Below are 72089 nucleotides of genomic sequence, written 5' to 3'. Positions count from 1 at the left end.
AGTTTGCGACCAAATGTGACGAGTCTGCAACCGTTACTAAGGTAGCACCGATACCCGGTAGCACCGACGGAATTCGGTCAGTGCCTAAAAAAGTACCGAATTTGGTACCCAGCCCTAGTTGCAGACTAACCTGCCAAGGCCTGTCCCAGTCCAGAGGAATCGGGAAGGCTCCCACCCAAGCTCCCACCACCGTAAGGGCCACAGTGATCTGGAGACAGGTGTCCCACACGGACATGGCCCTGGAGGCACGAAACGGGACCGGTTAAACCTACAAATCCCACAAAAAGGGATGCTTTTGAGGGCTCACCCGTGGCGACTGAACACTCTGATCCAGGCCTGGACGTTGGGGCCGAGGACGCAGAGACACCTCAGGGTGGTGAGGGAGGACAGCAGCACGGCCAGAGAGAAAGTTTCCACCGCCGATCTGGGAAGTCAGACAAACTTTGCCTTCATGCGGTGACAAACGTCGAGAAATAAACAGTTCGGAGTGCAGGCAGTGTGTCTATTTCTGCCCAAAGTGGGACACTCACTCGATCAGCGGGGCGCCGTAGAGAACCACGACTGCGTGGAAGAACAAGCAGGACAGGAAGAAGTACAAACAGGAACGGAACAACCTTGACAGCTGCACAAAGAACAGAACCGGCGCTAAAAACAACAATAAACAAAAGGCAATGTTGGCGTGAACCCACTTTTTGTGTCTTTTTACGAAATTGAAATCGGAAAGGACGCCTAATCGCCAACCCTCCCGGATTCACAATAAAAGCCCTGCTTCATGCTGCCTGCGCTAACAAAATAAGAGTCTCGGAAAGCTGGCGTGCACAAGTGATGTGCACGCCAGCTTTCTGAGGGATCCCTTGTGCACGCCAGTTTTCCGAGACTCTGTATTTAGTTAGCGCAGGCAGCATGAAGCAGGGCTTTTATTGTGAAGATAGGAAATGTGCAGTCGGCCTTTAGAGTTTTGACGGAAGGGACGGCGCGAAAGTCTGTTGAAATAAAAAGTGTTTCTCGCCTTCCTCTCTTTCATTTTTTCATAATAATGAACTGGCAGCAGCCAGCGTCATCTCACAAGACCCTCGGGTGCCGTGAATGTCAATCAAGCAAGCTACGGAATTTGCCGCCAATGTTTTTCTTGTAAAGTGTATGGAAGCTGGATGAATGAGATGCCAAAAACCAACCACTTTCATGTGGTATTGTACAGAAAGGACCACTTTTTTTCTCCTCCATTTGAAAATGTGGGCGTTATCATCATTACTGTCTGATTCCAATCAATGCAAGTCATCAGAATCAGGTAATTCACCAACTTATATTCTTGTCTTTGTGAAAGAAAGACATCTATATGTGTTACACATGCTTGTATTATCATTAAACACATTTAACTTGTTTACAAAATGTCTCTTTCATAAATAAATAAATATAAATGATATATATAAATGACAGGCTTACGAAGGTCCTGCAGTCCTGGGTTCAAATCCAGGCTCGGGATCTTTCTGTGTGGAGTTTACATGTTCTCCCCCGTGAATGCGTGGGTTCCCTCCGGGTACTCCGGCTTCCTCCCACCTCCAAAAACATGCACCTGGGGATAGGTTGATTGGCAACACTAAATGGTCCTTAGTGTGTGAATGTGAGTGTGAATGTTGTCTGTCTATCTGTGTTGGCCCTGCGATGAGGTGGCGACTTGTCCAGGGTGTACCCCGCCTTCCGCCCGATTGTAGCTGAGATAGGCGCCAGCGCCCCCCGCGACCCCGAGAGATAATAAGCGGTAGAAAATGGATGGATGGATATATAAATGAGGTAGATCGCCTCGAGTTGGTCAATTGAAAAGTAGCTCAATCAGTCAATCAACAAAGTTGTGTTGTACTTGGGCAATAACAATACTTACCTACCTACATAATTACGCTGGTAATCACAGTGTCAAAATATCCACTTTCTACCGCACTTGTTCAAGAAGTCGCATTCATGATAAGAAGTATTGGATTTATTATTGGTTAGCTTCAGAATAACAAGGTTATTAAAAAGAATAAGAGACCTACAATACTCTAAAAATGTTGGTCTTACTAAAAAAAATGCAGGCATTTAGTTAAAAACTATTATATAGCTCTGACGGAAATACATTTTAAAATATTTGGCTTTCATGGCTCTCTCAGCCAAAAAGGTTCCCGACCCCTGCCTTAGATCCTGACCTTGTATCCCAGTGTGTGCTTCTTGGTCGGCGGGGAGATGCCGAGCAGCCAGAAGATGGCGACACTGACCGAGGTGACCGCCCCGGACACCGAGTAGAGCCACAGAAGGTGGGTTCCATACACCGAGAAGCCCGGTCGGAGAGCAGCGGGCACCACGGTCGCCACGATCACCGACGCGGCGATGATGGCGTGGGTGCTCGCCATGGCTCGGATCTCGTGGTCCCACATTGCGGTCAGCGTGAGCGTCGAAAACTATAGAAAAGTACACAAAAAAAGGTCAATTTAAGATTTTACAAATGAAAAAAAACAAACAAGGAATGAGCAGAAAAGCGTCCGTTGACGGTTTCCCCTCGACTTCCGTAAACATGGAGTCGGGCTAACTTCCTTTTAAATTTCACAATCAAAGTCCCATGTCAAAAACAAACAACAAATAGATATAAAACTACTAAATAGCATTACAGTTACATACAATTTAATTTAATTATAGTACTTAGTAAAAATGTTTATTTTTAGGGCCAAAAATAGTATTACTTTCTTTAAAACATTTAATTCAGTATTTTTTTTACTTTAGAAAGATACGTGATTGACAACAATAACGATGCCCAAAAAAATATTGTGAAAATGTAATTGTGGTGTATTATTATTCTTCCCTTGGCCTCAGTCTGCACCCCACTCCAGGGCCCAGGCTAGGACCGATTTTTTTTAATTTTATTTTAATCTTCTATTCTTTTCTTCCCCCAGCCTCCCATGTTTACCATGAATTGATTAACGTGGACCCCGACTTAAACAAATTGAAAAACTTATTCGGGTGTTACCATTTAGTGGTCAATTGTACGGAATATGTACTGTACTGTGCAATCTACTAATAAAAGTATCAATCAATCAATCAAAGTATGTCATCTTTTTTGTAAGGGGCGCTGGAAGCCGGCAGACCCGTCAGCGATCCTGTTCTGTCTCCCTGTAATGTTTGTCTGATCTTGAATGGGATTGTGCTGAAAATTGTAATTTTCCTGAAGGAACTCTCCTGACGGAATAAATAAAGTACTATCTAATCTAATCTAATCTATTGTGCATGCTGATTCAGTGCTGTTTGTCCTTACTGACTTGCCGTAGATGAGTTGTGGAGTCTACTGAGCATGCTCACCAAGTGCTTTTTTTTTTTTTTTTCTTGAACCGATTTATTTGAAAGCTTACTTTCCCTTCAAATTCACCGTGAAAACCGTAATAAATAAAGCAGGTTACAAACGTAAAAACAATAACATGCACAGCATGTGGATCAAACATTTTACCAAGTAAAATACCAACAAATGACAAATACTTCGTTGGCCATACCCGGAAGTAGCTTCCTTACATCCGTCGACGGACCAAACAAGACACTTCAAAATAAAAGTATGCCCACATACTGTTTCGAAGAGTGCTGCTCGTTTTTCGTATGTGGGTAACAACATTTAACTATTTATAAATGGTTGATTTCTATAGGCTAGTAATGTAAAGTGTTGTACCTGACAAGTTGTGTTTTTTTAAGGTTTATTCAACAATTACAAACAGTAAGTCATGCTCACCAAGTGCTGTCACGCCAAATTTCTTCCCCCCTACAAAAACCTTCCCCCCCCTTTACTTCCGGGGTCATGATTAATACAGACGTTTTGTTAACGTTATATTATAAAAATATAACGCTATATTATAAAAATACAGACGTTTTCTTAACGCTATATTTAAAAAAAAATAAAATTAAAAAACACTTTACAAACACAAGCTATGGGATGACGCATTTACTTCCGGGGGTCACGTTTCCTCTTATGTCATGGGTGTCAAACTCTGGCCCGCGGGCCAAACTTGGCCCGCCGTGTAATTTCATTTGGCCCTTGAGGCAATATCAATTTAACATTAGAGCTGGCCCGCCGATATCATACAGCGACGGTGCCGCTGTAACACCGCGTTCACCGCTAATACTCATACTTGCCAACCCTCCCAATTTTCCCGGGAGACTCCCAAAGTTCAGTGCCCCTCCCGAAAATCAACCATTCTCCCGAATTTCTACCAAATTCCACCCGGACAACATTATTGGGGCCGTGCCTTTAAGACACTCCTTTTAGCGTTCCCTACAACCTGTCGTCACGTCTGCTTTTCCTCCGTACAAACAGCGTGCCGAACCCAGTCACATTAATATCCACGGCTTGTACACACACACAAGTGAATGCAAAGCATACTCGGTCAACAGCCATACAGGTCACACTGAGGGTGGCCGTATAAAAACAACTTTAACACTGTTACAAATATGCGCCACACTGTGCACCCACACCGAACACGAATGACAAACACATTTCGGGAGAACAAATTGTATTTAATATACCATTGATGATTTTTTGTTTGCTTTTTAAAAGTTGATTTTGCACTATTAAGTTATGTGTTATAGCAAATTAGTGTAGCAAACTGAGCAGTAATTAACTTTTTATCCATGCACATTCTCCAAGAATCAGTGTTTGATTCATTTATTATATTTTTTTTATTTTAAAATTTATTATTAGCCTGTGGAAAAAAAAATATTTTGATGTTTACCTCAGAACGTTGCAAACAGAAAAGAGGCATTACATTTTTATTAAAATTGTATTTGATATGCCATTGATATTTTTTTTAATTATTATTATTTGGAACTGGATTTTGCATGTCACTATAAAGTTATATAAGCCTTGCTTGCTCAATATTCAATGCAAAACTCATTTGCGTCCCTATTAAAAGGTCATTTGTTCAATTTTGGCCCACTCTGTATTTGAGTTTGACACCCCTGTCTTATGTCATCCCATAGCTTGTGTTTGTAAATTGTTTTTAAATTTTTTTTTACAATATAGCGTTAACAAAACGTCTGTATTTTTATAATATAGCGTTATATTTTTATAATATAGCGTTATATTTTTATAATATAGCGTCAACAAAACGTCAGGATTAATCATGACCCCGGAAGTAAATGGGGGGAAGGTTTTTGTGGGGAGAAGAAATTTGGCGTGAAAGAGTGTTGATGATCCCTCTCTAGAGTGTACAGGTGCTGGTCATATTATTAGAATATCATGAAAAAGTTGATTTATTTCATTAATTCCATTTAGAAAGTCAAACATGTAGAATGTATACATTCATTCCAAACAGACTGATACATTTCAAGTGTTTTTTTACCAAAAAGGAGATAATTATAGCTGACAACCAATGAAAACCCTAAATTCAACATCTCAGAAAATTAGAATATGTTGAAAAGGTCAGATATTGAAGACACCTGGTGCCACACTCTAATTAGCTAACTAACTCAAAACACCTGGAAAAGCCTTTAAATGGTCTCTCGTTTTGATTCTGTGTGACACACAATCATGGGGAAGAGTGCTGACTTGACAACTGTCCAAAAGATGACCATTGATACTTTAAAGAAGGCGGGCAAGACACAAAAGGTCATTGCCAAAGAGGCTGGATGTTCCCAGAGCTCTGTGTCCAAGCACATTAATAGAGAGGCCAAGGGAAGACAAAGCTGTGGTAGAAAAAACTGTACAAGCAAGAGGATTGTCAAACAAAACCGATTCAAAAATGTGGGGGAGATCCACAAAGAGTGGACTGCAGCTGGAGTCAGTGCTTCAAGAACCACCACGCACCGACGTATGCAAGATATGTGCTTCAGCTGTCGCATTCCTTGTGTGAAGCCACTCTTGAATAAGACACAACGTCAAAAGCGTCTCGCCTGGGCTCAAGACAAAAAGGACTGGACTGCTGCTGAGTGGTCCAAAGTTATGTTTTCAGATGAAAGTACATTTTGTATCTCCTTTTGAAATCAAGGTCCCAGAGTCTGTAGGAAGACAGGAGAGGCACAGAATCCACGTTGCCTGAAGTCCAGTGTCAAATTTCCACAATCGGCAATGGTCTGGGGTGCCATGTCATCTGCTGGTGTTGGTCCACTGTGTTTCCTGAGGTCTAGGGTCAATGCAGCAGTCTACCTGGAAGTTTTACAACACTTTATGCTGACCAATTTTATGGAGGTGAAGATTTCATTTCCCAACATGACTTGGCACCTGCACACAGTGCCAAATCTACCAGTACCTGGTTTAAGGACCATGGTATCCCTGTTCTTGATTGGCCTGCAAACTCACCTGACCTTAACCCCATAGAAAAGCTATGAGGTATTGTGACGCGGAAGATGCCAGATGCCAGACCCAACAATGCTGAAGAGCTGAAGGCCACTATTAAAGCAACCTGAGGTTGCAACAGACTGGTCGACTTTATACCACGCCGTATTGCTGCAGCAATTCAGGCAAAAGGAGCTGCAACTAAGTATTGATTGCCGTACATGCTGAAACTTTCCATGTTCATACTTTTCAGTTGGCCCACATTTCTAAAAAATCTTTTTTGGTACTAGTCGTAACTAATATTCTAATTTTCTGAGATACAGAATTTGGGATTTTCAGTAATTGTCAGTACTAATCATCAAAATTTAAAGAAATAAACATTTCAAATATATCACTATGTGTGTAATGAATTGATATAATATGTAAGTTTCACGTTCTGAATATAATTACTGAAATAAATCAACTTTTTCATGATATTCTAATATAATGAACAGCACCTGTATGCTACTGCTACTCCCAGTCATATATAAAAGTTACTAAACGTGTACTCTACCTCGTTATTCGAATACATAACATATTGGCGACGAGTTTAATCAGTTTTTGAGTGTTCCTTGCGGTTTTTTTTTGGAAGTGAAGATGGCATACTTTTCTCAGCGACCGGACGAGTTTAAGCCTGAGATTGAATCCTGGCCACTCGACATTGAGCGCATGGAGTTGCTGTTTGAAGCCCATGATGTCGACGGTGAAAAGAGGGTCCCGTTGTTCAGTGGGGGCAGTGACATATGGACTTCTGCGCAATTTGGTTCAGCCTGATTTGCCCAAGGACAAAACATTTGACCAGATTGTGGACACTCTGAAAGACTATTATGAGCCAAAGCCGTTGGTTATTGCCGAACGCTTCAGGTATCAATCAATCAATCAATGTTTACTTATATAGCCCTAAATCACTAGTGTCTCAAAGGGCTGCACAAACCACTACGACATCCTCGGTAGGCCCACATAAGGGCAAGGAAAACTCACACCCAGTGGGACGTCGGTGACAATGATGACTATGAGAACCTTGGAGAGGAGGAAAGCAATGGATGTCGAGCGGGTCTAACATGATACTGTGAAAGATCAATCCATAATGGATCCAACACAGTCGCGAGAGTCCAGTCCAAAGCGGATCCAACACAGCAGCGAGAGTCCCGTTCACAGCGGAGCCAGCAGGAAACCATCCCAAGCGGGGGCGGATCAGCAGCGCAGAGATGTCCCCAGCGAGCAGTACATGGCCACCGGATCGGACCGGACCCCCTCCACAAGGGAGAGTGGGACATAGGAGAAAAAGAAAAGAAACGGCAGATCAACTGGTCTAAAAAGGGAGTCTATTTAAAGGCTAGAGTATACAAATGAGTTTTAAGGTGAGACTTAAATGCTTCTACTGAGGTGGCATCTCGAACTGTTACCGGGAGGGCATTCCAGAGTACTGGAGCCCGAAATGAAGGGAGAAAAGAATAGAAGATTAAAATAAAAAAATAAAAATAAAAATAGGTCTTAGCCTGGGCCCTAGAGTGGGGGTGCAGACTGAGGCCAAGGGAAAAAAAAAAAAAACAACTCATAGCCATAGTACACATCCTTCTTACATGTATATAAGAGGGAAACATCAAACATCAAAGAACACAGAGGACATTAAAGACATTAAAGCAGCAGATACAACCAGACACTTCTACATACAGCTATGAATAAAAAGTAAAATAAACATATACACTGTGGTGGCCTCTGCGGTGTTCCACGCCATCGTCCGCTGGGGTGGAGGGAGCATGGCCAGAGACAGAAGCAGACCCAACAAAGCAACCAAAACAGCCGACTCCACTCTCGGCCAATGTCTCCAGTGGCTCCAACACAGCCGCGAGAGTTCAGTTCAAAGCGGATCCAAGACAGCAGCAAGAGTCACGTCCACAGGAAACCATCCCAAGCGGAGGCGGATCAGCACCGTAGAGATGTCCCCAACTGATACACAGGCAAGCGGTCCATCCTAGGTCCCGACGAGCGGTCCATCCTGGGTCTCGACTCTGGACAGCCAGTACTTCATCCATGGTCATCGGACCGGACCCCCTCCACAACGGAGGGGGGGACATAGGAGAAAAAAGAAAAGAAGCGGCAGATCAACTGGTCTAAAAAGGAGGTCTATATAAAGGCTAGAGTATACAGATGAGTTTTAAGGTGAGACTTAAATGCTTCTACTGAGGTGGCATCTCGAACTTTTACCGGGAGGGCATTCCAGAGTACTGGAGCCCGAACGGAAAACGCTCTATAGCCCGCAGACTTTTTTTGGGCTTTGGGAATCACTAATAAGCCGGAGTCCTTTGAACGCAGATTTCTTGCCGGGACATCCAGCTATAAATGGACTGGCTGAAAAATATGTTGCTATTTTCAAAGCAGGCATGAAAAAGCTTCTTGGAGAGAACCTGAGTGTTGAGGACAAGATCTCACACAAGATCACACTACTCCCCACAGCACGACTGGAGAGTCACCAGCGGACTCGTTCCTGAAAAGACATGTGCGAACATGTTTGGACTTCCTGAAACCAAGCATCACCGAACGAGTCAAAAATAGAGACAGTATCAGCAGAAGGAGAAACATGACAGTCAGGCTGCCGAGAGACATCCATCCATCCATCCATCCATCATCTTCCGCTTATCCGAGGTCGGGTCGCGGGGGCAACAGCCTAAGCAGGGAAGCCCAGACTTCCCTCTCCCCAGCCACTTCGTCTAGCTCTTCCCGGGGGATCCCGAGGCGTTCCCAGGCCAGCCGGGAGACATAGTCTTCCCAACGTGTCCTGGGTCTTGCCGACTGGACGTGCCCTAAACACCTCCCTAGGGAGGCGTTCGGGTGGCATCCTGACCAGATGCCCGAACCACCTCATCTGGCTCCTCTCCATGTGGAGGAGCAGCGGCTTTACTTTGAGTTCCTCCCGGATGGCAGAGCTTCTCACCCTATCTCTAAGGGAGAGACCCGCCACACGGCGGAGGAAACTCATTTGGGCCGCTTGTACCCGTGATCTTATCCTTTCGGTCATGACCCAAAGCTCATGACCATAGGTGAGGATGGGAACGTAGATCGACCGGTAAATTGAGAGCTTTGCCTTCCGGCTCAGCTCCTTCTTCACCACAACGGATCGGTACAACGTCCGCATTACTGAAGACGCCGCACCGATCCGCCTGTCGATCTCACGATCCACTCTTCCCTCACTCGTGAACAAGACTCCTAGGTACTTGAACTCCTCCACTTGGGACAGGGTCTCCTCCCCAACCCGGAGATGGCACTCCACCCTTTTCCGGGCGAGAACCATGGACTCGGACTTGGAGGTGCTGATTCTCATTCCGGTCGCTTCACACTCGGCTGCGAACCGATCCAGTGAGAGCTGAAGATCCCGGTCAGATGAAGCCATCAGGACCACATCATCTGCAAAAAGCAGAGAGACACTTTGATGTAAATGACTCTGTGTATCTGCGCAACACTGCAGGAGAGAAACCCAAATGGATTCCAGTGGTAGTGACACAACAGTCTGGTCCAGTGTCATACCGAGCGCAAGGCAAGACAACAGACAAAGTCTACCGGCGTCACTGAGATCAGCTGAGACCCTGCCACCTTCCTGACACTCCAGATTCAGAGCCTGGAGGTGAAACTGAATCAGCTGAGCAGGCGAGTGACCTCCGTGGAACGGACTCCGCAGAACCTGAACCACCCAGCTTTTGAGTTGGACCCGCCGGTGCCGCCTGACTTAGAGACAGTGACTTTGAGACGCTCAGAGCGTACTATCAGGCGACCTCAGCGTTACAGGGACTGATTCTTTTCATAAGGGAGTTTTTCATTTGTTATTAAAGAGGGTTGAATTTGAGTTTGAATGGTATAACATCTGTGACATTTTTGTGTTTGTTTATTACAGCATTGGAGAATTCAATCAATCAATCAATGTTTACTTATATAGCCCTAAATCACTAGTGTCTCAAAGGGCTGCACAAACCACTACGACATCCTCGGTAGGCCCACATAAGGGCAAGGAAAACTCACACCCAGTGGGACGTCGGTGACAATGATGACTATGAGAACATGATACTGTGATACTGATGATACTGATGACTATGAGAACATATGAGAACATGATACTGTGAAAGTTCAATCCATAATGGATCCAACACAGTCGCGAGAGTCCAGTCCAAAGCGGATCCAACACAGCAGCGAGAGTCCCGTTCACAGCGGAGCCAGCAGGAAACTATCCCAAGCGGAGGCTGATCAGCAGCGCAGAGATGTCCCCAGCCGATACACAGGCGAGCAGTACATGGCCACCGGTTCGGACCGGACTCCCTCCACAAAGGAGAGTGGGACATAGAAGAAAAAGAAAAGAAACGGCAGATCAACTGGTCTAAAAAGGGAGTCTATTTAAAGGCTAGAGTATACAAATGAGTTTTAAGGTGAGACTTAAATGCTTCTACTGAGGTGGCATCTCGAACTGTTACCGGGAGGGCATTCCAGAGTACTGGAGCCCGAAATGAAAAAGCTCTATAGCCCGCAGACTTTTTTTGGGCTCTAGGAATCACTAATAAGCCGGAGTCCTTTGAACGCAGATTTCTTGCCGGGACATATGGTACAATACAATCGGCAAGATAGGATGGAGCTAGACCGTGTAGTATTTTATACGTAAGTAGTAAAACCTTAAAGTCACATCTTAAGTGCACAGGAAGCCAGTGCAGGTGAGCCAGCACAGGTATATATGTATGTATATATGTATATAAAGGTATATACAGTACAGGTATATATGTATGTATATATGTATATAAAGGTATATACAGTACAGGTATATATGTATGTATATATGTATATAAAGGTATATACAGTACAGGTATATATGTATGTATATATGTATGTAAAGGTATATACAGTACAGGCGTAATGTGATCAAACTTTCTTGTTCTTGTCAAAAGTCTAGCAGCCGCATTTTGTACCAACTGTAATCTTTTAATGCTAGACATGGGGAGACCCGAAAATAATACGTTACAGTAGTCGAGGCGAGACGTAACAAACGCATGGATAATGATCTCAGCGTCTTTAGTGGACAGAATGGAGCGAATTTTAGCGATATTGCGGAAATGAAAGAAGGCCGTTTTAGTAACGCTTTTAATGTGTGCCTCAAAGGAGAGAGTTGGGTCGAAGATAATACCCACATTCTTTACCGTGTCGCCTTGTTTAATTGTTTGGTTGTCAAATGTTAAAGTTGTATTATTAAATAGAGTTCGGTGTCTAGCAGGACCGATAATCAGCATTTCCGTTTTTTTGGCATTAAGTTGCAAAAAGTTAGCGGACATCCATTGTTAACTTCATTAAGACACGCCTCCAGCTGACTACAATCCGGCGTGTTGGTCAGCTTTGGGGGCATGTAGAGTTGGGTGTCATCAGCATAACAGTGAAAGCTAACACCGTATTTGCGTATGATGTCACCTAGCGGAAGCATGTAGATGCTGAAGAGTGCAGGGCCAAGGACCGAACCCTGGGGAACTCCACACGTTACCTTAACGTAGTCCGAGGTCACATTGTTATGGGAGACACACTGCATCCTATCAGTAAGATAAGAGTTAAACCAAGACAGGGCTAAGTCTGACATACCAATTCGTGTTTTGATACGTTCTAATAAAATTGAATGTTGCCGTATTGAAAGTGTGTACTGATTTTGCATTGCCTTTGATCTATGGAGGGAGGCGATGTGGTGTATTAATGTGCATGCTGATTCAGTGCTGTGTGTCCTTAGTGACTTGCCGTAGTTGAGTTGTGGAGTCTACTGAGCATGCTCACCAAGTGCTGTACATGGAGTGTTGATGATCCCTCTCTAGAGTGTATGCTACTGCTACTCCCAGTCACATATAAAAGTTACTAAACGTGTGCTCTACTTCGTTATTCGAATACATAACAGTAATAATGTTTATGGATATGCAACAACAGCAACATACAGTGGGGCAAAAAAGTATTTAGTCAGCCAGCGATTGTGCAAGTTCTCCCACTTAAAATGATGACAGAGGTCTGTAATGTTCATCATAGGTACACTTCAACTGTGAGAGACAGAATGTGAAAAAAAAATCCAGGAATTCACATTGTAGGAATTTCTAAGAATTTATTTGTAAATGATGGTGGAAAATAAGTATTTGGTCAACCATTCAAAGGTTTTGGCTCAAAATCTCACGATACATGGCCCCATTCATTCTTTCCTTAACACGGATCAATCGTCCTGTCCACTTAGCAGAAAAACAGCTCCAAAGCATGATGTTTCCACCCCCATGCTTCACAGTAGGTGTGGTGTTCTTGGGATGCAACTCAGTATTCTTCTTCCTCCAAACACGACCAGTTGAGTTTATACCAAAATGGATACATGGATGATACAGCAGAGGATTGGGAGAATGTCATGTGGTCAGATGAAACCAAAATAGAACATTTTGGTACAAACTCAACTTGTCGTGTTTGGAGGAAGAAGAATACTGAGTTACATCCCAAGAACACCAAACCTACTGTGAAGCATGGGGGTGGAAACATCATGCTTTGCGGCAGTTTTTCTGCTAAGGGGACAGGACGATTGATCCGTGTTAAGGAAAGAATGAATGGGGCCATGTATCGTGAGATTTTGAGCCAAAACCTCCTTCCATCAGGGAGAGCTTTGAATGGTTGACCAAATACTTATTTTCCACCATAATTTACAAATAAATTCTTTAAAATTTCTACAATGTGAATTCCTGGGTTATTTTTTCACATTCTGTCTCTCACAGTTGAAGTGTACCTATGATGAAAATTACAGACCTCTGTCATCATTTTAAGTGGGAGAACTTGCACAATCGCTGGCTGACTAAATACTTTTTTGCCCCACTGTATGTGCTATCTTTTGTTGTGTTCACTATTTTTGAGTGTACAAAATGAAGGTGTGTGTAGAGTCTGACTTGGACATAATATGGACTATACACAAATGCTTTTTATGAAAATGTAATTTTGTTTATAAATTGTATGCAATCTGTTGTTTCCCTAATTATTGTTGTTATACATGGATGAGGGGATCTGTTGCTGAGCCCGACTTGGACATTTTTTTTTTCCCTTGGCCTCAGTCTGCACCCCCTCTCCAAGGCCCAGGCTAAGACCGATTTTTTTATTTCATTTTAATCTTCTATCCCCCCCCTTGTTTACCTGTATTTCATCTTTTTTTGTAAGGGGCGCTGGAAGCCAGCAGACCCGTCAGCGATCCTGTTCTGTCTCCCTGTAATGTTTGTCTGATCTTGAATGGGATTGTGCTGAAAATTGTAATTTTCCTGAAGGAACTCTCCTGACGGAATGAATAAAGTACTATCTAATCTAATCTAATCTAATTACCTGGACTGGACCTGGTTTTAAAAACCTTTTAGACAAGTCTAATTTAATTAACCTGGTCTGGTGAATATAAAGTCATTTTTTTATTTTATAAATAAAATAAAATAAGATACATTAAAGAAAAAAAAATTGTGGATAAAAAAGAAAGTGAAATAAAATAAAACAATTACATAAAAAAATAGTAATTAATGATAATGTTAGTGGACCGGCGGCACACACAATCATGGGGGAGGGAGGGTTTTTGGGGGGGCGCGTGGGGTTGATGCTCTTAATTGAAAGTGTATCTTGTATATTTTTATGTTGATTTAATAAAAAGAAAAAAAACTACTAAATACACGTATTTATTATTTGTAACAGTAAAAATAACTGAACCAACAATATGTTTGGGCGATTATTTCAAACGTCAGCCTTCAACCGGAAACAGCTGCTTTTATTGCCGAGGGCTGAGTGACAGATTTTTCAGCCAATCAAACACTTGAGTTTTTGTCACATTGCTCCAATCCGACGAGCAGATGTAATCAACAACCGGAAGTTTACAAATTAGTGGACTTGAGGCCTCCACAGTCCGGTGTAATAATTTCCACCATTTAGAGCGAACGCCACCGCGAATAAAGAAGGAAACATGGTCTGTGAGAAGTGTAAGTTTACGACACATAAAATCCTATCCGTCGTCAAATCTTCTTTTTGTTTTTGCGAACGACGTATGCTAAAGCTATGGTGTCTGCTAGCTTGAATCGCTCAGTCCTGTTTGTTATTCCTCCTCGAATAATTGTCTCCCTAATATATTGTACTTTTATCTCAGAGTGGCTCTTTTTCTCATTTTTTATTTATTGTAGGCGAGAAGAAGCTTGGGAGAGTCATAACGCCTGACACCTGGAAGGATGGAGCACGAAACACGATTGGTAAACTGGCTGAAATTCAGTTAATAATAAGAGATGTCCGATAATGGCTTTTGTGCCGACATTCCGATATTGTCCAACTCTTAATTACCGATTCCGATATCAACCGATACAGATGTATACGGTCGTGGAATTAAAGGCCGACCGAAATGAGATTTTCTTATTTAAACGGGGATAGCAGGTCCATTCTATGTGTCAGACTTGAGCATTTCGTAATATTGCCATATTTTTGCTGAAAGGATTTAGTAGAGAACATCCACGATAAAGTTCGCAACTTTTGGTCGCTAATAAAAAAGCCTTGCCTTTACCGAAAGTAGCAGACGATGTGCGCGTGATGTCACTGGTTGTAGAGCGCCTCACATTGTTTACAATCATAGCCACCAGTAGCTAGAGCGATTCGGACCGAGAAAGCGACGATTTCCCCATTAATTTGAGCGAGGATGAAAGATTTGTGGATGAAGGATAGTGAGAGTGAAGGACTAGAAAAAAAAAAAGGCGATGGCAGTGGGTGCGATTTAGATTGTATTAGACACATTTACTAGGATAATTCTGTAAAATCCCTTATCTGCCTATTGTGTTACTAGTGTTTTAGTGAGATTATATAGTACCTGAAAGTCGAAAGGGTGTGGCCACGGGTGTGGTGACTGCCAGTGTCTCCGGTGGGAGGAGGTAATAGTCTGCAGCTGCAGGAGGACGGAAGGTCCGCTCATAACTACGGTAAGAGCCGACTTATTACCACAACATTCTCACCGAAACCTGCCGGTTGACATGTGGTCGGGATCCATGTTCCATAGTAAAGCTTCACCTTCGGGAATTTTAAACAAGGAAACACCGGCTGTGTTTGCTTTGCTTAAGGCAGCTGCAATACACCGCTTCCCACCTACATCTTTCTACTTTGACTACTCCATTATTAATTGAACAAATTGCAAAAGATTCAGCAACACAGATGTACAGAATACTGTGTAATTATGCAATTAAAGCAGATTACTTACAGCTTGGATCGGGCTGGAAAAAAATTTCCGCTACAACCCGAGACGTCAAACGCACAACTGCGACGTTTTCAACACGACACTTCGCTGGAAATTTAAAATTGCAATTTAGTAAACTAAAAAGGCCGTATTCAGGAGGAACAGTGTGGTTTTCGTCCTGGTCGTGGAACTGTGGAAGAGCTCTATACTCTCGGCAGGGTTCTTGAGGGTGCATGGGAGTTTGCCCAACCAGTCTACATGTGCTTTGTGGACTTGGAGAAGGCATTGGACCGTGTCCCTCGGGAAGACCTGTGGGGAGTGCTCAGAGAGTATGGGGTATCGGACTGTCTTATTGTGGTGGTCCACTCCCTGTATGATCAGTGTCAGAACTTGGTCCGCATTGCCGGCAGTAAGTCGAACACATTTCCAGTGAGGGTTGGACTCCGTCAAGGCTGTCCTTTGTCACCCATTCTGTTCATAACTTTTATGGACAGAATTTCTAGGCGCAGTCAAGGCGTTGAGGGGTTCCGGTTTGGTAACCGCAGGATTAGGTCTCTGCTTTTTGCAGATGATGTGTTCCTGATGGCTTCATCTGACCGGGATCTTCAGCTCTCACTGGATCGGTTCGCAGCCGAGTGTGAAGCGACCGGAATGAGAATCAGCACCTCCAAGTCCGAGTCCATGGTTCTCGCCCGGAAAAGGGTGGAATGCCATCTCCGGGTTGGGGAGGAGACCCTGCCCCAAGTGGAGGAGTTCAAGTACCTAGGAGTCTTGTTCACGAGTGAGGGAAGAGTGGATCGTGAGATCGACAGGCGGATCGGTGCGGCGTCTTCAGTAATGCGGACGTTGTACCGATCCGTTGTGGTAAAGAAGGAGCTGAGCCGGAAGGCAAAGCTCTGTCATCCGGGAGGAACTCAAAGTAAAGCCGCTGCTCCTTCACAGGGAGAGGAGCCAGATGAGGTGGTTCGGGCATCTGGTCAGGATGCCACCCGTATGCCTCCCTAGGGAGGTGTTTAGGGCACGTCCAACCGGTAGGAGGCCACGGGGAAGACCCAGGACACATTGGGAAGACTATGTCTCCCGGCTGGCCTGGGAATGCCTCGGGATCCCCCGGGAAGAGCTAGACGAAGTGGTTGGGGAGAGGGAAGTCTGGGTTTCCCTGCTTAGGCTGTTGCCCCCGCGACCCGACCTCGGATAAGCGGAAGATGATGGATGGATGGATGGAAAAGGCCGTATTGGCATGTGTTGCAATGTTAATATTTCATCATTGATATATAAACTATCAGACTGCGTGGTCGGTAGTAGTGGCTTTCAGTAGGCCTTTAACACATTATTATGCCTAATTTTGTTGTGATCTACCGCTTGGTGCATTAAACAATGTAACAAGGTTTTCCAAAACAAATCAACTCAAGTTTTGGAAAAAAATGCCAACATGGCACTGCCATATTTATTATTGAAGTCACAAAGTACATTATTTTTTTTTGACATGCCTCAAAACTGCAGCTTGGAATTTGGGACATGCTCTCCATGAGATAATCCTGATACCTACTACTAGGTCTGGGTGATTTATCGATATATTGCAGGTTTGTCTCTGCGCGATATAGAAAATGACTATATAGTGATATTCGAGTATACATTCTCACACAGTTGCTTTTAGCTGCTGGCATTACACTACAGGCTCTTCCCACTCTTCCTTGTGTCTCCCTCTTACAGATAGCAAGCACACCTTCTTACATACGTCACATACGTATACGCCCTCACGGAGTAGAGAGGTAGCAGCACAGGTAACGTTAGCTGTGGTATTACGAGAGAAAGAAGGTGCAAATCTGGTAACAAATGAATGAAGAATTAATTCCCAAGAAAAACAGCACGGAATCCATCATCTGGCGGTGGTTTGGCTTCAAGTGGGAATATGTCGAACAGACAACCGTAATTTGTCAAGTGTGGGGCAAAAGCGTTGCCACCAAAAGTAGCATTACTGCTTATATGTAGCATCATTTGAAAAGTAACCTGCTAGAGAATGAAGAGTGCTTACTCCGCATGGCGTAGTGGGTAGAGCGGCCGTGCCAGAAACCTGAGGGTTGCAGGTTCGCTTCTCACCTATTAACATCCAAATCGCTGCCATTGTGTCCTAGGGGAAGACACTTCACCCTTTGCCCCCGGTGCCGCTCACACTGGTGAATGAATGATGAATGAATGATTGGTGGTGGTCGGAGGGGCCGTAGGCGCAAACTTGCAGCCACGCTTCCGTCAGTCTACCGCAGGGCAGCTGTGGCTAGAGATGTAGCTTACCACCACCAGGTGTGAATGAATGATGGGTTCCCACTTCTCTGTGAGCGCTTTGAGTATCTTAACAATAGAAAAGCGAGATATAAATCTAATCCATTATTATTATGTCAACATCTCCATTCGGTGCCACACGCCCACACCATCAAAATGCCGAGGCAAACATTTCCAAATCAACACCGTATGAAAAAAATAGTCAACAACAGTAGGAGATAATGTCTGCAGTAACCTACCACATACTGAAGGACGAACACTATTTGATTTCCTATTATGCAGCTCATTTTTATTTGACAGTTATTGAAATATCTTGTGTGACATCATGCACAAAAGTGCACTTTATTTGTTTTAAGCTATTGTAGTGGCGTTCTGTACAAAAAGTGCACTTTAATTTAGTGTTGTTTTTATATGTCATCTTAGTGACATCATGCACAAAAGTGCACCCATAGTTTGTTTTAAAATGTCTCTGACAATCTTGCACTTTCTGTTTTGGAAATGACATGAATGTTTGTGCTACTGCTTAATAACTGTTTAATAAATACACTTTTGGTCAATTGACCTAGTTGTGATTTCCCTCTGCATGAAAGTTTAAAATGATCATATATTAATGCAGTATGAACAAGAATGTTTTAATGCAGACACATAAAATCTTCATACTGCTGTGATTATATGCATCAAGGGTTTATATATATCCATTCATCCATCATCTTCCGCTTATCCGAGGTCGGGTCGCGGGGGCAGCAGCCTAAGCAGGGAAGCCCAGACTTCCCTCTCCCCAGCCACTTCGTCTAGCTCTTCCCGGGGGATCCCGAGGCGTTCCCAGGCCAGCCGGGAGACATAGTCTTCCCAACGTGTCCTGGGTCTTCCCCGTGGGCTCCTACCGGCTGGACGTGCCCGAAACACCTCCCTAGGGAGGCGTTCGGGTGGCATCCTGACCAGATGCCCGAGCCACCTCATCTGGCTCCTCTCCATGTGAAGGAGCAGCGGCTTTACTTTAAGTTCCACCCGGATGACAGAGCTTCTCACCCTATCTCTAAGGGAGAGACCCACCACACGGGGGAGGAAACTCATTTTGGCCGCTTGTACCCGTGATCTTGTCCTTTCAGTCATGATCCAAAGCTCATGACCATAGGTGAGGATGGGAACATAGATCGATCGGTAAATTGAGAGCTTTGCCTTCCGGCTCAGCTCCTTCTTCACCACAACGGATCGATACAACGTTCGCATTACTGAAGACGCCGCACCGATCCGCCTGTCGATCTCACGATCCACTCTTCCCTCACTCGTGAACAAGACTCCTAGGTACTTGAACTCCTCCACTTGGGGCAGGGTCTCCTCCCCAACCCGGAGATGGCACTCCACCCTTTTCCGGGCGAGAACCACCATCCATCCATTTTCTACCGTTTATTCCCTTTTGGGGTCATGTATCGTGACATGGCCTAAAAATATTGCGATATTAAAAAAGGCCATATCGCCCAGCTCTATCCACTACAACTATGGGAATTACTATACTTTGACTCTCACAAAGTGCATTATTTTTTTTTTTTTTTAAAACAACCCTCAAAACAACAGCTACAAAAACAATGAAGGCACAGACTTTCAGTCCAGTGTATACTAGAGTAATGAAGTAAACAATAACATAGTCCTCCTTTAGTGCAAGACTGCCCGGCATACTGTATAACAGGAAATTATAAACTGGGCTCAATCTGATCAGACGATACGGGCATCTACATCAACTATATGATTTGCCTGAGAAGCTGGACAGGACAAAAAAAATATATAAATAACTTTTTGAAACTGATACCGATAAAGCATTTATCGGCCAATAATATCGTCAGTTGGATATCTCTCGTAAAAAGTAGTGTTTCCCTTTACACTTACAGCAAAGAAAAACATATGTGTTGTTTTCTCACGTAAGGATTGAATGATATGCAAAATTCCCTTTTTATACATGTGACTGCTTTTGGTATCAGCCAATCTCTCTTATGGATGATCGGAACATCCCTACTGACAACGTTAGTTGGTCATCTGACAGAAATGTAAGTGCGAACTGGACTAAAGTGACCACTGACCAACAAGGGTCTTTTTTTCCATTTACCTGTGAACCCTCCATATGGAGGTTAATTTGTGTCTTTCTTTTTTTTTTTTTTTTTACATTGAATTTATATAACTACACTTATTGCATTTGAATTTTGTGAACTGAATTGTTTTGTATCAATTTATGCTGACAATTTAATAATCCAATTTTTTTTTTAGCACAACGTGTATGTTTCAAAACTCATTAGCCTGTTCTGAGACAGGCTCGTTTGCTTCAGTCTAGCGTTGTGCGGTATACCTGTCTTAGTATAGTAACGTGATACTAGGGCTGGGCGATATTGCCTTTTATAAATATCTCGATATTTTTAGGCCAGGTCACGATACACGATATATATCTCGATATTTTGCCTTAGCCTTGAATGAACACTGGATGCATATAATCACAGCAGTATGATGATTCTATGTGTCTACATTAAAACTTTCTTTTTCATACTGCATTAATATATGCTCATTTTAAACTTTCATGCAGAGAGGGAAATCACAACTAAGTCGATTGACCAAAACTTTAAGCAGTGGCACAAACATTCATGTCATTTCAAAACAGAAAGTGCAAGATTGTCAGAGACATTGTAAAACAAACTTTAGTGCACTTTTGTGCATGATGTCACGAAGATGACATATCAAAACAACACTAAATTAAAGTGCACTTTTTGTACAGAACGCCACTACAATAGTTTAAAACAAATAAAGTGCATTTTTGTGCATGTTGTCACAAGATATGTCAAAAACTGTCGAATAAAAATGAGCTACATAATATAAAATCAAATAGTGTATGTCCTTCGCTATGTGGTGGGTCCTGCGGACGTTTTCTCCTTTTGTTGTTGACTAATTTTTCAAACGGTGTTGCTCTGGAAACGGTTACTTCGGCATTTTGTTGGTGTGGCACCGAACGGAGATGTTGACATGCGGAGTAAGCACTCTTCATTCTCTAGCGGGTGGCTTTTCAAATGATGCTACAAATTAGGAGTCGGTGCTACTTTTTGTTGCAACGCTTTTGCCACATACTTGTTCCCGCTTAAAGCCAAACCACCGCCAGACGAGGGTCCCCGTGCTGTTCTTCCTTCATTCGTTACCAGATTGTCAACTTCTTTCTCTCGTATTACCACTCGCACCACTCCGCTAGCATCACAGCTAATGTTACCCATGCTGCTACCTCTCATGCGAGGGCCTATGGTGCGACAATATGTGACGTATGTAAAAAGGTGCGCTTGTCTGTGAGAAGGAGAGACAAGATAAAGAGGGAAAAAAGCCTGTAGTGTAATGCCAGCAGCTAAAAGCAACTGCGTGAGAACGTATACTCGAATATCACAATATAGGCATTTTCTATATCGCACAGAGACAAACCCGCAATATATCGAGTATATCAATATATTGCCCAGCCCTATGTCAAGCACATATCTTTATGTCAAGATAATGGCACTAGCATTTACTTAATTTAAGAACATTTTTCAATATATTGTGCGTTAAGGTCTCATTTTTTTTCTACCAAAAAAGTGCACTTGTTATTAGTGAGAATATACATATTTTAAGGTATTTTTAGGTGCATTGAAGTTAGCTAATTTTACTTGATTCGGAGAGTCTTGACAAGCCAAATGTTCTTGTTCTATTGGCAGATAACTTTTTTGTTCAAATAATATGCCCCTCATTTTTGTATATTTCTTTTTTTTGTTTTTGAACCCTCACTTTTTACAGTGTGCGCACAGTTTTCCGCACTGTTATTTACAAACCCTGTTTCCATATGAGTTGGGAAATTGTGTTAGATGTAAATATAAACAGAATACAATGATTTGCAAATCTTTTTCAACCCATATTCAGTTGAATATGCTACAAAGACAAGATATTTGATCAAACTCATAAACATTTTTTTTCTCCAAATAACTGTCTTTAGAATTTGATGCCAGCAACACATGACAAAGAAGTTGGGAAAGGTGGCAATAAATACTGATAAAGTTGAGGAATGCTCATCAAACATTATGAAACATTATGAAGCGTAAAATACGACAGCGGAGACCTCGGACTGTTGAACGACTGCAGCTCTGCATAAAACAATATTGGGAAATAATTCCACTTTCAAAGCTTCAACAATTAGTTTCCTCAGTTCCCAAAAGTTTATTGAGTGTTGTTAAAAGAAAAGGTGATGTAACACAGTGGTGAACATGCCCTTTCCCAACTACTTTGGCATGTGTTACAGTTAAGTTAATTATTTGAAAAAAAAAAAAATTTTTTATGAGTTTGAACATCAAATATCTTGTCTTTGTAGCATATTCAACTGAATTTGGGTTGAAAATGATTTGCAAATCATTGTATTCTGTTTATATTTACATCTAACACAATTTCCCAACTCATGGAAACAGGGTTTGTAGGTTCCCAACACAATATTGCTAGCCTTCTTTAGATGCCGTCCCACTTAATAACAGCATTGTATGATTTTCCACTTCTGTCCGTGTCCCTTTAAGGACGTACACAACACATGTCCATTCTGTTGCCTGCGCAACGCTGATTTAATGCAACTTTACTGAGAACTCTCTGATGGTGATCCTCTTCGTTGTTTCCAGAGAGTGGTGGTCGCAAGCGGAATGAAAACAAGTTGCTGACTTCTAAGAAAGCCAGGTGAGTGTCACGTCACGTCCTATCTTATGGAGAGGCGTAATAATTCTATTTGTCTCGTTTCAACACACAAACACACACACACACACACTTAGACCTTTCTTTTATCTGCAACTCTGCCACGGTTGCAAAGGTCAATTTGTCATCCGTCAAAACGCATTTTCCCATCTCCGATGAGTTCAGTTCCGCAAGCCGTCTCGCTTTCAGGTTCGACCCGTACGGCAAGGCGGGCTTCACCACATGCAGGATCTGCAAGAGCTCCGTCCATCAGTCGGGGTCCCATTACTGCCAAGGCTGCGCCTACAAGAAAGGTTGGTGTCGCCCCGAGTTACAGTTTTTTTTTTTTTAATTGAGGCCGTGTGGCACATGCTTTTCATTCAGTCTAGGTTCTTTTTTCTCTTCTTTTTTTTTTAGCCTTTGGTAAAATAGTTTTGGTCATAATGCATTAAGCACACTTGTGGGAACTTGGATAAATACAAAATACACGTAAAACCACTGTGTCAATTTAGTTATTTCCCTTAAAAGGGTAAAAATTGCTCTGAGCTTTCTTTCTCATACTCAGTTTCCCGTGTGAAGTTGGCCCCCCTTACCATTTAGAAAATGATTAAAGGCCTACTGAAAGCCACTACTACCGACCACGCTGTCTGTTAGTTTATATATCAATGATGAAATATTAACATTGCAACACATGCCAATACGGCCTTTTTAGTTTACTAAATTGCAATTTAAAATTTCGCGCCGAGGTATCCTGCTGAAACGTCGCAGTATGAAGACGTGTGCGCATGACGTCACGCATTGTAGCGGACATTTTGTTCCAGCACAGCTCCCAGCTATAAGTCGTCTATTTTCATCGCATAATTCCACAATATTCTGGACATCTGTGTTGCTGAATCTTTTGCAATGTGTTCAATGAATAATGGAGACGTCAAAGAAGAAAGTTGTAGGTGGGAAGCGGTGTATTGCGGCCGCCTTTACACAGCCGGTGTTTCATTGTTTACATTCCCGAAAGATGACGGTGAAGCTTTACTATGGAACAGAGCGGTCAAGCGAACACGTTTGGATTGGACCACACACACAAAGAAAAGTGTATCATGCAGCGATCATTTCGAAAGATCGTGTTTCGAAGAGGGTCCCTTGCGAAGGGCAGAGATGGGCATCGCCACCACCCGTCGACTGGTGCTGAAGAAAGGTGCGGGGCCGACCTTCAGGTTGTACAGGTACAACCATATAATCTCACTAAAACACTAGTAACACAATAAGCAGATAAGGGATTTTCCAGAATTATCCTAATAAATTTGTCTACTAACAACTGAATCGCTCCAACTGTATAGTCTTTTTTTACTTTTTTCTTTTTTTTCTAGTCCTTCACTCTCACTTTCCTCATCTACAAATCTTTCATCCTCGCTCAAATTAATTGGGAAATCGTCTCTTCCTCGGTCTGAACCGCTCTCGCTGCATGTGGCCATAATTGTCAACATTGTTCAGATGTGAGGAGCTCCGCAACCCGTAACGTCACGCGTATATCGTCTGCTACTTCCGGTACAGGCAAAGCTTTTTTATCAGCACCAAAAGTTGCAAACTTTATCGTCGACGTTCTCTACTAAATAATTTCAGCAAAAATATGGCAATATCGTGAAATGATCAATTATGACACGGAATGGACCTGCTATCCCCGTTTAAATTTCAAAAATGTCATTTCAGTAGGCTTTTAAAATACCGCTGCCCTTTGTTTGTGCTGTGAACATTTCTGTTTGTGCCGTTATAGCTTTTAAGTCACTCCGAAATACATTTTCTGATTGGAGATGTCATTCAAAACTCCAACCTTGTCTTTTTTTCTTAGTGCTAGGTTTGTGCTTCAAAAATGTTTTTTTCTTACAAAACCCAAAACCAGTGAAGTTTGCACGTTGTGTAAATGGTAAATAAAAACAAAATACAATTATTTGGAAAAATAATTTTCAAAGTATACTCAATTGAATAGACTGCAAAGACAAGTTCTAATAAACTCCCATACCATCACAGATGCTGGCTTTTGAACTTTGTGCCTAGAACAATCCGGATGGTTCTTTTCCCCTTTATTCCGGAGAACATGGTGGCCACAGTTTCCAAAAACAATTTTAAATGTGGACTCGTCAGACCACAGAACACTTTTCCACTTTGCAGCAGTCCATCTTAGTTGAGCTCAGGCCCAGCATAGCCGGTGGCGTTTCTGGGTGTTGTTGATAAATGGCTTTTGCGTTGCAGAGTAGAGTTTTACTGTAGTCACTGACAGTGTTTTCTGAAGTGTTCCTGAGCCCATGTGGCGATATCCTTTACACACTGATGTCACTTTTTGATGCAGTACCGCCTGAGGGATCCATGGTACGTAATATCACCGCTGACGTGCAATGATTTCTCCAGATTCTCTGAACCTTTTGATGATAATACGTACCGTAGACGGTAAAATCCCTAAATTCCTTGCAATGCAAAAGCTCGTTGATAAATGTTGTTCTTAAACTGTTGGACAATTTGCTCACTCGTTTGTTGACCCTCGTCCTGTCCTTGTTTGTGAATGACCAGGCATTTCATGGTAGCTGCTTTTATACCCAATCATTGCACCCATCTTTTCCTAATTAGCCTGTTCACCTGTGGGATGTTCCAAATAAGTGTTTGATGAGCATTCCTTAATTTTTTCAGTCTTTTTTGCCCATATTGCAGGCTTTAAATACCAAAGGAGCTAATATTTGCAAAAAATAAAATGTTCCAGTTTGAACATTACATATATTGTCTTTGCCGTCTATTTAAAGGCCTACTGAAATGAGATTTTCTTATTTAAACGGGGATAGCAGGTCCATTCTATGTGTCATACTTGATCATTTCGCGATATTGCCATATATTTGCTGAAATTGTTTAGTAGAGAACATCCACGATAAAGTTCGCAACTGGAGAAAAGCCCTGCCTCTACCGGAAGTCGCAGACGATGACGTCACATGTTGATGGCTCCTCATATATTCACATTGATTTTAATGGGAGCCTCCAACAAAAACAGTTATTCCGACCGAGAAAACGACAATTTCCTTATTAATTTGAGCGAAGATGAAAGATTCGTGTTTGAGCATATTGATACCGACGGACTAGGAAAAAAAAAAAAAAACGCGATTGCAATCGCGTTGCATTGAGACGGATTCATATTTTTTTAGAGACATTTATGTTATGGTTTACTAAGGACGTGACGGCAAACGGACACCAGATGGCAGTTATGTCCAAAGATTTATTCTTATACAAAGTAAAAAAAATATATATATTTTAATATATATATATATAAATATAATACTAAATATAATAATAATAACAATACTAATAAACTAGAGAATGATGTGTGTGTCAAAAACCCAAGAGTGTGTGTTGTAAGACTATGTGTGTATAGATCAGGGGTGCCCATTACGTCGATCGCGAGCCACCAGTCGACCGCGGGGGGTGTGTCAGTCGATCTCCAGCCAGGCTTTTAAAAAAAATAGACCTAAAAATGAGTGATCATCAATCTTCACCAAGACGTCACTTAAATGACATTCACGGTACCGGAGGGTCTTGTGAGATGACGCTGGCTGCTGCAAGATCATTATTATGAAAATATGACCGAGAGGAAGGCGAGAAACACTTTTTATTTCAACAGACTCTCGCGCCGTACCTTCCGTCAAAACTCTAAAGGCCGACTGCACATTTCCTATCTTCACAATAAAAGCCCTGCTTCATGCTGCCTGCGCTAACTAAATACAGAGTCTCGGAAAACTGGCGTGCACAAGCGATCCCTCAGAAAGCTGGCGTGCACATCACTTGTGCACGCCAGCTTTCCGAGACTCTTATTTTGTTAGCGCAGGCAGCATGAAGCAGGGCTTTTATTGTGAAGATAGGAAATGTGCAGTCGGCCTTTAGAGTTTTGACGGAAGGGACGGCGCGAAAGTCTGTTGAAATAAAAATTGTTTCTCGCCTTCCTCTCTGTCATTTTTTCATAATAATGAACTGGCAGCAGCCAGCGTCATCTCACAAGACCCTCGGGTGCCGTGAATGTCAATCAAGCAAGCTACGGAATTTGCCGCCAATGTTTTTCTTGTAAAGTGTATGGAAGCTGGATGAATTAGATGCCAAAAACCAACCACTTTCATGTGGTATTGTACAGAAAGGACAACTTTTTTTCTCCTCCATTTGAAAATGTGGGCGTTATCATCATTACTGTCTGATTCCAATCAATGCGAGTCATCAGAATCAGGTAATACACCAACTTATATTCTTGTCTTCGTGAAAGAAAGACATCTATATGTGTTGCACATGCTTGTATTATCATTAAACACATTTAACTTGTTTACAAAAATGTCCCTTTCATAAATAAATTAATATAAGTGAAATATATAAATGAGGTAGATTCCCTCGAGTTGGTCAATTGAAAAGTAGCTCGCCTGCAGAAAAAGTGTGGGCACCCCTGGTATAGATTAACTGGAGTGTCTTACCAAAGTGTTGGAGGTGCGTGTTGAGAGACGCAATGCAGTCCAATAAGGACAAGACAGGCAGGGTAGTCAGTGGAAGGAAGCAAGGAGTCGAGGGACGAAGGAAGCAATCCGAGGACGAAGGAGATCCGGGGAAGAGTGAGACGCACAGCTCACTTTGCAGGTGACGGAGAGTTCTGCGGGGACACGGGAGAAGACACTGAGAACCACGGAGAGACTGAACACAGGGGAAACAGGATTTGCATAAAGCAGGATGATCGCTTACTGTACTTCAACAGAGAACTAAGTTCCCGCCAGGATCCCTGGGTCCACTGGTCTTTTAAGCAGCGCACGTCATCAGTCACAGGTGTGGACTGCGGCTAGCTGCGGCGGAGAGTGGGCGCGGTCCGCTTGGTGAGCGCGGGGGTGTGTCCGGGTGCGCTGTCAGCGGGGCCTCTGGGTGGAACCGCAGCGGAGGAAGATGCAGACCGCATGTGACACAACAATTTATTAAGATAATTCTGGGAAATCCCTTATCTTTCTATTGTGTTGCTCGTGTTTTACTGAGTTTAACAGTACCTGATAGTCGGAAGTGTACGTCCACGGCCGGGTGTTGACGCGCAGTGTCTCGGGGAGGTCGACGGCAGCTGTACGGGAGGCACAAGCTCAGCTGATATCCAGTGTGTGGCGACTTTTTAACCACAATTTTGCTCACCGAAACCTGCTGGTTGACATTCGGTTGGGATCCATGTTCGCTGTGATCCATAGTAAAGTTTCACGTCCGTGAATTTTAAACAAGGAATCACCGTGTGTTTGTGTGGCTAAAGGCTAAAGCTTCCCATCTCCGTCTTTCTACTTTGACTTCTCCATTATTGATTGAACAAATTGCAAAAGATTCAGCAACACAGATGTCCAGAATACTGTGTAATTATGCCGTTAAAGCAGACAACTTTTAGCTGTGTGTGTGCAGCGCTCATATTCATAACAGCCCGTGACGTCACGCGTACACGTCATCATTACGCGACGTTTTCAAGAAAAAAGTCCCGGGAAATTTAAAATTGCAATTTAGTAAACTAAAAAGGCCGTATTGGCATGTGTTGCAATGTTAATATTTCATCATTGATATATAAACTATCAGACTGCGTGGTCGCTAGTAGTGGCTTTCAGTAGGCCTTTAATTGAATATAGGTTGAATAGAATTAGCATTTTTTTAAATTTTGTTTTTATTCACGATTTACACATGCCAACTTCACTGGTTTTGGGGTTTGTAAAATATTTATGGTAACAATTAATAGTTTTTATGGTATTAACGTGTTGTTATTCATAACCCCCCAACCTTGTCAAAATCTCCCCAAACTTTTCCCATTTGTTTGTGCTACCTTTTGTGCTGCAAAATATTTTTTTTCTATTATATTTTTTCTGTTATCAACGCTTTATGGTGTTTATGTTACTAACGGGTTATTATCACAACTTTGTTAAAAATCTCCCCAAACGTCTCTAATACGTTTGTGCCACATTTGTACTACTTTCTGGCTTCGTTCCGTTTTCTTGCCAAAGAAGAGAATCAACTGATGCTGCGGTCACACTCACTCATAACACACTAGTGATGTGTGTTTGTGTGTTTGTGTGTGTGTGTGTGCGCGAGTCTAATCACATTGCAGTCCAACACAACAATTACACAACGATACACAACAAAACTCACATTGTCCAAATCCTAAGATCTTCAACAGATAAGAACAAAATGTAGTGACATTTATTTTGTCGACTCACATGTTAATCTTTGTTTTGTTTTTTTAAAATCCTCTGCCCCAGGTATCTGCGCAATGTGTGGAAAAAAAGTCCTGGACACCACAAACTACAAGCAGACGTCAGTGTGACGGTCATATGATGATGCTCCATCCGGGCGTATGTTTGTCACATGCGGTACACTTTCACTCATTTGTTTTATTATTAAGAGAGCGAAAGCAGGATTGTAGTCTTCTGGTCTTGCTTCACGTATTGAATGGATCTCCGAGAATGAAACTCGCATCACATCACAGCTTTTATTTAGTTGGACTTTTCCGCTTCTTTTGTTCCTTTCGTGATTTGGACATGTCTGTGAATTTTAAACTAGAACTCTACAGTTGAAAAATGGATGAATGACACCCAGTCAAAACAATGCAAAATATGCGAGGTTTAACACTTCTTTCAGCTAAAAAGTATGGCAGTTGTGTTCTATCATATAGTGCCAGAGTAGACCAGTTTTGCATGTTCAGAGTACCATATTTCCTCTAATAGTGGCCCAGGTGCTTTATTTACTCGATTTCAGGCGATTATTTGTGTCTTTTGCAATTCATCGCACTTGCTCCACGGCCGTGAAAGCATGCTTTTGTGTTATTTGCATGCTTTATCCCCGGAAGGGTGAAGGTGGCATAATGGCGTCATTGCAGAAATTGCATATTTGGCCATGACACAATTGCAAATAACATTAAAAAATCAAAACAATTATGTTAAGTGCTCCAAACAAACTTTCGACTGTGCCGTGCAGCAACCTGGCAGTAACGTGTAGTGTGCGCTCCAAACAAACGTTCGACTGTGCCCTGCAGCAACCTGGCAGTAAGGTGTAGTGTAAGAGATTTGTGATTTTCCGACTGGCAGGGAAGCTGAGTCCTGGCGGTGTGCGTGTGGACAAGACGGTTGCGTTAACTGATGTTGTTTTGTCGCGGTTGCAGTTGACAGTAGCCTGTTTTGTGTTTTTTGCAATAAAGAGATTGGTGATCCATCACTCCCTCGTCATTCTTACGTCCGGGGAGACCTAATAGGGCCACAAGATGGCGCAATGTTAGGGGTGTAACGGTACGTGTATTTGTATTTAACCGTTTTGGTACTGGGGTTTCGGTTCGGTGCGAGGGTGTACCTAATGTGTTTCTAAGCTAAAGTATTAACAAGCTACTTTGCTTCTTCTGCCTCTGTGTCAGCACGCAGCATTGTCCCACCCACACAACCATCTGATTGGTTACATATATATTGGTAACAGCCAATCAGCAGTGCGTATTCAGAGTGCATGTAGTAAATGCTTCAGCGTCGAGCAGATAGGTGTTTAACAGGTGAGCATAAGGCAGCGTACTCTCCCCAAATGATAATAAACACCTCCTAGTCAACTACTACTAACATCACTATAAGCCCGTTGACCTTCTAGAAACTTAAACTGCAGGTCAGCTCGCTCGCAGTTCTGGCTTGAGGTGAAGGCTAATTTGCTTTTAGCGTAACGTTAGCTCATTTTGCGTGTGTGTTTTACGGATAGAAAAGCTTTGAATGTCAGGGTCCCTGCTATCACATCTTGATACAAATATAACATTTACATAATAAAAGTCAACTACAGGCTTCCCAAATGCTGTGATAAATTAAGCAGGATGAGTTGACTTGAAACTGTTTAATGTTGCACTTTTTATATGTAAAAGAACATTTTTGTCATTTTATTTAATCTGAGCAACAACTTGAGGCAGTTTAATGTTGATTAACTTGGGCAGGATTATTATAATGTTCCCAATGTTAAGAGGATATAGCCATTGTTTACAAATTTGCTAAATAAATAACCAAAAAATTTATATTTTGTTGTTTTCTTACTGTACCGAAAATGAACCGAACAGTGATCTCTAAACCGAGGTACGTACCGAACCGAAATTTTTCTGTACCGTCACACCCCTATGCAACGTACAAATGTAGTGTAGCGTCTTAACTAGGCTGATCATATTCTGAAATCCCATAAAGAGGACACATATATGTGTGCCAAGGTCTGGGACGAGGTGAAAATTTGCCAATGATACTCCAACTTGCTTTATAAAGAATATACTTATTTAAATAAAGCATTTTTTCCTCCTCTGTTGACAGCAGTGTTGGCGCTAGGAATTTTCAAAATGGGGTCCCAGAGACCCCATCAAGTCATAAAAATGTGTTCCCACAGTAAATTTTTGGGGTGCCACTTTTTTGTAAGCGTTTTGACAAAAAAATAAACGTTGCATTATCCTGTTATATCTCACATTCTATTTTGTGTTTTGGAAAAAGGTTGTCATAAACGTTACTTAATTCATTAAAAAAAAAAAGAATAATAATTAGTATGCATATGTAAATGTATTCAGTGATAAACATTCATTCACTTTCTTCTTTCCTTCATGGGTATGAACTTTACCGCTGCTGGTAGTTTTTGTTATGTTTTTATTTAATAAGTTGTAGGTGTATTCTTTTCAATATACAAGTCTATAAAGGGCATACATACATTTTATATTTTAACGCTTAAATCAACTTCAGATCAATTCCTCATTTGAAAATGTTTTAGTTTTTTTTATATGTTTGTTTGTGTGTTTGTTTGTTTTCCGCCATTTTTTGTCTAACAAAACTATGTTTTTCATGGCAAACACACGAAATATGCAAAATCTTCCACCAAAAATATTTTTCAAAGTGGAATATTTGATGTGAAGTAATCGGAACCTTGGACAGGTCAATAATTCATAATAACAATAGGATATATATAATATTATAAGATTATATTTTGAGCAATGACAGTTTGAAAGAAAAAAACAGCTTTGTCTTACTAGACAATATTACAACTTTTTCTAAATTATGAACAAAATAAAACACTTGCAGAAAGCGATAATCGCTACATTAAAAATTTTGGGGGAAAAAAAACAAGCAAACTGGGTTCCTATCTATCTCTCCGTTTCCCTTTATCATGAATTAACGTGGACTCCGACTTAAACAAAACTTATTCGGGTGTTACCATTTATTGGTCAATTGTACGGAAAATGTACTGTACTGTGCAATCTACTAATAAAAGTTTCAATCAATCAATCAGTCCTTCGCTCTTTCGCTCTCTCTGTCTCTGCCCCTCCCGCGCAAACCTTCACAATTTCTTTTGTTTTCAACACCTTCTTAACCCTGAACGTACATCGAAAATACACGCAACCCTAACTCAAATTACCGGAAATTTGAGGCATTTAAGAAACTCCTCCCGGACAGCCCTGCAAAAGAGGAGGGCGTTTGGTCAGTCTAGAATAAATGCTTAGTACACTTAGAAATCTGCAGTGGAGAGTAACTAACTATGAACCAAAAAATCAGCAAGTAAATTAAGGAACTACACATGTACATAAGTCGGAAAGTACACAATGTGTTACAGCACAGTTCGTACATCAACAGCCAAAGGAAGAACTTTTATAGTATTTTTTTTTTGCCTATCATACACTGTTAAAATAATTTTATATAAGTTATCACACAACTTGTTTGCTTGCAGTTCAGGTTGCCCTGCGCTCTGTGGTTACTATTCACTTGTTCTCACAAAGCTGTATGTTCTTATCAAGTAAAGGTCGACAGCTTGTAAATCTCCACTGTTTGCGATGGAATGCGCTTCCCGTCGAAGTGTAGGAGGGGCCTTACCAGGACCCAAAATCTCCAAGAAGATAAGGCGGACGAGCAGAGAAGGGGCAAACCTGAAACCGCTCCAAGCACATTTTGTTTTAACTGTTTATGTGTCATGTGGGCTTGGCTGCATAATGTGACCCCTCCCCTTAGAAGCAGCTCCAGCTCTGTAATCAGGGAATGCCCAAATAAATGGAGAGGCGTGGAACTTTTTCCTCAGAGTGTGGGGTGACACTGTACAAGGGTGCAGCTCCACGCGTTCTCCACATGAGTTAAATTGAATCCTGTGTCTGTTTGATTCCTTGCTTCTTGTCCTGTTTAATAGATAGGTCGGTGTTTGAACCTGACGTTCACAATTGTTATGAAATACATGACGAAGGATGTAGGTTTTATTCTAACTCGCAAAATAAACAAATACAATTTTGCTTACAGCGTAGCCGATGGAAGGTCCTCCATTCCACCCAATAGAAAATATCTGAAAAGCCCCAGCAATTGTCCATTTACATTCCAGGACTTGAATATTAATCAAGTATTAGTGATATTATCATATTTGTCACAAGCTTGTGTGCCTACTAGAGATGCGCTGTTTGCGGTCTCAGCCGCGGAGACCGCGGATAAACCGCGGGTCGGGCGGGTGACATGACGAAAAAATAGATTTTAAACAGATTCGGGCGGGTGGCGGTTGAACCATTTGGAAATATATGATTTACATGGTTCAGAGATCGGTATCTTTTACCGTTCAAAGAACCATTTTAGACCCGTGTCACAAAGCGAAGAAGACATTAGTTGATGTAAACATTTTCATGTATATCTGCGGCAGTCACCCAGTTAATAAGTTTTAGGGCGTGCTATGAAGCCTTGGCCTTTGACGCCTTCTACAACATGTACAGTTTACTTGCAAGTCCAGCAATATGTTGTGTGTGACTTCCACTGACACACGCACACGACTGCAAGGCATACTGGGTGACACAGAGTACACTAATGGTTGTGATATAAACAATTTTAACACTCTTACTAATATGCGCCACGCTGTGAAGCCACACCAAACAAGAATGACAAACACATTTCGGGAGAACATCCTCACAGTAACACAACCCGTGCGTCGGTAAGGTGGGCGGAGTTGGGGGCGCAAGGGTGTAAAGTATATTCAGGAGTGTCATGGATGCAAAGGATTCTGGGTATTTGTTGTGTTGCGTTCATGTTGTGTTACTGTGAGGATGTTCTCCCGAAATGTGTTTGTCATTCTTGTTTGGTGTGGCGCATATTAGTAAGAGTGTTGAAATTGTTTATATCACAACCAGTATGCCCTTCAATCTTGTACGTGTGTTTGCGTAAGCCGCATACAGCATGTTGCTAGACTGGCAAACGGTTCGTACATGTTGTAGAAGGTGTCAAAGGCAATGGCTTCATAGCACGCCCTTATTCCCTTTATCTGAATGATCACCGTCGGATATTCGCGAGAACGTTAGCGACTCCCATTGCCTTCTTTACCTTGTGACACGGGTCAAACTAGCACTTTTAGTGGTAAAGTTCGCCGACTCCCGATATATAACAACGGGCGGGTGGCGGGCGGTTGCGGTTCTGATAAAATGTTGGTTCGGGTGGATAACGACTTTAGTGATGGGGTTGCGGATGATATAATTGCCTATCCGCGCATCTCTTGTGCCTACGTATATTGACATCATCCAATAATAAGCTCCTTCCTCCTTTCCTTGCTCGTCAAACTTTAATTCTAGATTAAAAATCATGCCTCTCACCTGGATAGTAGAAGGACGAGGACGTATTCCGACAAGTTAATAGACTTTGACAGCCAATTTAGACCTGGAAATGACGAGAACGCCACCAAAAGAAACTTGGTTCTAACCCCCTTTTCTTTGAGAGGATTGTGAGTCATTTTTCATCTAAACGGGAATATATGAACGTCCTATCAGTCAGCATTCCAATGACAACAGACCTTGTACAGTAAGTGATGTTTTATTATGTTTGTTGGCTCTTAAGAAGTCTGTCGTGAGTTTTAATCTGTGGTGTTGTTGAAAAAAAAAGTGAACATTGTGATGTGTCTTTGAAATTATTGCGCCGCGTTTGCTTAAAATGAGCAAAATACGTAAATATTAAATGTTACAATAAATGTGTCTGTGACTACTTTGCATATATACTTACATCATGTACAGTCGTGCTCATAAGAATTTATGATTTCTTGGCAATTCTTCAGAGAATATGAATGATAACACAAAAACCTTTCTTCCGCTCATGCTTAATGGTTGTGTGAAGCTATTTATTGGCAACTGTTTACTCTTTTTAAATCAAAATGACAAAAGAAAGTACCCAAATGACCCTGACCAAAAGTTTACATGCCCCAGTGACTTTGATCTGATAACATGCACAAAAGTTGACACAAACTGCTTTCAATGGCTAATCAAGGTTCCAACCCTCACCTGTGACCTGTTTGTTTGTACTTAATGTGTGTGTATAGAAGGTCAGTGAGTTTCTGGGCTTCTGACAGACCGTTGCATCCTTCATCCAGTGCTGCACAACTGTTTCTGGATTCTGAGTCATGGAGAAGGCAAAAGAATTGTCAAAGGATCTGCAAGAAAAGGTAATTGAACTGCATAAAACAGGAAAGGGGTGTATAAAGCTATCTAAGGAATTGAGAATGCCAATCAGCAGTGTTCAAACGCTGATTAAGAAGTGGAAAATGAGGGATTCAGGTAGAACAGCAAAGATTTCAGCCACAACTGCCAGGAAAATTGTTCGAGATGTAAAGGAAAATCCACAAATAACTGAAAAATTGCGGCGTGGCTGTTTCAAGAATTTAAGGGGGCGCTTGAAGAAAAATGGGCTGCATGGTCGAGACACCAGAAGAAAGCCATTTCTGCGCAAATGTCACAAAGTATCCCGCTTACATTACACCAAACAACACAGAGACGAGCCTCAAAACTTTTGGAACAAAGTAATTTGGAGTGATGAGACCAAAATTGTACTTTTTGGCCACTCGACCATGCTGCCCATTTTTCTTCAAGTGTCCCCTTAAATTCTCCCAGGGTATGTAAACCTATGAGCACAACTGTATATACAACCTTAATGGTGGTGTTTACATGTTTCTTTACGGGCTTTATAGGCAGAATAGCGCGGCCCCTGTAGGCTACACTGTAAGCAGACTTTTATTGCATTTATTTAACATTTATAATGCATTAAAAACAACACATCCTTCGTCACGTCTTCCATAATGGTTGTGAACGATGGGCAAAATTCCAAAAAAGTTCAGTTCCCCTTTAAATAGTCATTATATGTATGTCATACAATACAATGATATACAAATATGATGGTAAAAGTGATTGCAAAGAAGCAGTTAGCAAAATACATAAATGAGAATGAGCATATTTACACTACAAATGAAGCAATAGAAATAGCGCTATTGATAATGAACAATACCAATAATATATCTCTTTTATCAACAATACAGTTGTTCAAATGCAACAATACATTTACGTAATGCTAACTAGAGATACAAAAGAAAGCAGAAATATGGAGGGGAAGAAAGAGAAGCAACCTGTACTAACCTTGTAGATTGTTATAGTAACAATAGGTTAAGCTTTGTCAGTGTGCCGTGTGTTATCCAGTTTACCCTAGGGTAACAACGTTAATTTATGTTTGATGAAACGTGATTATGTGCACCAGTGTATGTATGTATATGTACTTGTATATGTACAGTATGTGTATATGTATGTTTGTACAGTGAATGTATATGTACTTGTATGTATATATGTATGTTTGTACAGTGAATGTGTATATACAGTATGTGTATATGTATGTTTGTACAGTGAATGTATATGTACATGTATGTTTATATGTCTGTTTGTACAGTGAATGTGAGTGTGGATGTACGAACTTTGAGTATGCAGGTATCTACTGTATTTGCGTATGTATGTGGGAGCGTAGGCATGTATGTATGAATACAGTATATGTATGTTTGTACAGTGAATGTATATGTACATGTATGTGTATATGTATGTTTGCACAGTGAATGTGCGTGTGGATGTACGAACTTTGAGTATGTAGGTATCTACTGTATTTGTGTATGTATGTGGGAGCGTAAGTACCTATGCATGTATGAATACAGTATGTGTATATGTATGTTTGTACAGTGAATGTGTGTGTGGATGTACGAACTTTGAGTATTTGTATATGTATGTGGGAGCGTAGGTACGTATGTATGTATGAATACAGTATGTGTATATGTGTGTTTGTACAGTGAATGTATATGTACATGTATGTGTATATGTATGTTTGTACAGTGAATGTGCGTGTGGATGTACGAACTTTGAGTATGGAAGTATCTACTGTATTTGCGTATGTATGTGGGAGCGTAGGTACCTATGTATGAATACAGTATATGTATGTTTGTACAGTGAATGTGCGTGTGGATGTGCGAACTTTGAGTATGGAAGTATCTACTGTATTTGTGTATGTATGTGGGAGCGTAGGTACCTATGTATGAATACAGTATATGTATGTTTGTACAGTGAATGTACGTGTGGATGTGCGAACTTTGAGTATGTAGGTATCTACTGTATTTTTGTATGTATGTGTATATGTATGTTTGTACAGTGAATGTATATGTACATGTATGTGTATATGTATCTTTGTACAGTGAATGTGCACGTGGATGTACGAACTTTGAGTATGTAAGTGTCTACTGTATTTGTGTATGTATGTGGGAGCGTAGGTACCTATGTATGTATGAATACAGTATGTGTATATGTATGTTTGTACAGTGGATGTACATGAATGTGTATATGTATGTATGTTTGTACAGTGAATGTGCGTGTGGATGTGCGAACTTTGAGTATGTAGGTATCTACTGTATTTGTGTATGTATGTGGGAGCGTAGGTACCTATGTATGTTTGTACAGTGAATGTATATGTACATGTATGTGTATATGTATCTTTGTACAGTGAATGTGCACGTGGATGTACGAACTTTGAGTATGTAGGTATCAACTGTATTTGTGTATGTATGTGGGAACGTAGGTACCTACGTATGTATGAGTACAGTATGTGTATATGTATGTTTGCACAGTGAATGTGTGTGTGGATGCATGAACATTGAGTATGTAGGTATCTACTGTATTTGTATATGTATGTTTGTACAGTGAATGTGCGTGCGGATGTACGAACTTTGAGTATGTAGGTATCTACTGCATTTGTGTATGTATGTGGGAGCGTAGGTATGTATGTATGTATGTATGAATACAGTATGTGTATATGTATCTTTGCACAGTGAAGGTGCGTGTGGATGTACGAACTTTGAGTATGTAGGGATCTACTGTATTTGTGTATGTATGTTTGTACTGTGAATGTATATGTACATGTATATGTATGTTTGTACAGTGAATGTGCGTGTGGATGTACGAACTTTGAGTATGCAGCTATCTACTGCATTTGTGTAAGTATGTCGGAGCGTAGGTACCTATGTATGTGTATACGTATGTTTGTACAGTGAATGTATATTTACATGTATGTGTATATGTATGTTGTACAGTGAATGTGCATGTGGATGTACGAACTTTGAGTATGTAGGTATCAACTGTATTTGTGTATGTATGTGGGAACGTAGGTACCTACGTATGTATGAATACAGTATGTGTATATGTATGTTTGTACGGTGAATGTATATGTACATGTATGTTTATATGTATGTATGTTTGTGCAGTGAATGTGCTTGTGGATGCATGAACATTGAGTATGTAGGTATCTACTGTATTTGTGTATGTATGTGGAAACGTAGGTACCTGTATATGTATGTTTGTACAGTGAATGTATATGTACATGTATGTGTATATGTATGTTTGTACAGTGAATGTGTGTGTGGATGTACGAACTTTGAGTACATAGGTATCAACTGTATTTCTGTATGTATGTGGGAGCGTAGGTACTTACGTATGTATGAATACATGTATTTGTATATGTATGTTTGCACAGTGAATGTGCGTGTGGATGCATGAACATTGAGTATGTAGGTATCTACTGTATTTGTGTATGTATGTGGAAACGTAGGTACCTATGTATGTATGTGTATATGTATGTTTGTACAGTGAATGTGCGTGTGGATGTACGAACTTAAAGTATGCAGGTATCTACTGCATTTGTGTCTGTATGTGGGAGCGTACGTACCTATGTATGTATGAATAACCGTGTGTATGTGAGTATATGCGTATTAGTATCCATCCATCCATTTTCTACCGCTTATTCCCTTTTGGGGTGGCGGGGGGCGCTGGCGCCTATCTCAGCTACAATCGGGCGGAAGGCAGGGCAGGGGCGTCGCCAGACATATTTCACTGGGGCACGTGCCCCAGTAAAAATTTCACCAATAAAAAAAAACGCTTCAGAGTTTTAAGTGTACATAACATAGACAACAGCGCACATACTTCTTAGTATTGTAATTGATTGCTACTGTATTCACTCCACGTAACAATGAGCACATGGCTACTTAATATGGTAATTTATTCACGTGTGGATGAGACTTCGGTTGAGAGAGAGAGGGGGTGGGGGGGTTCGAATGACTGCGTGAGGTAGGTGACGTTAGCCAACAACAATTTGTTAATTACAATATTTTGATTTTGATTTGACTCAAACTGTAACTCCTAGATGGATTTAAGACAGTTATCCGCCCGCACCAGAGAAGAAGCAGCAGGAATGAGAGATGTAAGTGAAGTCCTAGCTAGCTAGGCAACATCATTGTCTTAAGTTGATGCTAAGTTAGCTAACATTATTCCTTGTATCAAGACAAACATATTCATTTGCTGTACGAGCTGTCGGGGGAATTTCCAATGAACATGAAACATCATGTTGGTTATTGTCTGCTGCTTCTGCATCAATGATGATTTGGAGTCAGCATGTGTGAGTCAAATGCTTTATCTTCAGGAAGAAAAACATTTTTCCATATCATCAAGTCGTGAGACAAATTTTTAAATCCTTCAAGTTTATTTCACAGAAAAATAGCACAGTAGACTTGTCTTGTTAATCGCTGTGACTTTGACTAAAATAATCTTGTTTTGTCACCAGAAAAATGGCTACAGCTAAAGCATCTGGTTTTGTTTCCAGAAAAAATAATAACATTTCTGTATTTGTTTTCAGAAAGATGGCTGAAAATATCGGGTTTTGTTGCCCCATTTAGATTTTTAAAAAATATATTTCCATGTCTGTCCTGAGTCCTCCTCCAACTTGTTAGTCGCTTTGCCTTTTGCTAAAATACTCACTAATAGTCACTAGAAAAATGGCTAAAAATATCCACATTTTGATTTTTTTCTCCCTAAACTTTTTTTTTTTCATGCACACATGTGACTGAAAATGACCCACAATCCACTTTTATGTCGCGACCCAGCAGTTGGGAACCACTGGTCAACTGTACAACAGTTACTGTAATATTTCCATGTCTGTCCAGAGTGATTGACCACTTTGCAAAAATGAAAAGGAGACGTTCCAGTTGTTCATTTATTCTACTACTGTGGCTTTATTGTTTTGTGTATATTTTATAGTTTTGTGTATCTGAAATAGGATTAGCCACATTGCCATAAATGGAAATTAAATAATATAAAAGAACCCAGAGATGTAGGGGTGCTTTATTTTTGGTTTTACTTTTGTAGATGTTAAATTTGCAGATGATTACTGCAATATATAGATTCATTGCTCTTCCTTTTTGCTTTTACCAATAGCAGTTTAGAAGTCTGGAGTAAAAAAGTGCACAAGTAGGTCAAATGCATGAGTTAATTTCAGGTGGTTGATCAAAGATCCATACAACATCATCTGATATGATTTCATAGTTTAAAGCACTATTTATGTACTTTTTATGATAAATAAGTGCTAAAAATGTTTTTGCTTGCGCGCTTTGCATGCTCACATGAATTATTTGTGCCCCAGGTGTGCCCCAGTAAAGTATTAGGTCTAGTGACGCCCCTGAGGCAGGGTACACCCTGGACAAGTCGCCACCTCATCGCAGGGCCAACACAGATAGACAGACAACATTCACACACTAGGGCCAATTTAGTGTTGCCAATCAACCTATCCTAGTAGAAGCATTTAAGTCTCACCTTAAAACTCATCTGTATACTCTAGCCTTTAAATAGACCTCCTTTTTAGACCAGTTGATCTGCCGCTTCTTTTCTTTCTCCTATGTCCCCCCCTCCCTTGTGGAGGGGGTCCGGTCCGATGACCATGGATGAAGTACTGGCTGTCCAGAGTCGAGACCCAGGATGGACCGCTCGTCGGGACCCAGGATGGACCGCTCGCCTGTATCGGTTGGGGACATCTCTACGCTGCTGATCCGCTTGAGATGGTTTCCTGTGGACGGGACTCTCGCGGCTGTGTTGGAGCCACTATGGATTGAACTTTCACAGTATCATGTTAGACCCGCTCGACATCCATTGCTTTCGGTCCCCTAGAGGGGGGGGGTTGCCCACATCTGAGGTCCTCTCCAAGGTTTCTCATAGTCAGCATTGTCACTGGCGTCCCACTGGATGTGAATTCTCCCTGCCCACTGGGTGTGAGTTTTCCTTGCCCTTTTGTGGGTTCTTCCGAGGATGTCGTAGTCGTAATGATTTGTGCAGTCCTTTGAGACATTTGTGATTTGGGGCTATATAAATAGACATTGATTGATCCCCAGGTGCATGTCTTTGGAGGTGGGAGGAAGCCGGAGTACCCGGAGGGAACCCACGCACTCACGGGGAGAACATGCAAACTCCACACAGAAAGATCCCGAGCCTGGATTTGAACCTAGGATTATTTACAATATATTTGAGAGCCCAACCCCATGGGTTTAGTGTCATTTCTCATGAGTGAGCTATGCTACTGTACATGATTAACTTTCACCATTTTCATATATATGCCTTTTATTTAAGTAAATACACTTCAGAATACATGCTGCAGGTTTTGTAAAAGCAAAATATCCTGTTAGTATTGCCATTTTTTTTTCTCTGACAGACACACGTGTATTTTACAATGTACTATATTACAAACATGTAGATATGTGGTACAAATCTGAGTACAGTAATAATAATAAAAAAGGAAGACAGTACCACTTTGTAAAAGCACCAATGTCTAGAGAAGAAAGAAAGAAAAAAAAAAAAGCTGAAGTCTTAAGCTGTACAATGTTACTTTGGGGGGAGGGGAACAAAAAAGCAGATTCTGTTGAATTCACAGTGATTTGTCTTTCAAGCTTTCCTGTATTTGCTTTTTGTTTTGTTTTTGGAATACACGCCAGGGCCGTCCCATCAGTGCTTGGTAAGGTGCAGGAACTCCTCCCGGGTTTTGGGGTCATCCAGGTAGATGCCCAGCATGGAGCTGGTCACCGTGCGGCTGTTCATCTTCTGCACGCCTCGCATGACCATGCACATGTGCCTGGACACACACACACATTAGACCCGGTTGTTAGGTTGCTGTGTTCTGGCAATGTTTATTTTATGGGGACATGGCTCTGTTTACGCAGTCATCTTTAGGCAGGGGTCACCCACGCGGTGCCCGCGGGCACCAGGTAGCCCGTAAAAACCAGATGAGTCGCCCGCTGGCCTGTTCTAAAAATAGCTCAAATAGCAGCACTTACCAGTGAGCCGCCTCTATTTTTTTAAATTTTATTTATTTACTAGCAAGCTGGTCTCACATTGCTCGACATTTTTAATTCTAATAGAGACAACATTCAAATACAATTTGAAAATCCAAGAAAATATTTTAAAGACTTGGTCTTCACTTGTTTAGATTCTTCTTTTTTTTTTTTTACTTTGCTTCTTATAACTTTCAGAAAGACAATTTTATAGAAGAAATACAACCCGAAAAATGGTTTTAGGATTTTTAAACACATTTACCTTTTTACCTTTTAAATTCCTTCCTCTTCTCTCCTGACAATTTAAATAAATGTTCAAGTCAATGTATTTATTTTTGTTGTAAAGAATAATAAATACATTTTAATTTAATTCTTCTTTTTAGCTTCTGTTTTTTCGACAAAGAATATTTGTGAAATATTTTTTCAAACTTATTATGACTAAAATTAAAATACAATATTCTGGCAGATCTAGAAAATCTGTAGAATCAAATTTAAATCTTATTTCAAAGTCTTTTGAATTTCTTTTACATTTTTTGTTCTGGAAAATCTAAAAGAAATAATGATTTGTCTTTCTTAAAAATACTGTATATAGCTTGGTTCAATTTGTTATATATTCTAACAAAATGCAGATTGGATTTTAACCTATTTAAAACATGTCATCAAAATTCTAAAAATAATCTTAATCAGGAAAAATGACTAATGATGTTCCATAAAATTGTTTTTTTTTAATATTTTTTCAAAAAGATTCAAATTAGCTAGTTTTTCTCTTCTTTTTTTTTGGTTGAATTTTGAGTTTTAAAGAGTCAAAATTGAAGAGGAAACTATGTTTCAAAATTTAATTTATCTATTTAATTATCTATGGATATTTGATTAGTATTAGAACTGGCTGTTACAAACCCTGTTTCCATATGAGTTGGGAAATTGTGTTAGATGTAAATATAAATGAAATACAATGATTTGCAAATCATTTTCAACCCATATTCAGTTGAATATGCTACAAAGACAAGATATTTGATGTTCAAACTCATAAACCTTGTTTTTTTTTTTTTTGCAAATAATAATTAACTTATAATTTCATGGCTGCAACAAGTGCCAAAGTAGTTGGGAAAGGGCATGTTCACCACTGTGTTACATCACCTTTTCTTTTAACAACACTCAATACACGTTTGGAAACTGAGGAAACTAATTGTTGAAGCTTTGAAAGTGGAATTCTTTCCCATTCTTGTTTTATGTAGAGCTTCAGTCCTTCAACAGTCCGGGGTCTCCGCTGTCCTATTTTACGCTTCATAATGCGCCACACATTTTCAATGGGAGACAGGTCTGGACTGCAGGCGGGCCAGGAAAGTACCCGCACTTTTCTACTACGAAACCATGCTGTTGTAACACGTGGCTTAGCATTGTCTTGCTGAAATAAGCAGGGGCGTCCATGATAACGTTGCTTGGATGACAACATATGTTGCTCCAAAACCTGTATGGACCATTCAGCATTAATGTTGCCTTCACAGATGTGTAAGTTACCCAGCCTTGGTCGCTACATCTGTAAGTGCAAGTTAAAACTCTACTATGCAAAGCAAACCCCATTTATCAACAACAACAAGAAACGCCGCTGGCTTCGCTGGGCCCGAGCTCATCTAAGATGGACTGATGCAAAGTGGAAAAGTGTTCTGTGGTCTGACGAGTCCACATTTCAAATTATATTTGGAAACTGTGGACGTGGTGTCCTCCAGAACAAAGAAGAAAATAACCATCCGGATTGTTATAGGCGCAAAGTTCAAAAGCCAGCATCTGTGATGGTATGGGGGTGTATTAGTGCCCAAGGCATGGGCAACTTACACATCTGTGAAGGCACCATTAATGCTGAATGGTCCATACAGGTTTTGGAGCAACATATGTTGTCATCCAAGCAACGTTATCATGGACGCCCCTGCTTATTTCAGCAAAACAATGCCAAGCCACGTGTTACAACAGCGTGGCTTCATAGTAAAAGAGTGCGGGTACTTTCCTGGCCTGCCTGCAGTCCAGACATGTCTCCCATAGAAAATGTGTGGCGCATTATGAAGCGTAAAATACGACAACAAGACCCCGGACTGTTGAACGACTAAAGCTCTACAAAAAAAAGAATGGGAAAGAATTCCACTTTCAAAGCCTCAACAATTAGTTTCCTCAGTTCCCAAACATTTATAGAGTGTTGTTAAAAGAAAAGGTGATGTAACACAGTGGTGAACATGCCCTTTCCCAACTACTTTGGCACTTGGCACATGTTGCAGCCCTGAAATTCTAAGTTAATTATTATTTGCAAAAAAAAAACAAAGTTTATGAGTTTGAACATCAAATATCTTGTCTTTGCAGTGCATTCAACTGAATATGGGTTGAAAAGGATTTGCAAATCATTGTATTCCGTTAAAATTTACATCTAACACAAATTCCCAACTCATATGGAAACGGGGTTTGTAATTTCACTCACAAGTTGCTCCGGAGTATATGTCGCACCCCCGGCCAAACTCCAAAAAAAAACAGCGACTTTTAGTCCGGAAAATACGGTATGTATGGTAATTGGAGTTGAAGACAACTTCATTACTGCTAAATAGCAGTTTTCAGTAATGTCACAGAAAATGCAGGATTTACTTTAACATTTAAGTGGTGAAACTTTCTATAAGATGACAGCTGCAGTGCTGTATTTTGAGGAACGTGTCATATTTAATTTGAACATTTTTTTAATGTACAAATTTGTGTGAATTATACTAAATGATTTAAATTTGGTCCCCATGAACCATATTAACTCTTTTTCCCCAGGGTCCCCAGTAAGTATGATCAGCACATTGCTTTATAGCTCGGTTGGTAGAGTGGCCGTGCCAGCAACTTGGGGGTTGCAGGTTCGATCCCCACTTCCGCCATCCTTGTCACTGCCGTTGTGTCCTTGGGCAAGACACTTTACCCACCTGCTCCCAGTGCCACCCACACTGGTTTAAATGTAACTTAGATATTGGGTTTTACTATGTAAAGCGCTTCGAGTCACTAGAGCAAAGCGCTATATAAATATAATTCACTAATTCACTTCACTTCATCAATCCAGAGATGTAAAGACGTGTATGAGCTAACTAGGCAGTGGCCATTTTACCCCCAAATTTTTCTGCCTCCACAACCTATAGAAAGGGTGGTCCCCACAAGTCACGAACAACCAAATAACCTATAGAAAGGGTGGTCCCCACAAGTCACGAACAACCAAATAACCTATAGAAAGGGTGGTCCCCACAAGTCACGAACAACCAAATAACCTATAGAAAGGGTGGTCCCCACAAGTCACGAACAACCAAATGATAACCTGTGTGTGTGTGTGTGTGTGTGTGTGTGTGCGTGTGTGTGCGCGCGCTTACGACGCCTCGATGACCACGGCGACACCTTTTGGCTGCAGGGCCTCGGATAGCCCCATGGCGATTTGCTTGGTGAGACGCTCTTGGACTGCGGAGAAGGCAAAAGCATTACTGAACACGCCTGAGCTGGAATATACATCCTTGAGGAAAACGGCTGAGGGAAGCTCACCTTGAAGCCTCCGACTGAAGATCTCCACGATCCTGCAAAGGACAGACACATTTTCATGCGGTGAAATAACAGAACAGCCACAACCACAGACCACAGGGTATGTAGCACTTCTAGATGTGGGCCACAATGTGTGTAGGGGACGCCTCTAGTAATTGGGGGAAAAACACATTTTAACCTTGATACTGTAATAATAAAATATTATATATATTATATGTATATTAATGTGTGTATATATATATATATATACATATGTATACATGTATATATATATATATATGTATATATACACACAGTATATGTATATATAAATATGTATATATAGATACAGTATATGTATATATAAATATATATATATATATATTTATGTATATATACATTTTTTCTGCCTCCACAACCTGTAGAAAGGGTGGTCCCCACAAGTCACGAACAACCAAATGATAACCTGTGTGTGTGTGTGTGTGTATTTTGTGTATATATGTATATGTATGTGTATATATGCATATATTGAAAGTTAAAGTACCACTGATAGTCAAACACACACACTGGGTGTGGCGAAATTACTCTGTGTTTGACCCATCCCCTTGTTCCACCCCATGGGAGGTGAGGGGAGCAGTGAGCAGCAGCGGTGGCCACGCTCAGGGAATCATTTTGGTGATTTAACCCCCAATTCCAACCTTTGATGCTGTGTGCCAAGCAGGGAGGTAATGGGTCCCATTTTTATAGTCTTTGGTATGACTACATAGTATATATATATATATATATATGTCTTGATTGGATTATCCAGAGAATATTGCTCGATACCGTGGTAGAGCGCAATATGTAGGTGTGGGAAAAATCACAAGACTACTTCATCTCTACAGAACTGTTTCATGAGGGGTTCCCTCAATCATCAGGAGATTTCCTCCTGATGATTGAGGGAACCCCTCATGAAACAGCTCTGTAGAGATGAAGTAGTCTTGTGATTTTTCCCACACCTACATATATATATATATATATATATATATATATATACACACACACACTCATACATATCAGTGGCGTGCAGTAAGGGGAGGCAGGTGAGGCGGGGCCTCACGTGCCATCATGGAAAGAAAAAAAAATCTAAAAAGAAAAAATATTAATTTGTTATATGTATCCAGTGATTATACTTTATAAAGTTATCTTCCATTTAAATTCACCAGTTTTAGATTATTTGTATTCAAAATCGCAGAATTTTTACATTTGCCGTTCAAATACTGAGAAGAGACTTGCCGTGAGGCAGCAGCCAGTTGAGCCTCACCATGGATTGCTAACTGCTGGCTGCTGTGCAGTGAGACCGTATTGCTATATGAATTATATTATACATTACCATAGTTTAGTTAGCTGAGGTATATAATGTACAGTGTATTTTGTCAACAACTGTATGTGTGTAACGTATTTCTTGTGCAGGCCAATCATAAAACGGCTGCGAAGATCGCACTGTGTGAGGCACCTGTTCTCTCGCCTCATGGTGGTAGAGGGCGCTAGTGATCCTAGAGATCATTCTTGCCACAACTCGGCTGTAGAAGAAGTGACAACAAGCATTATGAGTGAGCAGCGTGTGTTTAGTTTTTCCTCTCCCCTGGACTTTTTACACGGATGATTACATATCTAAAATAAAACGTTTTTTCTAAACTGGACTTTCAATCAAAGCAGGAGGTAATAATTAAAGGAAGACCAACGCCGGAGCTAAAAGGTTTGCTTCAGACAGTGATCTCCATCAAGACAGAGAGACTTTTAAAACTGAAGAAAGATAAGGGAAACTTCTATAAACAAGTTATCGATGTTTTTGTTCAGAAGGAGCGGCGCATGGACTTCATTTATAAGTAAAGGTAAGACCATAATAACATTTTTTTTAATTAAATGTGCTTTTTTGTGTGCTATAGTTTGTATGTGTAAAGAATAATGGTGCTTTTAAACACAACCCGTTAACTGCTGCCAATCAAATGGTGAATAAGATACTCTTTAGGGTTCATATGTTTGTAAATCTGACTGTGATGAAGTCAGTGCCTCACCAGCCATGAACCTCGCCACACGTCACTGATACATATATATATATGTATATGTATCGTGTGTGAATGTGAGTGTGAATGTTGTCTGTCTATCTGTGTTGGCCTTGCGATGAGGTGGCGACTTGTCCAGGGTGTACCCCACCTTTTGCCCGATTGTAGCTGAGATAGGCGCCAGCGACCCCAAAAGGGAATAAGCGGTAGAAAATGGATGGATGTATATATACATATGTATATACAATTATATATGTATATATGTCTTTATGTATGTATATATACGTTTGTGTGTATGTACAGTATGTATACGTTTATGTATGTATAAGTGTATGTATGTATATATACGTTTATGTATGTATTTATACATTTATATATGTATATATGATTATATATGTATATATGCCTTTATGTATGTGTATATATACATTTATGTATATATACATATATGTATGTGTATATACGTTTATGTATGTATTTATACATTTATATATGTATATATGATTATATATGTATATATGCTTTTATGTATGTGTATATATACATTTATGTATATATACATATATGTATGTATATATACGTTTATGTATGTATTTATACATTTATATATGTATATATGATTATATATGTATATATGCCTTTATGTATGTGTATATATACATTTATGTATATATACATATATGTATGTATATATACGTTTATGTATGTATTTATACATTTATATATGTATATATGATTGTATATGTATATATGCATTTATGTATGTGTATATATACATTTATGTATATATACATATATGTATGTATAAGTGTATGTATGTATATATACGTTTATGTATGTATCTATACATTTATATATGTATATATGATTATATATGTATATATGCCTTTATGTATGTGTATATATACATTTATGTATATATACATGTATGTATGTATGTATACATACATACATGTATATATGCCTTTATGTATGTATATATATATATATATATATATATATATATATAAAATTTTAATGGATATATAACTAATGATTAATATAATTGGATATATTAACAGTATGTAAAGGTTTGACTCCTACCTTGCTTACTTCCATGACGATGTCCTCAAAGTTTTTTAATCAGAAAAATCCAGCAGCTAATATGCGCCAAAGTGTGGAGAGAGTTTGGAATTTTCTCATCATGCATTGTAGTGGCTTTAAACGGGTGTGATTTGGAATTTTGCAGTGATTTGACGTTTGTTATAACATCAAGGCTCAGTGAGCAGGTTGTGTAATGTGTGACTGGGCTCACGGGCCGTGGTTTGGACACTTCTGATAATACATCGAAAGCCAAGAGTGTGCTATTTTAATCTATAAAAAAGGGGTTGGGCGTTGTGTGTGTGTGTGTTTAATTACCTCGCCAGCTTGCTCAGTCCCACCACTTTTTTGTTGGGAACGTATCCGATATGGACCTGAAACATGGAGATGACACGTTTAAAAAAAAATCAAAATTTGTCTTCCGACTCGAAAGAGGGCTGGAGAAGGCGCTCACTCTGCCGAAGAAGGGCACCAGATGATGCTCGCACAGGGAGTACATGTCGATGTCCTTCACGATCACCATCTCGTCGTGGTCCTCGTCGAATATGGCGCCGTTCATGATGTCTGCAGGCAAAGATGAGACGCCTTTATTCAAAGTGTCGATTCCAATAGAAAGCCGCATAACTTGTATCGCCTGTCCACCAGCACGTCTCACGGGAAAACAAACATTTGCACTATTATGTGCTATTTGAATTTTCATAAATTGTACTGTTCTGATGAAAAAAAAGTTCATCCTGTCTGACTTGATCCTTTTTGACTGTTAAAGTGTCCAAACTTGTTATCACTTGGTCCCTGGTCACTGGCAAAAAGATTGACCCCAACCCTCTAAATCTTATGTGTCAAAGTCAATAAGATCCGGCCTGCGAATTAATTATGTATGGATATTTGATTAGTATTAGAACGGGCTGTTAGAATAATTATGTATATATTATCGCACTACTCTTATGCTTAAGGGCCGTTGCTATAGTTATTATCAATTGTGCTGAAGTTGTACTTTTTCTAGTCGTGCAACGCAAGTCGTCTTTTATCAGTGTTTTCAGACCCTGAATCGGCCTGCTGACTGCCAAGGGAACTTTGAGGACCATGACGCAGACAAAGCAGAGACAAAACGATATCACGAGTGTCAGCTTATTTGTATTGCATTAATAGCCATATATTGTGTCTAACTGGAGCTGTGGAGATTAACCCATTCTTTCAGCGACAGTTTCAGTGATGTAACCAGGGACCTCCCAAATAAATAGAGGAAGCACGTGGGCTGGACTTTAGAGTGTAATTTGGATCTGTAACTCAAGTAAAGCCCCCCAAAAAATATCTCTCCTCAATTGAGCAAAATGTAACTTTCTCTCTGCATGATTCCTTGATTCTTGTCTGTGTAATAGATGTCATCGGTGCTTGAACCTGACACAGGCCCGCAGGCCACAGCCGCCTGCTGCTGTTTTGCATGCACCAATCAGTGTTGGCGCTAGAAATATTCAAAATGGGATGCCAGGGACCCCATGGGGTCCCATAGTAAATTTTTGGGGTCCAACTTTTTTGGAACCGCTTTGAGAACAAATGATAAATGTATGCATTATCCTGTTATATCTCACATTCCGTATTGTGTTTTGGAAAAAGGTTGCCATAAAACGTAAAAACAATAATACAAAAGAAAACATTATTTTATGCATATGTAAAATTTTTCAGTTACAGTCATTCACTTTCTTCACTCTTTCCTGGATCTAAACTTTATCGCTGCTAATATTTTTTTTAGATATTTTTGTTCAGAATTTGTTCTATTTTTGGCCAAAGTAAGACAAAAAATAAATATATTTGAAGTTGTCTTCATTTTTTTTAGTTTTAATGCCATGATTTTAATAGTCCGGACATGTGTGCACAGATTTTCCTCCATGCGGCCCCTGAGCTAAAATGACTTTGACCCCCATGCTCTAAATGGATTATTTGGGGGTAGCCATTCAGTCACCTACCCTCAAAACCCCCAAAACAATATATTTTTTAAAGCAATCCCTACTAGAAGACTCATTCTGTTAAACTGGAGGCCACACCCTATGGCAGGGGTCGGAAACCCGCGGCTCCGGAGCCGCATGCGGCTCTTTAATCACTCTGATGTGGCTCAGCTGCATACTTGACGACCCCCTCGATTTTTCCGGAAAGTTTCTGGATTTAAGTGCTTCTTCCAGGAATCCACCAGGGCCACGTCTTCGATTTGTACCCGGACATTAATGTTGAGGGCGTGCAGTGATGGCATGTAATGTGCGGCCTCTGTCAACACACGAAAGTGACTGCAAGGTATACTTGTTCAACAGCCATACAGGTTACACTGAGGGTTGTGATATAAACAAGTTTAACACTCTTACTAATATGCGCCACACTGTGAACCCACACCAAACAAGAATGACAAACTCATTTCGGCAGAACATCCACACTGTAACACAACATAAACACGACAGAACAAATACCCAGAATCCCATGCATCCCTAACTCTTCCGGGCTACATTATATACCCCCCCCAACCAAGCTCACCTGACCCGACGCACGAGAGGGGGGGTTGGTGGTAGCTAGGGTGTATAATGTAGCCCGAAAAAGTTAGGGATGCATGGGATTCCGGGTATTTGTTCTGTTGTGTTTATGTTGGGGCGGCATAGCTCGGTTGGTAGAGTGGCCGTGCTAGCAACTTGAGGGTTGCCGGTTCGATTCCCGCTTCCGCCATCCTAGTCACTGCCGTTGTGTCCTTGGGCAAGACACTTTACCCACCTGCTCCCAGTGCCACCCACACTGGTTTAAATGTAACTTAGATATTGGGTGTAACTATGTAAAGCGCTTTGAGTCACTAGAGAAAAGCGCTATATAAATATAATTCACTTCACACTTCACTTGTGTTAGGGTGAGTATGTTCTCCCGAAATGTGTTTGTCATTCTTGTTTGGTGCGGCTTCACAGTGTGACGCATATTAGTAAGAGTGTTAAAGTTGTTTAAACGGACACCCTCAGTGTGACCTGTATGGCTGTTGAACCAGTATGCCTTGCAGTCGTGCACGTGTGTCTGAGGAAGCCACATACAACATGTGACTGGGCAGGCAACATATTTGTTCAGGTTGTAGAGTGCGCTAAAGGCAGTTCCATCGTAGCACGCCCTTATTATTGATGTTAGGGTGGAAATCAGCAGACAGTCGAAAGAAATGTTGCTCTGAAAATTGGGAGTCTCCCGGAAAAATTGGCAGGGGTTGGCAAGTGTGAAGCCGTCAAGCGTCAGTCGTTTAAAACTCTCGGGCCGCTCTAACAATAAATGTTCATATTAAGGTGCGGGCCGCGTGTCTGAGACCCCTGGTTTATACATAGCACAAAACAAAGAAAAACTGTTTGCATTGTTATTTCATTTTAAATTTCAAAAGAGTCATCAGTTATTTTGTGAAAGGGGTCAAAATGGCTCTTTGAGTGGTAAAAGGTTCCTGACCCCTGCCCTATGGACTAGAGATGGTCTTTATTTTCTCAAACTGGATAAGATGAGGCTGACCTTGAACGGTTGTTCTACAAAGGTGGTGCCTTTCGGAGCTATGTAGTAGAGACCGATCTTCAAATGAACCCCGATTGAAACATTGAAATGCGGGTGGTTGATGAGCCTTTTGTGTGCTGGTTGGTCGTTGTATCTCTCTAGGGCCATTGAGGAATGCCACTGTCTATAGTTTTATGTTGACATCGGTCCGTGCGTTCTCTTTGATTTCATTTTTACTCGTTGATGCATTTTTTTGCTACTCCTGTCAACAATTGATGTACATTTGCATGTAAAACAACAAAAATCGTGCGAGTTTTAAAGTTTGTTGACTCTTAGCAGATAATTAGTTGGAACTTTAGAGTCAAACCGGTTGTGCACGTTTATACTGTGTATACATTACAAGCCAAAAGGTTTGGACACACCTTCTCATTCAATGCATATCTTTTATTTTCATGACTATTTACATTGTAGATTGTCACGCAAGGCTTCACAACTATGACACCGGTGAAGTGAAAACCAATTCAGGGGTCAGCCTCTTGAGTCTCATCGAGAGAATGCCAAGAGTGTGCAAAGCAGTAATCCGAGCTAAGGGTGGCTATTTTGAAGAAACTAAAACATGTTTGCAGTTATTTCACTTTTTTTTGTCACGGTGGGGCAAAAAAGTATTTAGTCAGCCAGCGATTGTGCAAGTTCTCCCACTTAAAATGATGACAGAGGTCTGTAATGTTCATCATAGGTACACTTCAACTGTGAGAGACAGAATGTGGAAAAATAATCCAGGAATTCACATTGTAGGAATTTTCAAGAATTTATTTGTAAATTATGGTGGAAAATGAGTATTTGGTCAACCATTCAAAGGTTTTGGCTCAAAATCTCACGATACATGGCCCCATTCATTCTTTCCTTTACACGGATCAATCGTCCTGTCCTCTTAGCAGAAAAACAGCCCCAAAGCATGATGTTTCCACCCCCATGCTTCACAGTAGGTATGGTGTTCTTGGGATGCAACTCAGTATTCTTCTTCCTCCAAACACGACGAGTTGATTCCATCCATCCATTTTCTACCGCTTATTCCCTTTCGGGGTCGCGGGGGGCGCTGGCGCCTATCTCAGCTACAATCGGGCGGGAGGCGGGGTACACCCTGGACAAGTCGCCACCTCATCGCAGGGCCAACACAGATAGATAGACAACATTCACACTCACATTCACACACTAGGGCCAATTTAGTGTCTCCTATCAACCTATCCCCAGGTGCATGTCTTTGGAAGTGGGAGGAAGCCGGAGTACCCGGAGGGAACCCACGCATTCACGGGGAGAACATGCAAACTCCACACAGAAAGATCCCGAGCCTGGATTTGAACCCAGGACTGCAGGACCTTCGTATTCATTTACCTGTATCTCATATTTTTTGTAAGGGGCGCTGGAAGCCGGCAGACCCGTCAGCGATCCTGTTCTGTCTCCCTGTAATGTTTGTCTTATCTTGAATGGGATTGTGCTGAAAATTTTAATTTTCCTGAAGGAACTCTCCTGACGGAATAAATAAAGTACTATCTAATCTAATCTAATCTAATCTACACTCTGCCACGGTGGCCTCTGCCACCGTGAAGCCCAACTCAACCCTAAACTCAACCCGACGAGTTGAGTTTATACCAAAAAGTTCTATTTTGGTTTCATCTGACCACATGAGATTCTCCCAATCCTCTGCTGTATCATCCATGTATCCATTTTGGTATCAACTCAACTCCTTGTGTTTGGAGGAAGAAGAATACTGAGTTGCATCCCAAGAACACCACACCTACTGTGAAGCATGGGGGTGGAAACATCATGCTTTGGGGCTGTTTTTCTGCTAAGTGGACAGGACGATTGATCCGTGTTAAGGAAAGAATGAATGGGGCCATGTATCGTGAGATTTTGAGCCAAAACCTCCTTCCATCAGTGAGAGCTTATTTTCCGCCATAATTTACAAATAAATTATTTAAAATTCCTACAATGAGAATTCCTGGATTTCTCTTTCACATTCTGTCTCTCACAGTTGAAGTGTACCTATGATGAAAATTACAAACCTCTGTCATCATTTTAAGTGGGAGAACTTGCACAATCGCTGGCTGACTAAATACATAAGTACATAACTCCACATGTGTTCATTCATAGTTGTGATGCCTTCAGGGACAATCTACAATGTAAATAGTCACGAAAATGACGAAAACGAAAGGTGTGTCCAAACTTTTGGCCTGTACTGAAATGTCAAAGTGCAACTTTTCTGTTCTTGAACAGTCCTGACTTACCGTCCACGGTCTCATGGTAGCCCTTGGTGAAGAACTGCATGGCCTTGGAGGCCCTCAGCGGCGTGCGCAGCAGGCCCTGGCGGTCCACGTCCTCTCCCAGCTCCCGCAGGATGCTGGTGTAGGCCACCTCCAGGGCGGGCAGCCGGCTCTTGTCCTCGGCCTCCTTGCGGGATGTCTCGTGGCCGCGGCGCCCGGCGGCCTTCTTGCCGTCGATGATGAGCTCGGAGAAGCCGTTGTTGCAGAGGAAGCCCTCCGCCACGTCGTTGACCTTCACGTTGCAGTGGCCGTTCATGATGCTGGAGGAGGAAGGCGAGACGAGTAGTCCTTGGGGTTGCCGGGTTCGACTGTGCCGCAGGTCTCCAGGCGCCGCTTTTTAACAGCGGGTTGATTCGTCAAGGTGCTGCATGGAGGGACACGCCCACTCCAACTTCACCCGCCACGCCCCCTAATGTAAGTACCACTCCTTTCCTCCATCACTAGACAAGATCTGTCCCTTGATCCATCTTCATGCATTGATTAGTTTTGTTCATTATGTTGCTCGATTCTGTTTCTGGGGAACACACACACACACACACACACACACACACACACACACACACACACACACACACACCAGGCACATGACTTCACGTGGATGCCTTGACATTTAGGCACAGGGAGTTGAAAGTGCGGCTCGAAGCCTTTTGTTGCCCTCAGCTCTTTTGTTAAAGGTCTGCTGCATATTTTTAGGATAATTGGGATCTTTGACTATCTTTCTGGTACCCGAGACATCCTGTCGTGTGCAAAAGCTGCTTTTTTTGTGGCAATAGATCACTAAAAATTGCAGCTCTCTCATAGACCCTGTCTAAAAAGTCCGTAAATTTTACCGACTCGCCTGTCCGCCAGCATGTATGTGAATATGTTAGGGCTGCGATTCTTTGGGTGTCCCACGATTCGTTTCAATATCGATTCTTGGGGTCGTGATTCGATTATATATCGATTTGTTTCGATTCAACGCGATTCTCGATTCAAAAACGATTTTTTTCCCCGATTTAAAAGGATTCTGTATTCATTCAATACATAGGATTTGAGCAGGATCTACCCCAGTCTGCTGAAATGCTAGCAGAGTAGTAGATTTTTTTAAAAAGCTTTTATAATTGTAAAGGACAATGTTTTATCAACTGATTGCAATAATGTAAATTTGTTTTAACTATTAAAAGAACCAAAAATATGACTTATTTTATCTTTGTGAAAACATTGGACACAGTGTGTTGTCCAGCTTATGAGATGCCATGCAAGTGTAAGCCACTGTGACACTATTGTTCTTTTTTATTATTTTTATAAATGTCTAATGATAATGTCAATGAGGGATTTTTAATCACTGCTATGCTGAAATGATAACTAATATTGATACTGTTGTTGATAATATTCATTTTTGTTTCACTACTTTTGGTTTGTTCTGTGTGGTGTTTGTGTCTCCCCTCAATTGCTCTGTTTATTGCAGTTCTGAGTGTTGCTGGGTCAGGTTTGGTTTTGGAATTGGATTGCATTGTTATGGTATTGCTGTGTAGTGGTTTGTTGGATTGAGAAAAAAAAAAATCGATTTATTAAAAATGATAATCGATTCTGAATCGCACAACGTATTCGAATCGATTTTTTCTCACACCCCTTATATATATATATATATATATATATATACATATATATATATATGTATATATATATATATATATATATATATATATATATATATATATATATATATATATGTCTTGATTGGATTATCCAGAGAATAGTGCTCGATACCGTGGTAGAGCGCAATATGTAGGTGTGGGAAAAATCACAAGACTACTTCATCTCTACAGAACTGTTTCATGAGGGGTTCCCTCAATCATCTCCAGATGATTGAGGGAACCCCTCATGAAACAGTTCTGTAGAGATGAAGTAGTCTTGTGATTTTTTACACACCTACATATATATATATATATATATGAGTGTACATTTGTGTAATTCTGGGCGCCAGAATTTGACCGTAAAAATAACAAAGATAGCCCAACAGGCACAAGACATTGATACAACGTTGATTACACGTTCATGTCCTTTAAAAACTGACTTTAAAAAAACGCTGAAAAAACCCGTTGTATTTGTGAATTGGGACAATGTTGGTGTTAGAACTGGAGGTTGATTAAACGTTGTCAAAAAGCATGTTTCAACGTTGCATTTGTGTTGTAGAATATTGGTTCCAAAATGACCAAAACTCAATGGTCAACTCAACGTCAGAACCCGACATTGATTAAACGTTGTCAAAACGCATGTTGTTTCAACGTTGCAGTTGTATTGTCGAATTCTGGATTGAGAATTACCAAAATTCAATGGTTAAATTAACATTAGAACCCAACATTAATCAAACGTTGTCAAAAAGCATGTTGTTTCAACGTTGCGGTTGTGTTGTAGAATAATGGTTTGAAAAACACCAAAATTGAATGGTTGAATTAACATTAGTACCCGACATTGATTAAACGTTGTCAAAAAGCATGTTGTGTCAACTTTGCATTTGTTTTATAGAATATTTGTTGGAAAATGACCAAAATTCAATAGTCAACTCAACGTCAGAACCCGACATTGATTAAACGTTGTCAAAAAGCATGTGGTTTCAACGAAGCAGTTGTGTCGTCGAATTTCGGTTGGAAAATTACCAAAATTCAATGTTTAAATCAACGTCAGAACCCGACATTGATTAAACGTTGTCAAAACGCATGTTTCAACGTTGCAGTTGTGTTGTCGAATTTTGGATTGAAAATTACCAAAATTCAGTGGTTAAATCAACATCAGAACCCGACATTGATTAAACGTTGCCAAGGTTTCGTTTGTGTTGTAGAATATCGTTTGGAAAATGACCAAAATTCAATAGTCAACTCAACGTCAGAACCCGACATTGATTAAACGTTGTCAAAAAGCATGTTGTGTCAACTTTGCATTTGTTTTATAGAATATTTGTTGGAAAATGACCAAAATTCAATAGTCAACTCAACGTCAGAACCCGACATTGATTAAACGTTGTCAAAAAGCATGTTGTGTCAACTTTGCATTTGTTTTATAGAGTATTTGTTGGAAAATGACCAAAATTCAATAGTCAACTCAACGTCAGAACCCGACATTGATTAAACGTTGTCAAAAAGGCATGTTGTTTCAACGAAGCAGTTGTGTCGTCGAATTTCGGTTGGAAAATGACCAAAATTCAATGTTTAAATCAACGTCAGAACCCGACATTGATTAAACGTTGTCAAAATGCATGTTGTTTCAACGTTGCAGTTGTATTGTCGAATTTTGGATTGAGAATTACCAAAATTCAATGGTTAAATCAACATCAGAACCCGACATTGATTAAACGTTGCCAAGGTTTCGTTTGTGTTGTAGAATATCGTTTGGAAAATGACCAAAATTCAATGGTCAACTCAACGTCAGAACCCGACATTGATTAAACGTTGTCAAAGCGCATGTTGTTTCAACGTTGCGTTTGTGTTGCAGAATATTGGTTGGGAAATGAGCAAAATTCAATGGTTAAATCAACATCAGAACCCGACATTGATTAAACGTCGTCAAAAAGCATGTTTCAACGTTGCAGTTGTGTTGTCGAATTTTGGATTGAAAATGACAAATTCAGTGGTTAAATCAACATCAGAACCCGACATTGATTAAACGTTGCCAAGGTTTCATTTGTGTTGTAGAATATCGTTTGGAAAATGACCAAAATTCAATGGTCAACTCAACGTCAGAATCCGACATTGATTAAACGTTGTCAAAAAACATGTTGTTTCAACGTTGCGTTTGTGTTGTAGAATAATGGTTGGAAAATTACCAAAATTCAATGGTTAGATTAACATTAGAACCCGACATTGATTAAACGTTGTCAAAAAAGCATGTTGTTTCAACGAAGCAGTTGTGTCGTCGAATTTCGGTTGGAAAATTACCAAAATTCAATGTTTAAATCAACGTCAGAACCCGACATTTATTAAACGTTGTCAAAAAGCATGTTGTTTCAACGTTGCATTTGTGTTGTAGAATATTGGTTGGAAAATGACCGAAATTCAATGGTTAGATTAACATTAGAACCCGACATTGATTAAACGTTGTCAAAAAGCATGTTGTGTCAACTTTACATTTGTTTTGTAGAATATTGGTTGGAAAATGACCAAAATTCAAATGGTCAACTCAACATCAGAACCCGACATTGATTAAACGTTGTCAAAAGGCATGTTGTTTCAACAAAGCAGTTGTGTCGTCGAATTTCGGTTGGAAAATTACCAAAATTCAATGTTTAAATCAACGTCAGAACCCGACATTGATTAAACGTTGTCAAAAAGCATGTTTCAACGTTGCATTTGTGTTGTCGAATTTTGGATTGAAAATGACCAAAATTCAGTGGTTAAATCAACATCAGAACCCGACATTGATTAAACGTTGCCAAGGTTTCGTTTGTGTTGTAGAACAGTGGTCCCAGAATAATTTTTTTATTCATTTTTATTTAAAAAAAACAAACAAAAAACAGAAAATCTTTTTATTTTTTTTTTAATTTTTATTAAATCAACATAAAAAACACAATATACATTTACAATTAGTGCACCAACCACAAAAGCCTCCCTTTTTCATGACGAAGAAAAAAAAAAAAAAAAAAAAGACGTCAGAACATGACATTGAATAAACGTTATCAAAAAGCATGTTGTTTCAACGATGCAGTTGTGTTGTCGAGTATTGGATGGAAAATTACCAAAATTCAATGGTTAAATTAACATTCGAACCCAACATTGATTAAACGTTGTCAAAACGCATTTGTTTCAAAGTTGCATTTGTGTTGTGGAATTTTAGATGGAAAATGACCAACATTTAAATGTTAACTCAACGTCAGAACCCGACATTAATTAAACGTTGTCAAAAAGCATGTTGTGTCTACGTTTCATTTGTGTTGGAGGACATCGGTTGGAAAATTACCAAAAGTCAATGGTTAAATTAACTTTAGAACCCGACATTGGTTAAAAGATGTCAAAGCGCTTGTTGTTTCAACTTTGTATTTGTAATGTCGTAAATTGTTGGGAAATAACCAAAATTTTATGGTCGAATCAAGGTCAGAATCCGACATTGATTAAACGTTGTCAAAAAGCGTCCGTTGCCAACGTTTCATTTGTGTTGCAGAATATTGGTTGGAAAATTACCAAAATTCAATGGTCAACTCAACGTCAGAACCCGACATTGATTAAACGTAGTTAAAAAGCATGTTGTTTCAACGTTGCATTTGTGTTGTAGAACGATGGTTGGAAAATTACCAAAATTCAATGGTTAAATTAACATTATAACCCGACATTGATTAAACGTTGTCAAAAAGCATGTTGTGTCAAAGTTGCATTTGTGTTGTAGAATATTGGTTGGAAAATGACCAAAATTCAATGGTCAACTCAACATCAGAACCCGACATTGATTAAAAGTTGCCAAAACGCATGTTGTTTCAGCGCAAGTTTTTTCAACGTTGTATTTGTATTGTTATATATTGGTTGGGAAATGACCAAAATACAATGGTCAAATCAACGTCAGAACCCGACATTGATTAAACGTTGTCAAAACGCATGTTGTTTCAACGTTGCGTTTGTGTTGTCAAATTTTGGATGGAAAATGACCAAAATTCAATGGTTAAATCAACGTCAGAACCCGACATTGATTAAACGTTGTCAAAAAGCATGTTGTGTCAACGTTGCATTTGTGTTGCAGAATATTGGTTGGAAAATGACCAAAATTATGATAAATGATAAATGCGTTGTACTTGTATAGCGCTTTTCTACCTTCAAGGCACTCAAAGCGCTTTGACATTACTTCCACATTTACCCATTCACACACACATTCACACACTGGTGGAGGGAGCTGCCATGCAAGGCGCTAACCAGCACCCATCAGGAGCAAGGGTGAAGTGTCTTGCTCAGGACACAACGGATGTGACGAGGTTGGTACTAGGTGGGATTTGAACCAGGGACGGCCACTCTTCCACTGCGCCACGCCGTCCCCTTATTATTCATTACTTATCGTTTTAAGCAACATCAACTCAGATTTATCCGAGAGCCAGATGCAGTCATCAAAAGAGCCACATCTGGCTCCCGAGCCATAGGTTCCCTACCCCTGCTTTAGATCGTAATATCTGGACTTTTTCCTCTCTAAAAACAATTGATGATGTGTTTTTTCTGTTTCAGTGTGGCCCTGGTACTTGGTAGGCTCTAACACTTATTTGGCTCAGTGTTTGTCTTGAACTAATGATAGTAAAAAAAAAAAAAAAAAAAAAAAACCTGAAATAAACATCTCCATAGTTTCAGTGTTGGTTCACTTGTACAAAAACAAAACACCTTTTAGTCCATTGATAGAATCCAGCTAACAATAAATACTCAAATCAATGATTCTGTCAGTTTTTAGGTGTTGTGAGTCAAATGAGGCTTTAAAAAAACCAGAATAATAAATGTAAGCACCCTGAAGAACGGCGTTGGAAGTGTTAGTCCTGGCATCATGGCGGGAGAACCTGCCTGAGTGCGTCACGGGTGTTTTGTCCCAGTTTGTCAGGGAATTTGACCGTAAAGTCCAAGATCATGTCGCCCCTCTTGTCGGGACGCTTGGACAGGGGCAGGCCTTCCCCCACGATGCGCTTCTTCATGCCCGGCTTGACCACGTCTCTGGAGGACACGGTGATGGTGCGGCCGTCCAGGGTGGGGGCGCTGACCGAGCAGCCGCACAGAGCATCTCGAAGTGATATTTTTGCAGGATAAATAATATCAGAGCCCTCCCTCCTGAACACGGGATGAGGTTTGTCTTTGACCACAAACACCACGTCCGCGGGAATGTTGGTGGGGGTCTCGTCTCCCTCCCGAGGGAAGGTGATCTTGGTCCCCTCTTTCCAGCCGCGCTTGATGTCCACGGACAGAATCTTGTCCTCGCAGCGCACGGTGCGGCCGTCTGGGTTCAGTCTTTTGCGGGAGATCTTCATCTTTTTGGTGCAGCCCGAGAACACCTCCTCCAGGCTCACCTTTAGCTCGTGCACAACGGGCGGGTCCTTCTTCTTCCCGCGGGCGCCGCCCGGGTGGGGTTTAAAGGACCGGTGGAAGTTGCCCATGCCGCCCATGCTTCCCATACTGAAGGCGGCAAAGGGGTCGTTGACGTCCATGTTGGTGTCGTCGCCGTTCTGCGCGAAGAAGTGATCGAACGGGCTGCGGCCGCCGAAGAACTCAGCGAACATGGCGTGAGGGTCGCCATGGAAGGTGTAGCTGTAGGTGGCGCCGCTGTGACCTCCACCCCCGCCTCCAGCTGAACCCTTCAGGCCTTCTTCGCCATATCGATCGTAAATATCCTTCTTCTTTGCATCACTGAGGACGTCGTAGGCTTCTGCGATCTCCTTAAATTTGTCCTCGGCCCCCGCAGACTTGTTCTTGTCGGGATGGTAGCGGAGGGCCTGCTTCCTGTACGCCTTCTTGATCTCCTCCTCCGTGGCACCCTTGGCTATCCCCAGCACTTTGTAGTAATCTTTACCCATCCCTACTGCCCGCTCACGCCTGCAAAAAAGAACATTCCAGATGGATCCTCTTCCCGCCTCAGCAGCCCCGGCATGCGGCTAACGGCGCCTAGCTGCCCTCCCTCGCCAGCAAGAGGTGAAGGTTAGCCGGTTTGACTCGGAACACGTCGACGACTTTTCTGTCACGCGCCAAAGACGAGGAGACAAATGTCACCGAAATGCAACCGGCTGACGTCAGACGGCGTGTTCGAACAGCGATGTTGCGGTAGTGGGCCGCGAGGGAGCAGCGGCAGAGAATCGCCGGGAAGAAACTTCTGCATTCAATGGTCAGAACCCGACGTTGATTAAACGTCGTCAAAAAGCATGTTTCAACGTTGCAGTTGTGTTGTCGAATTTTGGATTGAAAATGACCAAAATTCAGTGGTTAAATCAACATCACAACCCGACATTGATTAAACGTTGCCAAGGTTTCGTTTGTGTTGTAGAATATCATTTGGAAAATGACCAAAATTCAATGGTCAACTCAACGTCAGAATCCGACATTGATTAAACGTTGTCAAAAAGCATGTTGTTTCAACGTTATATTTGTGTTGTAGAATAATGGTTGGAAAATGACCAAAAATTCAATGGTTAGATTAACATTAGAACCCGACATTGATTAAATGTTGCTGCTCCTCGATCTTAGCGCTGCTTTCGATACCGTCGATCATAATATTTTATTAGAACGTATCAAAACACGAATCGGTATGTCAGACTTAGCCCTGTCTTGGTTTAACTCTTATCTTACTGATAGGATGCAGTGTGTCTCCCATAACAATGTGACCTCGGACTACGTTAAGGTAACGTGTGGAGTTCCCCAGGGTTCGGTCCTTGGCCCTGCACTCTTCAGCATCTACATGCTGCCGCTAGGTGACATCATACGCAAATACGGTGTTAGCTTTCACTGTTATGCTGATGACACCCAACTCTACATGCCCCTAAAGCTGACCAACACGCCGGATTGTAGTCAGCTGGAGGCGTGTCTTAATGAAATTAAACAATGGATGTCCGCTAACTTTTTGCAACTCAACGCCAAAAAAACGGAAATGCTGATTATCGGTCCTGCTAGACACCGAACTCTATTTAATAATACAACTCTAACATTTGACAACCAAACAATTAAACAAGGCGACACGGTAAAGAATCTGGGTATTATCTTCGACCCAACTCTCTCCTTTGAGGCACACATTAAAAGCGTTACTAAAACGGCCTTCTTTCATCTCCGTAATATCGCTAAAATTCGCTCCATTCTGTCCACTAAAGACGCTGAGATCATTATCCATGCGTTTGTTACGTCTCGCCTCGACTACTGTAACGTATTATTTTCGGGTCTCCCCATGTCTAGCATTAAAAGATTACAGTTGGTACAAAATGCGGCTGCTAGACTTTTGACAAGAACAAGAAAGTTTGATCACATTACGCCTGTACTGGCTCACCTGCACTGGCTTCCTGTGCACTTAAGATGTGACTTTAAGGTTTTACTACTTACGTATAAAATACTACACGGTCTAGCTCCATCCTATCTTGCCGATTGTATTGTACCATATGTCCCGGCAAGAAATCTGCGTTCAAAGGACTCCGGCTTATTAGTGATTCCCAAAGCCCAAAAAAAGTCTGCGGGCTATAGAGCGTTTTCCGTTCGGGCTCCAGTACTCTGGAATGCCCTCCCCGTAACAGTTCGAGATGCCACCTCAGTAGAAGCATTTAAGTCTCACCTTAAAACTCATTTGTATGCTGTAGCCTTTAAATAGACTCCCTTTTTAGACCAGTTGATCTGCTGTTTCTTTTCTTTTTCTTCTATGTCCCACTCTCCCTTGTGGAGGGGGTCCGGTCCGATCCGGTGGCCATGTACTGCTTGCCTGTGTATCGGCTGGGGACATCTCTGCGCTGCTGATCCGCCTCCGCTTGGGATGGTTTCCTGGTGGCTCCGCTGTGAACGGGACTCTCTCTGCTGAGTTGGACCCGCTTTGGACTGGACTCTTGCGACTGTGTTGGATCCATTGTGGATTGAACTTTCACAGTATCATGTTAGACCCGCTCGACATCCATTGCTTTCCTCCTCTCTAAGGTTCTCATAGTCATTATTGTCACCGACGTCCCACTGGGTGTGAGTTTTCCTTGCCCTTATGTGGGCCTACCGAGGATGTCGTGGTGGTTTGTGCAGCCCTTTGAGACACTAGTGATTTAGGGCTATATAAGTAAACATTGATTGATTGATTGAAAAAGCATGTTGTGTCAACGTTGCATTTGTGTTGTGGAATATTGGTTGGAAAATGACCAAAATTCAATAGTCAACACAACGTCAGAACCCGACATTGATTAAAAGTTGTCAAAAAAGCATGTTGTTTCAACGAAGCAGTTGTGTCGTCGAATTTCGGTTGGAAAATTACCAAAATTCAATGTTTAAATCAACGTCAGAACCCGACATTGATTAAACGTTGTCAAGGTTTCGTTTGTGTTGTAGAATATCGTTTGGAAAATGACCAAAATTCAATGGTCAGCTCAACGTCAGAACCCGACATTGATTAAACGTTGTCAAAAAGCATGTTTCAACGTTGCATTTGTGTTGTCGAATTTTGGATTGAAAATGACCAAAATTCAGTGGTTAAATCAACATCACAACCCGACATTGATTAAACGTTGCCAAGGTTTCGTTTGTGTTGTAGAATATCGTTTGGAAAATGACCAAAATTCAATGGTCAACTCAACGTCAGAACCCGACATTGATTAAACGTTGTCAAAAAGCGTGTTGTCAAGGTTTCATTTGTGTTGCAGAATATTGGTTGGAAAATGACCAAAATTCAATGGTCAACTCAACGTCAGAATCCGACATTGATTAAAAGTTGTCAAAGAGAATGTTGTTTCAACGTTGCAGTTGTGTCATCGAATTTTGTTGAAAAATTACTAAAATTCAATGTTTAAATTAACATTACAACCCGACATTGATTGATTAAACGTTGTCAAAAAGCATGTTGTTTCAACGTTGCAGTTGTGTTGTAGAATATTGGTTGGAAAATGACCAAAATTCAATGGTCAAATCAACGTCAGAACCCGACATTGATTAAACGTTGTCAAAAAGCATGTTGTGTCAACGTTGCAGTTGTGTAGTCGAATTTTGGATGGAAAATGACCAAAATTCAAAGATCAAATCAACGTCGGAACCCGACATTGATTAAACGTTGTCAAAAAGCATGTTGTTTCAACGTTGCAGTTGTGTTGTAGAATATTGGTTGGAAAATGACCAAAATTCAATGGTCAAATCAACGTCAGAACCCGACATTGATTAAACGTTGTCAAAAAGCATGTTGTGTCAACGTTGCAGTTGTGTCGTCGAATTTTGGATGGAAAATGACCAAAATTCAAAGATCAAATCAACGTCGGAACCCGACATTGATTAAACGTCGTCAAAAAGCGTGTTGTTTCAACGTTTTGTGTGAGTTGCTCAACAACTGGACCTAATTCAACAGGTTCTCAACGTTGTTTCAATGTCTTGTGCCTGCTGGGAGTTTTTCCATTTCCAGCAATGCGGTGTAAAAACAGAGATTGTAGATTTTCCAGTGAAAAAACAACAATTAAAAAATGGCTGTTTCGTTGCCAGAATTTTAGTGTAAAAAAAATAAATAAAATGCAGTTTTTCAATTTACAGTAATGCACTGTAAAAACAAGGACCGCAAATGTTACAATAAAAGACTGGCAGCTCGGTCTTCGGAATTTTAACACAAAAATAACAATGGTACCATTTTTAATTGAATTAATTCCGTGTTGGCAGTAGATTCCTAAAAACAGCAGAGTGGTCCTTTCATATAAAGGATCTTTGAGTATTATTTTTGGCAGTATCCATCCATCTATCCATTTTCTACAGTTTGTCCATTTCGGTAAATTCCTAAAAACAGCAGAGTGGTCCTGTCATACAAAGCGTCTTTGAGTATTGTTTTTGGCAGTGTCCATTCATCCATCCATGCATCCATCCATTTTATACCGTTTGTCCCTTTTGGTAGATTCCTCAAAACAGCAGAGTGGTCCTGTCATATAAATAATCTTTGAGTATTGTTTTTGGTGGTAAATTCCTCAGAAACAGACGAGTGGTCTTGTCATACAAAGGATCTTTGAGTATTGTTTTTAGCAGTATCCATCCATCCACCCATCCATTTTATACCGTTTGTCCCTTTTTGTAGATTCCTAAAAACAGCAGAGTGGTCCTGTCATATAAAGAATCTTTGAGTATTGTTTTTGGCGGTAAATTCCTAGAAACAGCAGAATGGTCTTGTCATACAAAGGATCTTTGAGTATTTTTTTGGGCAGTATCCATCCATCTATCCATTTTCTACCGTTTGCCCATTTCGGTAGATTCCTAAAAACAGCAGAGTGGTCCTGTCATACAAAGGATCTTTGAGTATTGTTTTTGGCAGTATCCATTCACCAATCCATCCATCCATTTTATACCGTTTGTTCCTTTTGGTAGATTCCTAAAAACAGCAGAGTGGTCCTGTCATATAAAGAATCTTTGAGTATTGTTTTTGGCGGTAAATTCCCCAGAAACAGCAGAGTGGTCTTGTCATACAAAGGATCTTTGAGTATTGTTTTTAGCAGTATCCATCCATCCATCCATCCATTTTATACCGTTTGTCCCTTTTGGTAGATTCCTAAAAACAGCAGAGTGGTCCTGTCATATAAAGAATCTTTGAGTACTGTTTTTGGCGGTAAATTCCTAGAAACAGCAGAATGGTCTTGTCATACAAAGGATCTTTGAGTATTGTTTTTGGCAGTATCCATCCATCTATCCATTTTCTACCGTTTGTCCATTTCCGTAGATTCCTAAAAACAGCAGAGTGGTCCTGTCATACAAAGGATCTTTGAGTATTTTTTTGGGCAGTATCCATTCATCCATCCATCCATCCATTTTATACCGTTTGTCCCTTTTGGTAGATTCCTAAAAACAGCAGAGTGGTCCTGTCATATAAAGAATCTGAGTATTGTTTTTGGCGGTAAATTCCTAAAAACAGCAGAGTGGTCCTGTCATACAAAGGATCTTTGAGTATTTTTTTGGGCAGTATCCATTCATCCATCCATCCATCCTGTTTATACCGTTTGTCCCTTTTGGTAGATTCCTAGAAACAGCAGAGTGGTCTTGTCATACAAAGGATCTTTGAGTATTGTTTTTAGCAGTATCCATCCATCCATCCATCCATTTTCTACCGTTTGTCCCTTTTGGTAGATTCCTAAAAACAGAAGAGTGGTCCTGTCTTATAAAGAATGTTTGAGTATTGTTTTTGGCGGTAAATTCCTAGAAACAGCAGAGTGGTCCTGTCATTTAAAGGAACTTTGAGTATATTTTTAGGCAGTAGATTCTTAAAAAACAGCAGAGTGGTCCTGTCATATAAAGGAACTTTGAGTATTGTTTTTGGCAGTAGATTCCTAAAAACAGCAGAGTGGTCTTGTCATATAAAGGAACTTTGAGTATTGTTTTTGGCAGTAGATTCCTAAAAACAGCAGAGTGGCCCTGTCACATAATTGATCCTTGGGTAGAGTTATTTGACAGATTACTAAAAACAGTGGGGATCCTGACATATAAAGAATTGTTGAGTATTGTTTTTTGACAGTTAATTCCTAAAAACAGCAGAGTGGTCCTGTCATTTGAAGGATCTATAAGTATTGTTTTTGGCAGTAACTTCCTCAAAACAGCAGAGTGGTCCTGTCATATAAAGGAACTTTGAGTATTGTTTTTGGCAGTAGATTCCAAAAACAGCAGAGTGGTCTTGTCATCTAAAGAGACTTTGAGTATTGTTTTTGGCAGTAGATTCCTCAAAACAGCAGAGTGGTCCTGTCATATAGAGGAACTTTGAGTAATGTTTTTGGCAGTAGATTCCAAAAACAGCAGAGTGCTCTTGTCATCTAAAGAGACTTTGAGTATTGTTTTTGGCAGTAGATTCCTCAAAACAGCAGAATGGTCCTGTCCTATAAAGGAACTTTGAGTAGTGTTTTTGGCAGTAGATTCCAAAAACAGCAGAGTGGTCTTGTCATCTAAAGAGACTTTGAGTATTGTTTTTGGCAGTAGATTCCTAAAAACAGCAGAGTGGTCCTGTCATTTAAAGGAACTTTGAGTATAGTTTTTGGCAGTAGATTCCAAAAACAGCAGAGTGGTCTTGTCATCGAAAGAGTCTTTGAGTATTGTTTTTGGCAGTAGATTCCTAAAAACAGCCGAGTGGTCCTGTCGTATAATTGATCCTTGGGTAGAGTTTTTTGACAGATTACCAAAAACAGTGGGGATCCTGTTATATAAAGAATCTTTGCCCTGGGTTTTCAACAGGTAACTTAAAACAACAGCGTTCTTGTCATATAAATCAGTGGTCCCCAACCTTTTTTTTATCCGGTCAACGCTTAATAATTTTTTTTCTTTTTCTTCTTTGTCATGAAAAAAGGATGTTTTTGTCATGAAAAAGGGAGGTTTTTGTGGTTGGTGCACTCATTGTAAGTGTATATTGTGTTTTTTATGTTGATTTAATAAACAAAAATTCTCCTGCGGCCCGGTGGTTGGGGACCACTGATATAAATGATCTTTGAGTATTGTTTTTGGCAGTAGATTCCCAAAAACAACAAGAGTGGTCCTGTCATATAAAGGATCTTGGGGTAGTTTTTTTTTTTTGACAGATTACTAAAAACAGAGGGGATCTTGTCATATAAAGGATCTTCGTCAACATTTCTTCGAAGATAAGCTCTGCTTCCCCCTGCTATTTTTTGGACATTTTGATCCAAGAATATTTGTGGGATCAAATAAAACCATGCCAACATTATACGTGCACTTTAAACATGAGATATTTTAAAGATGATATTTAGATGGGGTCATGAAAAACATACATTTAATAGCTTCAATCTGAGTTGTATCATATTTGTATCGATTTATTATTCGTATTGCAGTGAAGGCATTTTGGGTGAGTGTGTAGTAAATAATAATAATAATAATAATAATAAGAGGTCAACTATGGACAGGAGGAGAATTGTGCCATCACATGAGGAGTGAAGAGGACCCACATTATCCGCTATTTTCTCCCTCATAATCTCCGTGATTTAGGCCACGATTCCGATCTCCCTGTGCATCAAATGTGCAATAAAACATATCAGTCACGGCTTTCGCGTGATTGTTAAACAGTATCGTGACCAAACATGAGTTTTTGTCCCTTTACTTTTTTTGACACAGTGTTTGTCGTAATCCTGAGATCTGTTTTTCTCAGAAGCTCCTCGGAACAAGGCCATCGAGCTGTCCGCCACTCCTCGCCATTTAAACGATCTTTTTACATAACAGGGTTTGATCGCTGTGTTCTTTGGACTGGAAGTAAAAATACATTTTTCTTCAAAGCAGAGAACAGGTTCTACTGCACAATACCGCCGATTTTCCTCCGAAACTAAGTCAAATACAGGCTGGTATTAGAACTAATGCGTTTTTAAAAGTTGTGTATTTCCGAATAATAACACGTCTATCTAAGAGCTAACAGTAAAATTGGAAGAAAAAAAAAAAAGTAAAAATTGGGAATCTAATGAGAAAAAGCTGAAATTTTTAATATAATAATTAATAGTAATATACTCAGTCACCTACAACACAATGTTTTGTCTTTATTTAATATCTGTTGGAGAATGTGTAGACACCCTTTATCGGAACTATTTGAAGCTCTCAAAATAAAAATAAAATATACGTAAACTTTAGTTAGTTAATGACAAAATAAAATCATACGAACTTATGAATACATTTTAAAAAATTACAAACAATACTTAATAAACACTGTTAAAAGTCTAACCGAGTATTAACAGTTTTCAAAGAGGCAGAATTTTTATGCAGTCAAACAATTGTATTATTATTATTTTTATTTTCTTGTCTATTCTTATATAAGGAAAAAAACAATAGTAAAAATGTTTTTAAAAAAGAGTAAAAAAATCGGAATATAATGAGAAAAAGCTGACATTTTTAAAATAATAGTTAATAATAACATACTTACTCACCTATGACACAAAGTTTTGTCTTTATATAATATCTATTTTTAGCATATAAAAAAAAGAAGAAACTTCAAAATGGCCCCCACATATTTGACATTTATGAATAAATTGAAAAAAATTAGAAACAAATGGCATAATAAACACTGTTAAATGTGTAACTAAACATTAATATTTTCGTACAGGCAGAATTTTTGACACAGTTAAACAATCATTATTATTTTTTTGATTCTATTAATTTATTTCTACTTTCTTGTCTATTCTTATATAGGAACAAAACAATAGTAAAATGTCAGAAAAAATAATAAAAATTTGGAATATAATGAGAAAAAGCTGACATTTTTTTAAATAGTAATTAATAATAATAGACTTAGTCACCTAAGACACAAAGTTTTGTCTTTATCTAATATCTATTTTTAGCATATAAAAAAAAAGAAGAAACTTCAAAATGGCCCCCACATATTTGACATTTATGAATAAATTGAAAAAAATTACAAAAAATGGCATAATAAACACTGTTAAATGTGTAACTAAACATTAATATTTTCGGACAGGCAGAATTTTTGACACAGTTAAACAATCATTATTATTATTTTGATTCTATTAATTTATTTCTACTTTCTTGTCTATTCTTATATAGGAACAAAACAATAGTAAAATGTCAGACAAAATAGTAAAAATTTGGAATATAATGAGAAAAAGCTGACATTTTTTAAAGAGTAATTAATAATAATATACTTAGTCACCTAAAACACAAAGTTTTGTCTTTTTATAATATCTATTTTTAGCATATAAAAAAAAGAAGAAACTTAAAAATGGCCCCCAAATATTTGACATTTATGAGTAAATTGAAAAACATTACAAAAAAATTACATAATAAACACTATTAAATGTGTAACTGAACCTTAATATTTTCGGACAGGCAGAATTTTTGACACAGTTAAACAATCATTATTATTATTTTGATTCTATTAATTTATTTTTACTTTCTTTGTCTATTCTTATATAGGGGAAAAACAATAGTAAAATGTCAGAAAAAATAGTGCAAATTTGAAATAGAATGAGAAAAAGCTGACATTTTTTTAAACAGTAATCCATAATAAAATACTTAGTCACCTAAGACACAACGTTTTGTCTTTATATATCTGTTTTTAGCATTAAAAACAAAACGAATAAACTTCAAAATGGCCCCCACATACTTGCAATTCAGTTTCATACTTGGAGAAAGTTTAGACATCCTTTCTCGGAACTATTTGAAGCTCTCAAAATAAAAAATAAAATATACGTAAACTATAAACAAAGTTAACTTAATTAATGAAAAAATGAAATAATACTAACTTAAGAATAAATTGAAAACTCTCTCATTTGAGTCACACATCAAGAGTGTTACTATGTTAGATCCACTATGGACTGGACTTTCACTATTATGTTAGATCCACTATGGACTGGACTTTCACTATTATGTTAGATCCACTATGGACTGGACTCTCACTATTATGTTGGATCCACTATGGACTGGACTTTCACTATTATGTTAGATCCACTATGGACTGGACTTTCACTATTATGTTAGATCCACTATGGACTGGACTCTCACTATTATGTTGGATCCACTATGGACTGGACTCTCACTATTATGTTAGATCCACTATGGACTGGACTTTCACTATTATGCTAGGTCCACTATGGACTGGACTGTCACTATTCTACTAGATCCTCTATGGACTGGACTCTCACCATTAGGTTAGATCCATTATGGACTGGACTCTCACTATTATGTTAGATCCACTATGGACTGGACTTTCACTATTATGTTTGATCCAATATGGACTGGACTCTCACTATTATGTTAGATCCACTATGGACTGTACTGTCACTATTATGTTGGATCCACTATGGACTGGACTCTCACTATTATGTTAGATTCACTATGGACTGGACTCTCACTATTATGTTGGATCCACTATGGACTGTACTGTCACTATTATGTTGGATCCACTATGGACTGGACTCTCACTATTACGTTAGATCCACTATGGACTGGACTTTCACTATTTGGTTAGATCCACTATGGACTGGACTCTCACTATTATGTTGGATCCACTATGGACGGGACTCTCACTATTATGTTAGATCCACTATGGACTGGACTTTCACTATTTGGTTTGATCCACTATGG

General features: G+C 40.3%; 4 protein-coding genes and 1 long non-coding RNA gene across 5 annotated transcripts in view; 2 read left to right on the top strand and 3 right to left on the bottom strand.

The window, feature by feature from the left end:
- The window catches only part of LOC133557140 (phosphatidylinositol-glycan biosynthesis class F protein-like), a 4208-nt gene extending 1664 nt beyond the window's left edge, over positions 1-2544 (bottom strand). Inside the window, exons 1-4 of the mRNA XM_061907384.1 lie at positions 2181-2544; positions 531-622; positions 308-424; positions 131-239 (exon numbers count right to left, since the gene is read on the bottom strand). Coding sequence (XP_061763368.1) covers positions 131-239; positions 308-424; positions 531-622; positions 2181-2408 — 546 coding nt within the window. The 5' untranslated portion in view covers positions 2409-2544. The remainder of the gene's footprint in view (positions 1-130; positions 240-307; positions 425-530; positions 623-2180) is intronic.
- An 11593-nt stretch (positions 2545-14137) lies between these two features.
- Positions 14138-29735, top strand: LOC133557223 (cysteine-rich PDZ-binding protein). The gene is made up of 5 exons (XM_061907526.1): positions 14138-14298; positions 14497-14562; positions 22463-22517; positions 22722-22825; positions 28784-29735. Exons 1-5 carry the CDS (start codon positions 14283-14285, stop codon positions 28846-28848), a joined length of 306 nt encoding a protein of 101 aa, XP_061763510.1. The 5' UTR covers positions 14138-14282; the 3' UTR covers positions 28849-29735.
- Positions 29736-34834: 5099 nt separating this feature from the next.
- Positions 34835-41435, top strand: LOC133557222 (uncharacterized). The gene is made up of 2 exons (XR_009807731.1): positions 34835-34958; positions 39011-41435. It is a non-coding gene; the product is annotated as an uncharacterized LOC133557222 (long non-coding RNA).
- Positions 41233-54877, bottom strand: LOC133557221 (GTP cyclohydrolase 1-like). Its single transcript, XM_061907525.1, has 6 exons — positions 54373-54877; positions 49053-49162; positions 48917-48972; positions 45498-45529; positions 45332-45416; positions 41233-41758 (listed from the first exon to the last, which is right to left on the bottom strand). The coding sequence occupies exons 1-6, from the start codon at positions 54662-54664 to the stop codon at positions 41632-41634; spliced, it is 702 nt and encodes a 233-aa protein (XP_061763509.1). The 5' UTR covers positions 54665-54877; the 3' UTR covers positions 41233-41631.
- A 5294-nt stretch (positions 54878-60171) lies between these two features.
- Positions 60172-62185, bottom strand: LOC133557012 (dnaJ homolog subfamily B member 1-like). Its single transcript, XM_061907298.1, has one exon. The coding sequence runs from the start codon at positions 61907-61909 to the stop codon at positions 60890-60892; it is 1020 nt and encodes a 339-aa protein (XP_061763282.1). The 5' UTR covers positions 61910-62185; the 3' UTR covers positions 60172-60889.
- Positions 62186-72089: the final 9904 nt, after the last annotated feature.

The sequence above is a fragment of the Nerophis ophidion genome, linkage group LG08, assembly GCF_033978795.1.
Source record: "Nerophis ophidion isolate RoL-2023_Sa linkage group LG08, RoL_Noph_v1.0, whole genome shotgun sequence".
Taxonomy (NCBI): domain Eukaryota; kingdom Metazoa; phylum Chordata; class Actinopteri; order Syngnathiformes; family Syngnathidae; genus Nerophis; species Nerophis ophidion.
The sequence above is the reverse complement of the archived record's forward strand: the minus strand, read 5'-3'. Positions and strand labels throughout refer to the sequence as shown.

Coding starts and splice junctions, on each gene's coding strand:
- LOC133557223 (XM_061907526.1), top strand. Junction 22,518..22,721: donor CTGACTTCTAAGAAAGCCAG/GTGAGTGTCACG, acceptor TCTCGCTTTCAG/GTTCGACCCGTACGGCAAGG. Junction 22,826..28,783: donor AGGCTGCGCCTACAAGAAAG/GTTGGTGTCGCC, acceptor CCTCTGCCCCAG/GTATCTGCGCAATGTGTGGA.
- LOC133557221 (XM_061907525.1), bottom strand. CDS start 54,664: ATGAACGGCCACTGCAACGTGAAGGTCAACGACGTGGCGGAGGGCTTC. Junction 49,163..54,372: donor CTACCATGAGACCGTGGACG/GTAAGTCAGGAC, acceptor CTTTGCCTGCAG/ACATCATGAACGGCGCCATA. Junction 48,973..49,052: donor TGGTGCCCTTCTTCGGCAGA/GTGAGCGCCTTC, acceptor TCCATGTTTCAG/GTCCATATCGGATACGTTCC.
- LOC133557012 (XM_061907298.1), bottom strand. CDS start 61,909: ATGGGTAAAGATTACTACAAAGTGCTGGGGATAGCCAAGGGTGCCACG.